At 32.0% G+C, this 72,089-nt stretch overlaps 4 protein-coding genes and 1 long non-coding RNA gene across 5 annotated transcripts; 3 read left to right on the plus strand and 2 right to left on the minus strand.

Annotated features, from left to right (window-relative positions):
* Window positions 1–2,881: 2,881 nt before the first annotated feature.
* Window positions 2,882–28,116, minus strand: LOC120141815 (sister chromatid cohesion protein PDS5-like). The gene is made up of 5 exons (XM_039156596.1): window positions 27,860–28,116; window positions 27,362–27,455; window positions 26,332–26,531; window positions 26,076–26,230; window positions 2,882–2,942 (listed from the first exon to the last, which is right to left on the minus strand). The coding sequence occupies exons 1-5, from the start codon at window positions 28,094–28,096 to the stop codon at window positions 2,882–2,884; spliced, it is 747 nt and encodes a 248-aa protein (XP_039012527.1). The 5' UTR covers window positions 28,097–28,116.
* A 7,430-nt stretch (window positions 28,117–35,546) lies between these two features.
* On the plus strand, window positions 35,547–36,120 carry LOC120141711. The gene is made up of 3 exons (XR_005517794.1): window positions 35,547–35,648; window positions 35,761–35,875; window positions 35,967–36,120. It is a non-coding gene; the product is annotated as an uncharacterized LOC120141711 (long non-coding RNA).
* A 331-nt stretch (window positions 36,121–36,451) lies between these two features.
* LOC120141710 (E3 ubiquitin-protein ligase FANCL-like) lies at window positions 36,452–38,032 on the plus strand. Its single transcript, XM_039156508.1, has 3 exons — window positions 36,452–36,577; window positions 36,647–36,770; window positions 37,655–38,032. The coding sequence occupies exons 1-3, from the start codon at window positions 36,487–36,489 to the stop codon at window positions 37,731–37,733; spliced, it is 294 nt and encodes a 97-aa protein (XP_039012439.1). The 5' UTR covers window positions 36,452–36,486; the 3' UTR covers window positions 37,734–38,032.
* A 1,543-nt stretch (window positions 38,033–39,575) lies between these two features.
* LOC120141720 (probable xyloglucan endotransglucosylase/hydrolase protein 6) lies at window positions 39,576–40,934 on the minus strand. Its single transcript, XM_039156514.1, has 4 exons — window positions 40,692–40,934; window positions 40,495–40,595; window positions 40,217–40,413; window positions 39,576–40,147 (listed from the first exon to the last, which is right to left on the minus strand). The coding sequence occupies exons 1-4, from the start codon at window positions 40,876–40,878 to the stop codon at window positions 39,757–39,759; spliced, it is 876 nt and encodes a 291-aa protein (XP_039012445.1). The 5' UTR covers window positions 40,879–40,934; the 3' UTR covers window positions 39,576–39,756.
* Window positions 40,935–69,841: 28,907 nt separating this feature from the next.
* On the plus strand, window positions 69,842–70,802 carry LOC120141749 (EPIDERMAL PATTERNING FACTOR-like protein 2). Its single transcript, XM_039156547.1, has 3 exons — window positions 69,842–70,302; window positions 70,405–70,439; window positions 70,551–70,802. Exons 1-3 carry the CDS (start codon window positions 70,197–70,199, stop codon window positions 70,800–70,802), a joined length of 393 nt encoding a protein of 130 aa, XP_039012478.1. The 5' UTR covers window positions 69,842–70,196.
* Window positions 70,803–72,089: the final 1,287 nt, after the last annotated feature.

The following is a 72,089-nucleotide window of genomic DNA, read 5'->3' on the forward strand; positions in this document are numbered from 1 at the left end:
TGGTTATTTCAAGAGAATTGATTGAAAATACCATTAAGAGTGGAAATATCGAGGGTGAAGAAGGGTCAAAGAAGCCCTATTACATGAAGAAAGAAAATGAGGTGAATCATATGAGCACTTACCACAAAAACGTTGTGGCTAGTGTTACAATCACCCAACCTAAGGCAGAGAAAATGAATACCCATGAGAATAAAGGGCTAAAAAAAGAGGCTATGAGGATGACCTTCTCACATGTTCCTGTATTGTGTTTTGAAATATATGCCTCACTGTTAAAAGCAGACATGGAATGCCCCTATAGGTTGACTCCACTCCAGCTGCCTTATCCTTATTGGTATAATGCCAATGCCCACCATGAGTATCAAGCAGAGATTATCGCCATGACATCGAGAATTGCCTGGCGTTTAAAAAGATTATGCAAAATCTTATCAAAATAGGAGACCTAGAGTTCAAAGCACCATCTACAAACACTCATCCCCTGCCCAATCATGGGGGTAAGGAGTAAATATGATTTGCGAAGAGAAAAATATGAGGTAGAAGAAGGATGAGTCAGAAATCAATTCTCCTCTCAATTGGATGTTTGAATAATTTTGTAAAGCTGAGATGATCAAGGGTAATACCAAGCTGAAGTTTATTGGAGTGGAGCGTATTGTGATTATCATTAAGAGGAGGGTTATGACATTCAGGGTTCCTACGAGTTCCGAGAAATACTTCAGGAAATTATGAACAATGGTGAAGTAGAAGTCTTTAAGCAAGAGAAGATCAAAAGAAAGATGGATGTTTGCATTGTATATAGCTCTAACAGGATGCAAGGAACGAGAAATCTAGTGATCAACACAGTTAAGCCTAGGAACGAGAGCTCATCTTCAAAGACTCCTAAATTCGTGTTTACAACTCCGTCTCCTTTCCCATTTAAAGACACACGACAGGTTCCTTAGAGTTATGCTGCAAATGTGTCTATACCGGAATGCCTGAGATCCTATAAGAGAATAGAGGATAAAAAGAAATCAATCAAAGAAGAAGTGAGTGAGGTAGGACACTTCACGAAAAGTGGGAGATATTACCCACCTAAGACGTCCACAGAGGCAGACAATGCGAAAGCAGAGGATAAAAGAAATCAATCAAAGAAGAAGTGAGTGAGGTAGGACACTTCACGAAAAGTGGGAGATATTACCCACCTAAGACGTCCACAGAGGCAGACAATGCGAAAGCTAAAGCCAAGGCAACAATAGTACCAAATTTTTTTAATGAATAACCTCCACCAGCAATTAATGAGCCGGTGATTGAGCCTAAGGCTTGTGAATACAGCGTAGTAGAGTAACTTCACAAACAGTATGCCAAAATCTCAATATTAGATCTGTTAATCAATTCAGAGGTACATATGAACGAATTACTAAAAGTGCTAAACCAAACATTTGCCCTTGAGGATATATCAACAGATAAACTAGATCGAATCATGGGACATATAATTGTAGACAATTACATCACATTCACTAATGATGAGACCCCAGAAGGTGGGATGGGATCCATCAAAGCTTTATATATCACTACTCACTGCCCACGACCATGTCATGCCAGAAGTCTTTATAAACAATGGGTCCGCATTAAATGTGATACCTTTGGCTACACTGTAGAGGATGCCCGTAGACAGTTCACACATGGGAGCTTACCACAATATTGTCAGGGCATTCGATGGAACCCAAAAAGGCGTGATGGAAAAAATGAAGACACCCTTGTTGATTGGACCTACAATCTACAACATTGACTTTGTTGTGATGGACATCCACTCGACCTACAATTGCTTATTGGGAAGACCCTGGATCTATATTGCAGGGGCAGTTCCTTCATCTTTACATAAGAAGTTGAAATTCATGATTGATGGAAAGTTGATCAGCATCGAGGCTGAAGAAGAAACCATTGCTTCAGTAACATCTGATACCCCATACATCGAAGTCAATGAGGATGCATTGGAATGCTCCTTCAGGGCCTTAGAGTTCATCAATGCAACATATGTTACTGAAGAAAGCAAAATTCCACGCCCATGCTATTTTATTGTACCAAGATGGAAGTAAGACAAACTTCTAGAAGAGGGGAAAAGACTGGAAAAATACTGGGTAGGAATCTATAAGGAATAGTATGACCCATAGCCATCGAATGGAAGAGAGACCGTTTTAGGCTCGGATTCAAGCCCACATTCCAATAACGTGGCCAGGAGCTGAGAAAGAGGGTTGAAGTAATAAAAACTAGAATAAAAGGTGAGGATATCTTTTGGAAACGTATGTCATTCCCTCCTATAGAGAGTTCTTTCAAATTTGGAGGAGTGTACAATATGGAACATCAACTGACCAATGCTATCAAGACCAAGGAGTTGATAAAAGAGTATAATATGATGTGAGAAGCTTTTAAAAGAATGTATGTCAATATGATTACCAGGGGCAATCAGTCTAGAAATTTTTTAGCTGAAATTTGTCATTACTTCCCTGGTGAAGAACTCAACAACTCCATGGCTTAGGACCTCATTGTAATTTTTAGGGCTAATTCAAAGTAATGCTCAAAAATAACTTTTGTTAGCATTTAAAAATATCAAAAGAAACTTTTTGTAGAAATCAATGTTACTCAAGTTTATAGAAACCTGTTTTTGACCGGGGATTAAAAAAATATTATAAATATTAATTGTATATTATTATTATTATTATTAATTATTGTATTTTACATTTGCAGGCTAAAGCCCAATATAACCTCACCCGAAGCCCAACAAGATGAGCCCAAATACATTAACCCAGTTTAAGCCAAGACAAAATCGGATCCGACCCAGCCCAGTAACCCGACCTAATGAATTTAGGATTTGCTAAAATCCTAATCCTAAAGCAAGTTGCCACCAATTTCAATAGTCGCCGCACACCAGCTCAAGCCAAGTCACTGCTGGGCCATTCTTGCCACCAAATCTGTACCCAACTATAAAACAGAAATAAATCAGCCACCAAAGGCAAAGACAACTCCCCAACCTAATTTCACCTAAACCTGTCATTATACTACCAAACACAAGGAAATTAACATGCAAGAGGACAAGCAGAATTCAGTGGAAAAAATATAGAAAAATGGGGGACGAACACGAAGGAAAATGGGGAATTCATCATCATAAAAAATGAAGGAGCATCAGTTATTTATCATCAGATAAAAACAATTTTGTAAGGGAGTAAAAACGAGAGCACCAGAATGAGGAAAACAAATGTAAAGGGAGGGGTTCAGATTCTCTCCATTCTATTTTCAAAAGCAGTACATTAGGGAGTTTTTCTCTTTGTTATTCTCTGTAAACAAAAGAAAAGTAAGTATTAAAACCCCACTTTTGTACTTAAGGTATTTCTCTTGATCTATCTTGAATAAACAAAAGGCATTGGAAATTTCAGGAGGTATAATTTTTATTCATTTTTTTATTTATTTCCATGAATGTATTTTGTGTTCATGTTTCTAAATAAACCAAAATGACTCGGAAATAATAAGGTTGAGTATTTACCTTAGTGGTGTGGGTTCTCGGCAGCGTCGGTGGTTGGAGAGGCAAAGAACGTTGATTTACGGTGGTGGATTCGGTCTTTGGCGTAGGAGAATCAATAAACGGAACTCATTTAATAACCTTAGCAAGAACAACGAACCATTTATAAGAAAAAAATTCAAAGTAAGACAGAGAACTCACCTTGATGGCTGAGAGTACCATCATCATCCAAGAACATTGAGCATCCCAAAATAAGAATATAACTATGTTAAAACTCTTAGATCTGGTTTTATTTTGGAGGTTTTTTGAGTGGCTCAAGGTTTAGTTTAAGGATTTTTTTGTTTCGAAGGTGCCATGGGAGACTTTAGAACGTTCACATCTCATAATAGGTGTTGATCTACATCCATTAGGGATGTTGGCTCACTCGTCTCAGCCAAAGAAAATAACGAGGATGAGAGTACTGAAGAGGAAGATGAGAACGACGCTGTGAGTGGTGAGGGAGAGAATTGAAGTAGGATGCGACTGAAGGTTTAGTTTGAGATTAGGGTTAGGGTTAGTTCAAAGTAAGTTTTATATTAGCTTATTAGGGATAATTCTTTTAAGGTCACTGTAATTTCACCGCGTATTTTTAATTTAGTCACCTATGAGGTTTGTTTTAGAAGTTAAGTTTTTGTATTGTCTTGATCTTGTCATTTTTTATACTTGGGTGTCAGTTATAGTTTTTGGGTTAATTAAGTTAAGAGCCATCGTATTTTCTTTTTAATTTAGTTCGGTCTATAAATCAAGGTTTGCATGTTTATAATTCTGTTTATTTATTTTAGGTGCATTTAATTTTAGTCCTAGTGTAAATTTCTTTGATTTTCGTTGTCTAGACATTAGGATTATATAATTTTGCATGTTGCTTTTTGGTCCCGTATATGTTTAGGGTTTATTCTAATTTTAGTCATTTATAGTGGCGTCTTGTTTTATTTCAGTTTCATTGTTTACTCATATGTCCATTTCAATTATTATTTTGTTTGTATTTAATATAGTAGAGTTTGGTTTAATATAATTTGGTCCTTATTTTATTAAGTATGATTATTTTTTGAAAGTTGCATTTTTAATTGTTATGTTCTTATTTTTGCATTGAAGTCATAGTCGTGCATTACATATTAGCATACTGTTGGGATTTTCGGAAGCTCGATTCGATAACCGGAACGGTTTACAAAGAGGGGTTGGAACGGTTTTTGAGTTTAGGGAGTAAGGAGATTGAAAGATAGAAAATTGCATTGCGATTTAGAGTGGTTTGACTTTCTAAACCAAAGTCTACGTCCACTACCTTAGCTCCTCACCAAGGATTTTCCAACAAATTCACTAATTTGTTCTTTCTTTTGAGGACAAAGAGATAACCTTACAACTCCCTAGTTTTTCTGGGCTAAACTAGAACTTTTCCCTAGTTTTTACATGGGATAAGCTAGAACCTTTCCCCTTTACAAAAGGATAAAATAAGTAAACAAGAAAACCTCTCTAAGGTAGGTGTTTACAAGATTGAGCTCACAAGAACAAAATATTTACAAGAGAAAGATGAAATAAGATTGAAAAACTCTTATCTTGTGTTTGATTGCTGGATAGTGTTCTCTTCTATTCTTCAAGTTCCTTAGCTTGTATTATAGCTTGAAATGTGTTTGATGTTGTATATAGCCATTGGGTATGTTTTGGAGCGTTTGGGGATGATTTTTCAAATCCGAATTTAATGGACTTTGAATTATTTTTGAAAACCTTTTAAAAACTTTGAACAAATTCAATTCAAGTCCAAAAACATTTTGCCTTAAATTTGTTATATCGAAACATAATTCAACAATCTCCCTCTTTTTGATATAACAAAACATTTGAAAAATTGTTTTTGGCAAAACTCCCCCTTAATAAAATGTTTAATGAAAAAGATACCAATTGGTAACAAATACCAATTGTTTGAAAATATATGAAAATATTGTTCACCCTTTTTCATTAAAAAATTGAATTTTTCAAACCAAAACTTCTTCCCTTTTTGTTATATAAAAAATAATTCAATCTTTGAAGTTCAAAATAACTTTGGAGAGTAAGTAGTAAATTTGACATTTTAAAACTTATTTGAAAAATCAAAACTCCCCCTCAATAAATGCATTCCAAATAAAATTAAGCTTTTAAGATCATGACACTTAAACAAAATTGAATTTCAACAAAGAATAAAAAAACATGTTAGTAATACATGAAATTCAATATATCCAAGTCTAAAATACTTTATGAAATATTAATTATTGAAATTAAGTGCATATGCATAAAGTTTTCCAAAAATGTTATGCAAATTGAATTTCAACAAGAAAAAAACATGTTAGTAATACATGAAATTCAATATATCCAAGTCTAAAATACTTTATGAAATATAATTATTGAATTAATGCATATGCATAAAGTTTTCCCAAAAATGTTATGCATTTGAAATTTTGATATCAATTGTTAGAGAGATATCATTTTCATTTAAATCACATGCATAAACATTTAAATTTAGGTCAAAAAAATTAAAATTTGTAAAATCAAAGTTTTTGAAAAATTGATATAAATTGTTAGAGAGATATTATTTGCATTAAAACCAATTTTGACCAAAATTTTATTATGATGAACAAAAAAAATTATTAAAAATTTAAAATGTTCATCATAACCATTTTTTTAAAACATACATGAGATTAAAAACCATGCATAATCATTTAAAATCAAAACTCATGCATGCATAAATCCTATGAGCAACCAAATAACTAAAATTAAAAACATTAAGCTTAGAGGTTACCCATTCCTTTTCATGTGTGGTTAGAGCATCTTGAATATCATCATCTTCATCATCATTGCTCCTACACACCTACAAGAGACATTCATTTCGATTTTGGTATCCAAATTACTTTGGATCCTTGGACGTTAGTTTCAATGCCCCTTGTTCCCTTAGGAACCCATACTTGTCTAATTTTAAAATATTTTCCTTTCTTTAAAGGACAAGTATATTCCAAATGACCATAAAAATGACAATGTGAGCATTTTGCCATTTTTAAACATAATAGGTTATTTTTAGAAATTAATTTTTTTTCTTTTGTTAAGACTTCAAGCTTAACTCTTAACTCAAAATTTTCTTTTTCTAAAACATTTATTTTGATTTTTAAAAGCTCTAAATTATTTTTCAAAATTTCATTTTGATTTTCAAAATCAACTTTTGCTTTCAGAATCAAATTATCTTTAATTTTGAGTTTTGAAATTAATTTTGTATATTTGGAATTCATGGTCTCAAATCCAAATACAACCTATTATAAGCATCTTGTAACTCATCAAAAGTAAATAAATTAAATTCATTTGAGTTAGAAGATACCTCGAATTCTTCTTGAGTGGTCATGAGGCATAGGTTGACTACTTCATCTTCATCATTGGAATCATCTTCATCACTCCAAGATGCAACAAATGTCTTCTTCCCATTTTTCTTTAGAAGAAGGCATTCATACTTGACATGTCCCTGTCTTTGACAATTGAAACATATCGGGGGACTCTTCTTCTTGGTTGATTCATGTTTCACTTCCTTAGAAATCATGAATCTCTTGAGTTCCTTCAAGAGCTTGACCATCTCTTCTTCTTGTTCATCATCGTCTTCATCCACCTCATCACTTGAATCTTGATAGCTTTCATTGGTGGATTTGAAGGCAATGCCTACCTCATTCTTTTTGTTTTTCTTCTCTTCCCTTTCTTCATCTTCCTTCACCATCATCTCATGAGTGAGAAGGGAACCAATTAGCTTGTCGAGAGTGAGAGACTTTAAGTTTCTTGCTTCGATAATGGTTGTCTTTTTCGATTGCCACTCCTTTGGAAGAAAGTAGATCATCTTCCTCACAAGCTTCTCATTAGGGATTACTTCTCCATATCCCTCAAGACCGTTGACAATCACAGAAAATCTATCCGTCATAGCTTTGATGTCTTCATCGGGTTTTATCTTGAAGTTCTCGTAGCTATGTGAGAAGACTTTTCTTTGATTCCCTCACTTCGTCGGTTCCTTCATGAGTGACTTGGAGCTTATCCCAAATCTCTTTGGCACTATAACAAGATGAGATTTTTCCATATTCATTTGGGCCTAAAGCACATAATAGAATATGTATAGCCTTAGAGTTAAGCTGGAAATTTTTCTGCTCTTCTCTACTCCAATCGTTGTACTTGCCGGGTGGAGAGGAGTAACCATCCATGATTGAGTTCCAAGCTCCTAGATTGTAGGATTGAATAAATTACATCATCTTATTCTTCCAATGTGCATAATTTGCTCAATTGAAGAAGGGTGGCTTGTTGACCGGTTGTGAATCCATAATGGGATATTCTTCAAAGATAATAAGCACTGGAGGAAAAAGTCATTTCTTTGTCGGTTGCATCAGAAATTGGTAGAGCTTCTTCGAGGATCGTCTCAAGGTGGTTAAACCTTCTTAACGAGTTAGGCTCTGATGCCAATTGTTGGGATTTTTGGAAGCTCGATTCGACAACCGGAACGGTTTGCAAAGAGGGGTCAAAACGGTTTTTGAGTTTAGGGAGTAAGGAGATTGAAAGATAGAAAATTACACAGCGATTTAGAGTGGTTCGACTTTCTAAACCAAAGTCTACGTCCACTACCTTAGCTCCTCACCAAGGATTTTCCAACAAATTCACTAATTTTTTATTTCTTTTGAGGACAAAGAGATAACCTTACAACTCCCTAGTTTTTTCGGGCTAAACTAGAACCTTTCCCTAGCTTTTACACGGGATAAGCTAGAACCTTTCCCCTTTACAAAAGGATAAAATAAGTAAACAAGAAAACCTCTCTAAGGTAGGTGTTTACAAGATTGAGCTCACAAGAACAAAATATTTACAAGAGAAAGATGTAATAAGATTGAAAAACTCTTCTCTTGTGTTTGATTGCTTGGATAGTTGTTCTCTCTATTCTTCAAGTATCTTTAGCTTGTATTTATAGCTTGGAATGTGTTTGATGTTGTATATAGCCGTTGGGGATGTTTCGGAGCCGTTTGGGGATGATATTTCTACTCAAAAAGGCTGCCCATAACATGGTGCATCGGTGCACTATCATGGTGCATCGATACCCCTTCATTAAATTCAAATAAACTAGCTGTTGCAGCCTTCGTGCATGGATGCACATCAGGATGTAATCGATGCACAGTAGGATGCATCGATGCACATTAAGATGCATCGATGCACTAAGTGCATTCGAAATGGAGTGCATGGATGCACTGCATGGTGCATCGATGCACTAGTGCAGGTGCATGGATGCACTTTGACACCCTTTAGCATTTTTGCTCAAATCCGAATTTAATGAACTTTGAATTATTTTTGAAACCTTTTAAAAACTTTGAATAAATTCAATTCAAGTCCAAAAACATTTTTCCTTAAATTTGTTATATCGAAACATAATTCAACACATGCATATAGTTTATAATGTATAATTATAAAATGTGTAATTTTAGACGTTAAATATTATCGCATGATAATTTTTCATATATTATTTATTATTTATCAATCATTGTTTTATTATTAATTTTTGCATGTTAACCTCATATGCATAATTCAACCTAATTACATAATCGTATTAAGGGTAATACCTTTTTAATTTAAAATTGTCGGAATGGCTTCTCTTAACTCACTAGAAAGTTATTTTCGACAATTTTAATTTACAAGTGTATCCCATCATTGTCACTAAAAAATTCGATTCTTCACTTTAAAATTTGGGAATGAAAGAAAAAGAAATGTTTGACTATTTAAATTTGTTGAGAAAAGATCGTTAAAACTCACCTAAAGATTAGGTCTCAATATTTTTAAATAATCGAATATTTTTTATCTTTTTAATGGCTTGGTAATTTTAATTTAACCTATTTTGTTGCTTTTGAATGTTGTAAAATTCACATTTTGTTGTTTTAAAGGATCATAAACCAAGTTAAATTAGAATTTGTAAATTTCGTTGCAAAGACATTAATTAATTGACTAGGTACCGATTTAGGGCATTGTGGGGGTGTTAATCCTTCCCCACGCGTAACCGACTTCCGAACCCAGATTTTGGTAACGTATACATATATTTGTCGTTTTAATTAAAATTAATTTTTATTTAAAATGACAAAACATTTTTGGGTGCCTAATCACACCCTAATCAAAGATTGGTGGCGACTCCTCGAACCACACGTCTTTTTCTATCGTAAGGGAATTTCCAAATTTTCGAAACGAAAGGTTTTTCAAATCGCATTTTTTTTAATTAAAAACCAATCACAAAGAGAATAATTAAAAATGATGTGGTTTTCAAAATCTCGCATCTTAAGGGAAAAAACTGTTTCGACAAAGTTGATTAATGAAAGATACTTTTCTTATTTCTCAAAATGGAAATCATTTTCATTCTTCATATTTTTGTATCGAGTTCTTTGCACCATATTCTTTATTCTTTACATTCATATTCCAATACATCTGAGCCAAATTTTATGCAGATGTCACAATAATACTAGCATGAATGTTCCTGAAGTCAGTCACAAGATAGATTTGAGCGACCTTTGTGTCTGGAAGAAGTCAATGAGTACGAAGATGAGGAAGACTGTAAGGTTCCTAACAAGTTATTAAGATTGATGAAAAAGGAAGAGAAACCAACTCTACCCCACAAGGAAGAAATAAAGCTTGTGAATTTGGGAACAATATAAATGAAGAGAGAGATAAAAATTGGCACTACTTTGTCTGTATGAATAAGACTAGAATTGATAAGTTTGCTCCAAGAGTTCAGAGATGTCTTTGCATGGTCATACCAAGATATGCATGGGTTAAACACTTATATAGCAGTCCGTAAGTTCCCAATTAGACCAGAATGCAAGCCAATTCAGTAGAAACTTAAAAGAATAAGGTCATATATACTGTTAAAGATCAAAGAGGAGGAGACGAAATAGATTAATGCAGGCTTCCTTCAAGAGGAAGAGTATCCTGAATGAGTAGCCAATATAGTCCCGATACCTAAAAAATATGGGAAGGTTCGCATGTGCATGGATTATTGAGACCTTAATAGAGCTAGCCCAAAATACAATTTTCCTTTGCCTCATATAGATACTCTGGTGGAAAACACTATAAGCCATTCATGGTTTTCCTTCATGGATGGCTTCTCGGGATATAATCAGATCAAAATGAATCTTGAAGACTTGGAGAAAACAATGTTTATAACCATATGAGACATTTTTTGCTATAAAGTGGTGTCATTTGGGTTGAAAAATGATGGGGCAACCTATCAAAGGACCATGGTGACTCTTTTCCATGATATGATGCATAAGGAAATTGAAGTATAAATAGATGACATGATTGCAAAATTTTGAACCGAAAAAGAACATATACATAATCTAAGAAATCTCTTCCAAAGAATGAGATAGTACCAACTAAAGCTCAATCTAGCCAAACGCACATTCGGGGTAAAGTCAGGGAAATTACTTGGCTTCATGGTGAGTCAGAAAGGAATCGAGATCGATCCAGACAAAGTCAAAGCAATTCAAGAGCTTCTAACACCTCGTACATAGAAAAAAGTTTGAGGGTTCCTCAACTGAACTATATATCTCAGTTTATTTCCCAGCTGACCAGCAGACTGATAAGTACGACCCATTGTTCACATTGCTCAGAAAGAATAACCCATTGTTCACATTGTTCACTTGAGCAACAAATTCACCAATTACGAGACTTGGTACCCACCGATTCAAAAGATGTGTTGTGCTTTAGTTTGAACAACCTGAAGGCTCAGTAATACATGTTATACCATACAATATAACTAATATCGAGGATTGATCCCTTAAAATTCCTGATGGAATCTCCTGCATTGTCTGACAAACTGACTAGGTGGCAGATGTTGTTATCTGAATTTGATATTGTCTATGTGAGCCAAAAGGCAATAAAAGGAAGTGTCATATCTGACTTTCTTGAGAGTTGTGCCTAAAATAATTATGAGCCTCTAAACTTCAATTTCCCAAACAAGGATTTGATGTGCATTTCCACTAAAGAAGAAAGTTTCATGGATAACAAATCCTAAAAATTATACTTTGATGGAGCCTCTAATACTTTAGGGAAATGAATTAGGGCATTGTTGATTTCCCCAGAATAAGTATATTATCCTTTCACAAGTAGATTGGAATTCCTTTGCACCAACAACATGATAGAATATGAAGCATATGTTATGGGGTTAAAAGAAACCATCGAAAGAAAAGTCAAAATGCTTAAAGTATATAGAGATTCATCATTAATAGTGTATCAACTAAGGGGAGAATGGGAAACAAAATACCCAAAATTAATTAAGTATCGGAATTTGGTCCTCGAACTATTAAAAGAATTTGAAGATGTTACATTCAGATATCTTCCCTGATAGGACAATCAGATGGTCAATGCTCTGGCTATGTCGGCTACAATATTTAAGGCTAATATGAAAACATATATGATGTTAATAAAAATGCAAGTGTATAAAACCTCGGCACATTGTTATCTTCTAGAAGAATAAGTGGATGGAAACCTATGGTACTATGATATCTTACAATATATGAGATACCAACCATATCCTTCAGGTGCATCTGAAATTAACAAGAAAACAATAAGAAGAATGACAGCATGATACTTCCTCGATGGAGAGATCTTATACAGAAGGGAAAGTCATAAAGTCTTGTTAAGGTGTGTGACTACCAAAGAAGAAAAGAGCATTATGGAAGAGATGCATGGTGGAACATGTGAAACACATGCAAATGATTTATCTATGGCCAGGAAAATCATGAGATACGGGTACTATTGGGAAACGATGAATACAAATTGTGTCGACTATGTAAGAAGATTCTACAAATGCCAGATATATGCGAATAAAATTCAGGCACCATCTTCGCCTCTACATATTATGATCTTACCATAGTCATTTTTCGCGTGGGGTATGGACGCCATTGGAGCAATCATACCAAAGGCTTCAAATGGGCATCGCTTTATCTTAATGGAGATTGATTATTTCATTAAATGGGTAGAGATTACTTCATATTCAAATATCAAGAGATCAATAGTTTGCAAATTCATAAAGAGAGAGATAATATGTCGATATGGGTTGCCAGAAATGACCATTACAGATAATGCCACTAATCTAAATAACAAGATGATAGATGAAATCTATGCACAATTTAAGATAAAACATGCTAACTCCGTAACCTACCGCTCGAAAATGAATAGGGCAGTGGAAACAAGAAACAAAAAAAATCAAAAGGATCATTACGAAGACTACTAAAACCTACAGAGATTGGCATGAGAAATTACCCTTTTCCCTATATGAATATAGAATCATTGTGCGAACATCGACATGAGCACCCCCTTTCTCTTTGGTCTATGGAATAGAGGCAGTCGTACCCATTAAGATTGAAATTCCATCACTTTGAGTCTTGAAAGAATTATAGTTAGATAAAGCAGAATAGGTTCAATCTCAGGTTTATCAACTGAATCTTATTGAAGAAAAGAGGTTGAAAGCTATATATCATGAATAGATGTACCAAAAAAGGATGTTGTTAGCCCATGATAAGAAAGTTCGCCCGAGAGAATTTTGAGAGGGTAATCTAGTGCTTAAAAAGATCTTGCCTATTCATAAAGATTTTCGTGGAAAATGGATGCCTAATTGGGAAGGGCCATATATTGTCAAAAAGGCCTTTTCCGGAGGAGCGTTGATTTTGGCAGAGATAGACGAAAAAGTACTGAGGAACCCGATAAATTCATACTCTATCAAGAAATATTATGCTTAAGAAAATAATAACGATTAAAAAAAGGAAAAAGAAAATAAAAAAATAAAAATGAGGGTTCAATATGAAAATCTGTAAAGAATATCTTGAAATCAAATGGCAGATTTGAGTTGAAAACCTGAAAATGTGCCTCAAATGCATTTTGATACTAGGGCATATGGCAGGTAAACCCTCTCGAAAGTTTGGTTGTTCATGAAAGATTTCACATTTGCAAACAACTTTGCGACATTGAGATCTCCCAGACATAGGATAGCCTTGAGGTGTTAAATTAACTGATTCAGGAACACTTGTGCTAGAATTCATTAAGACATATGCCTTTTGTTTCCAGGGTCACTACTCAATTCTTTCGATTGCATGACTTTGTGTAAAAACCTATATTTTATCAAAAAAATTCATGATTACCCCTTCAAACTTCAAATCATTCATTTCTTCATGTCACAAGTAGCCTAACATAATCCAATTTTAAACAAGTAATTTCTCGGTTTTACTTTGAATTAACCTAAAAAATACATGGAATCCAAAACAAGCCATCATGTCGATATTTACACTAATTTGAAGCAAGTGGTTGAAAGAAGGCGACACGAGAGATGTCAATAGCCCGAATGACAAAATAATGAAATAACAATAACACAGTTCGTTCTAAGGCATATCTTTGGTCACTCCCGGGCTGAGGCACACATAGAATATTAAGAGATCAGTCTTTATTTTAGAAATGAAAAAAGCTAGGATCACGGATCAGTTAAGGACCCGGTAAAGACGAGGACTCGACGAAGATAGAAAAAAAGATCTACAAGACCTTAGAACTCGAAACACAAAAAATCACATCATGCATATTTAGGTATTTGCAAAAATAAAAGGAGCATAAGCATTCATTTTTCATCAAGTTTTTAACATCTGACAGGAATTCAAAGTGTTAACAAAGGTTTCATTTCAAGACTTCATGAAGAAAAAGATGATTTCAATAAAGAATCAGTCCATATCAGTCACCATTGAAAAAATGGATTTTAGCAAAAATTGAGGACCATCAGGTTATTATCTTCGTGTAATTTAAATGCAAATCACTAACATATGATAATATTTTGTAGGTTTAAAACTCTTTAATGAGAGGATAAACCAATTAACATTTCCAATGGGAGAGTTTATAGTGAGAAGAACTCATCCAATGAGGGAGAAGAAGTTCAAAATAAGAAGAACTTGTTCAATATTGGCTCATCCATCGCATATGGATTTGGATCTACATCAATATTTTATTCGAATCCATCACAGAATGAGGTGGATAAACATTTCCAATGGGAGAGTTCATAATGAGAAGAACTCATCAAATAAGGGAGAAGTTCATATTGAGAAGAACATGTTCAACCTTGGCCCATCTATCGCATATGGAGTTGGATCAGCATTATCACTTTGTTCGATTCCATCACGAAGGAGGTGGATTGACATTTCCAATGGGAGAGTTCATAATGAGAAGAACTCATTCGATGAGGGAGAAGAAGTTCATAATGAGAAGAACTTGTTCAACCTCGGTTCGATTCATTCAGAAGGAGTTCGAACAACACCGACTTTGGCTCATCCATCACATAAGGAGTTGGATCAACATCAGCACTATGATTGATTTATCACATAAGAATTTGGATATATGTTTCCGAGAGAATAAGTTTATAATGAGAAGAACTTATTCAACACTTTGTTCGTCTATCGCATAAGTAGTTAGATCAGCATCATCTCAGGTTAACCATCACATAAGGAGTTGGATCAACGTTTCTAAGAGAATAAGTTCATAATGTGAAGAACTTGTTCAATCACGTCTTATCCATCACAGAAGGAGGTAGATTGACATCCCCATAAAAGAGCTTGCAACTCGATAAGTAGTGATCGCATTGAAAAATGTTACTTAGTGTCTTTGCTTCATTTTTGTTCCACTGCAATTAGCAAAGAGAGGCAACTGTAATCATAATTTTTCAACTATTATATATATTATAAAAATATTATTTATTTATTATTACAAAATACCCAAACCAAACCCAATACCCAAACCCGGGCCCGAACCATACTCAAACTCGGGCCCAAACCAAAAACCTAACCTAACCATCTAACCTAACCCTAACTCTAACCCCTTTTCTCAACTGCCACCACCGTTGCCAAAGATGAGCTCCACAGTTGTCGATAAAGTTTGTCTTACATCTAGTTATGCCGATCATCGCCACCGTCAAGCCTAGCCGAACCAGATCATCAGAAATCTCAATGAAACCCTAAAAAATCTGAGGCATTTAAAAATCAAATCATCATGCACAGTGCATGTTAGAGAAGCAATTTAGATTAGAAGTTTTTTATTTTGTATCTGTAAAAGTTTGGGTATAAAACCTGAGAAATATAGATGTAAAAAGATCCATTTTTTTGGAGTTTTCGAAAAACAAAAAAAATCAAGGTAAAAAGCTTTCTTTTTTGAGTTTTCAAATATATAATAAAAAAATAGAAGGAAGTCGAAGAGTTTTACCTGAGAGGGGTAGCCAAAACCAGGGTTGGTTCGTCCTTGTGGTGGTCGGAGTAGGGAAACGGAGAAGTCGATGTTGTTTTTGTGGGAGCTTGAGAGTTTTTTTTTTGCGGTTATAGGCTTTGATTTTGGTTTAGATGAATAGATGAGGGTATTTAGGGTGTTTGGGGTTTAGCTGGTGGTTATCCGATCACCGTTAAGGGCGACCGACGATGATGAAGGTCGTGTTTGGGGGTGTTAGCCGAGAGAAAAAGAAGGAGGGTGAGAGAGTTTCTTGAATGTTTTTTTTATGAATAAGGAGAGAATGCATCAGGAAAAAAAGATGGCATTTATAACAAAAGTTTAGGGGTTATTTGCACTTAAATGCCCTAAAGTTGTCGTGTATTTGCATCTTGGTCACCTTCAATGACAGTTTTGACTTTACTTTAATTTTGTTGGACTGATTTTATATTTTTTGCATTTTCGTTTATTAGTGCATTTTAGGTTTATAAAAAAATGGATAATCATGCTTTAGTCCTACCAGTTTCAGTGTCTTTTTATATTTAAGTTACTAACCTTTTTTATTTTGTTTGAATTTATTTATTTAATTTCTATTTATTTTAATTTGGTCCTTGATTATAGTCTTTATGCTTTAATTTCATTTTGATCCTCAATTTGTGATGTTCGTTACACTCTACTCCTTATACTTTTTATTGCATTTCGCCTTGTATTATAATTTTAAAATTTTCCTTAAGTTTACTTTATTTAATTTGTTTTTTTATTATTTGAATTTGCAAGAATATTGTTTTCTTTTCCATTTAATTTAATTAGTTGGTTCATTTTACGTTTAATTTGATCCTTTTTTTACTTTCATTTAAATTGGTATGATTAATTGGTATTTCTAGTTTTTTTAAAATTTAATTAGCTTTAGATATTGTCCTTGGATTAGGACCTTCTAATACATAATTTGATTTAGTAATTATGGTTTGATCTTAGTTTTAATTAGGGATCAATTCGATTAGATTTTTTGCATAAAATGATCGATTACTTGAGTCTATTGTTCGAATCCTTAAATTGTTAATCATTAACTAATTTTAAAGCCTAATTAGTAATCCCTTAATTTTTAATAATTAACTAGAACAATTATTAGAGCCTTGATTTATTGTTTAATCTTTAAAATTTTAGTTTATTCGCACTTAAGCCCTAAACTTTAGGTTTTTACATTTAGTTCTCTGAACTTTAACTTCCTTACATTTTAGTCCTTGAACTCTTAATTAGAATTTTTAAATTAACATAATTAATTAGTTTTTTTTAATTAGAGCCTTCACATTAGTTTAATTTTACTTTAGTTCTCTAATTTAGGGAGTAATCTGAGTTGGTCCTCACCTACATGCTCAACGGACCATCTCGATTATTCGATCCAATAATTGGTTATAATCAAACAGGATTAATAGTAGAGCTTCCATTTCTAGGTTTGGATCTTTAAGTCCTTTAAATTACATAATTTGACACTTTAGGTTAGGGAAAGTCTTAATTAACTCACCTAGAAAAATTAGGTATAATAAAAAGTTATTTGCTTGCATTTAGATTTAAAATAACAAGGCGATGTTGATTTACCAATGAGTCAATGGCGTATCCTCCGCATTATGCTCTAGGGGTGACCGTTGGTAATTCCCGAAGTAAATGAACATCCTTTTCAAAACCCTTCATTTTTAATAGGTAATGTCCAATTATTTGGCATAATAGTTGATCTCCCGCATTCATGCTAGGGGTTGGACACTATTGGCTTAAATAAACGAACATCTTTTTCAACTGTGCATCTATAGTGAATTTTCGATTAAATAAAGTTCGAACTCAAACTTTTCAATTTAAAATGTAGGGTAATCAACTAGGTACCAATTTTTTGGCGTTGTGGGGGTGCTAATCCTTCCCCACGCGAAACTGACTCTTGAACCCATTTTTTGGTTTTCGTAGACCCTAAACTTGGTATTTTGATAAAATTAAATGTTTTATTAAAATTAACCGATTTTTATGGTGTCCCAATCGCACCTTAAAATGATTGGTTGCGACTCCTCATATTTCAAAATCTTTTCAAAGAAAACCCCTAGTCGGACTAGGTTTTCCCCCACCCGAGCAAAAAACGTTGACATATGTGTGTTATCAATATATAAGAAAGATTATAAATAAGTATTAAAAAATATATATCAATTGTATTTGTAATAATTGAAAAAGAAATACCGACTCTTAAATATTTTCCTCAAAATTTCATGTAAACATGTTGTTAAATAAAATGATATATGTCTAACATATAATTAATGAACTAAAGTTAGAGAAATTTACCACTTAAGCGAAATGTGGAAACTTTATGTATGCATCATTGATATTATATTTGACATATTAATGACAATTATCATAAAAGTTTCAAGAACAATGAAGAATGCAAGTATGCGTACAAATTATTTATTTTAAATCTAACTTATAAATATATAAATTGTTTTTTATGATTAATTGTTACATTAAATAGAGTAGAAATTGCTATCACAATAGTTTGAAGAGATACTTGAGGAGTTATACAAAAATGAACTCATTTATGACTATCCATCGGCGGAAATGGGTTTGAACATATGGGGCGGTATTGATATGGTCATATAATCATTAACTTAATAGAAGCTATTAATTTACCTTTAAGATAGATAAATTATTTTGTTATAACTATTCTCATGAAAAAAACATATGTTTGTGTTATTTGTGAAGCAAGAGGGAGTAGCGATTGCTATGATGTTGATTTAAGAGTTTTTATGTGAAAATCATTACCTCTGTGTTACAGAGATGACGCGATCCTTAGAAGGTATCATGACCTATTAATACCGAGTGAATTTGTAATGTTGGTGGTGTGATTACATGTACTTTCAAGCAGTCAAGCATCCATGCCACCAAACCATAATCGTATATGCATATGTCTGCATTGATTTTAGGAAATACATTGATAACGTATATATGCTTTGACAATCTTCAAGGTATACGAACCTGAATTCTCTATTATCGAAAAATGAAAGGAAATGAAATGAGGGTGACATTAAGCCTATTGTGTTATCATATCCTTAATTACATAGAGCTGTGAAGTCGTTCAATATCAAGTAGGATTCATGGTGTTATTGATATCAGAAAAAGGTTCAAACATCCTAACGGTGTAAATATTGTAGAAATCTAGGTTACAAAAAATTTACAATTATATTAACATCCTTTAATCTCATACTGTAGCATTCGAATAATTCAGTTATACTTGAATAATATATTTTTAATATGTAGACTTTATTCAAATTAAATTGCTCTTAATGTATCTATTTTTATATATGTCAAGTTCATTAGATTTTAACGATTTATATTAATATTTATTTAATTAGTGTATGAATAAAATTTAAAATAATCAAACTGAACCTAAATATAACCTTTAAATCTCTAGATTTTAAATCCTAAACTACTAAAAACGGACTTCAAAAATATGATATATTATTATTATTATTATTTTAAAAAATAAGAAATGTACTTCATAAACTGTACATTCTATTTTAACAACAAAAAATCAGATATTGATTAAGTACATCTTTATCCTATAGTATGTACAATAAAAAGCAATATTTCACAAGTAATTATCTATGTGTGTTATTTTATTAAATAATTTAGGAAATGATTTCATTGGAATAAAAAAAAAAGTTCGTCAATGGTTGGATAAAATCCTTTTATGGTTATATAGTATTAATAGACTGCTTCAATAGGTTAATTTTTTCAGATAATGTGGTTGAAAAAAATTTCGTAAAATAATACGAACGAAGAATTTATTTCTTCAAATAGGGTAAATGCTACAGTCTTCAATGAAAGCACATAGAAATTATGACGTTCATGGTGTGTCATATGGAACACCATGTCTTTAGTCGTCGTGGAGGTTTAGAATCGCACTAACTGCAGTACGTCTTTGTTTTTCATACAAACATGTAGAGAATTGCAAATTGAGATTTTGTTTAGCGCATTATGGTGGACCTAAGGCATCAAGTGCTAGCTATAAAATATAATGGATTATCAAATAGTGAAGGATTGAATAATTTCTCTTAACCATAATGGGGTATGAATTCTATTATATCCAAATATCCTTCCACTAATTGCAATAATATATAACAAGAAATGCATCAACCGTTTAAGGGATCAAGGTCGCAGCCAAATAAGCATTGCAGTTGGTGCAACCCTAAACTCCCATGGCCAAAGACGATGGTGTTATATGCGACACACTATGGACGCCATGATTCCAATGCATTTTCAGTATATATTGTAGCAATCATCATATTTTAAAAAATAATTCATCGATTGCATTATTTTACGATTTTTTTAATCACATTATTTGAAAACTTTTACCGTTTCAATCAGATATTATAAGATTTCATGATTTACTTGGAATAAAAAATTATAAATATTAAAATTTCAATGTAGAACATTTTTTAGTAGTCTAGAATGATTATAAGATATTATTTATTTAGATTTTTTTTAATTTTCCTATAACCAGATTAGTGAGAATACGAAATAAAAGCGGAAAAATAATACCCGAAATTGATAACAAAGTTCAGCCAATTACGCCTACGTCTCCGGACTGCTACAGATATTTTACTAAAGAGAAAATTTACAGGTGTTTACAAAAACACTCACAACTCACAAGAGAACTCTCTAAACTCTTTAGTATTGAGAGGAAGAAATGATTTTGGGATGATTTTGAAGCTAAATGGGTTAGGGTATTAATAGTTGAAGCTTAAGGACTAATCTTATAAATAGTCTAAAGTTCAGGGACTAATTGCAATTATCTAATTTTCATTTTCAACAAAAAAAATTTAGTGCATTTAAAGCCACCGAAAGCTGTCCACCTTTCTTGACTATTTTCCAACAATCTCCCACTTGAAGATTGATTTTAATCTGTCTTCACACCTCGATAACTGTAGCAGCATTTATGGTCTTGTTACTCTAGCATGCCAACTGAATTTGAACACAACTTCAGTTTGTCCGTGGTCACCGTCTTTGTCAACATGTCTGCCGGATTTTGAGCTCCACTAATCTTTTCAAGTTACAAAATCCCATCTTCCAGAAGAGACCGGATAAAATGATATCGTAATTGTATGTGCTTCGTCCTAGAATGAAAAGATGGATTCTTTGCTAGATGGATAACACTTTGACTATCGCAATACAAGAAATTGTTTTCTTGTTTCTTGTCTAACTCTTCCAAGAAACTTTGGAGCAAAACCATCTCCTTGTTGGCTTCTGTAACAGGGACATATTCTGCTTCAGTTATGGACAGAGCAACTATCTTCTGTAGTTGAGAAACCCAACTCACTGCAGTACATTCTAGAGTATAGACATACTCTGTAGTGCTTCTTCTGATGTCAACATTTCCCGCTAAGTTAGCATCTATATAGCCTGTCAGTATCGTATCTCCACCTTTGAAACAAAGTGCTTTATTTGTAGTACCCCGCAGATATTTGAGGATCCATTTGACTGCTTCCCAGTGTACCTTACCCGGATTATTCATGTACCTGCTAATAGCTCCCACTGCATGAGCAATATCTGGTCTAGTATAAACCACGACATACATCAGACTTCCAATTGCTGAGGCATACGACACCTTCACCATGTGTGCACATTCTTCCTACGTCTTTAGTGAGTGCTCTTTGGAGAGTCTAAAATGAACACCTAAAGGTGTACTTACTGGTTTAACATATTGCATGTTTAACCTGGAGAGTACTTTGTTGATGTACTCAGCCTGTGATAACTTCAAAGTCCCCGACTTTATGTCTCTCTTAATCATCATCCCAAGAATCTGCTTTGTAGCACCCAGATCCTTCATAGAAAACAGCTTCGACAATTTTTGCTTCAAGTGTATAATCTCTTGCATATCTGAGCCTGCAACGAGCATGTCATCAACGTACAATAATAAAATAGTGAAGTTGTTTTCGAACCTCTTGATGTAGCAACAATGATCTGCTTGGCATCTGGTAAAACCAATGTTACTCATGAAGCTATCGAACTTCTTGTATCACTATCTAGGAGCTTGTTTTAAACCATACAAGCTCCTCTTCAACCTACATACCAGGTTTTTCTTGCCTGCCTCTATGAAGCCTTCTGGCTGTCTCATATAGATTTTTTCCTCCAAATCACCGTGAAGGAAAGTTGTCTTCACATTGAACTGCTCAAGATGTAGATTCTCTGCGGCTACAATTTTCAACACCAGTCTGATTGTAGACAGTTTTACGACTGGAGAGAAAATTTCATTATAGTTAATACATTCTTTTTGCTGAAAATATTTGACAACCAATCTTGCTTTGTAGCGTTTACTCACATCGTGCTCTTCTTTGATCCTGTAAATCCACTTGTTATGAAGCACTTTCTTGCCTGGTGGTAATTCAGCTAATTCCTACGTCTGATTTGACATAATCGAGTTCATCTCATCTTTCATGGAAGACTCCCACTTGACTGAATCCTCCACCTGCATTGCTTCATCATAGCACTCTGGTTCACCATTGTCAGTCAGCAATAAGTAGTGCAAAGAAAGCAAATAGCGCTGGGTTGGTTTAGGAATTTTGGAGAAGCGTCTTAGTTCTGGTGTGACTAGTTCTTCTTAAACTGCTTCAGGTCTGATTTGAACATCATTTCCAGAAATCTTCTCGAACTCAGCAAATTCCTTTGTTTCAGCTTCGGTATTGGAGATACTTGATTTTATGGTTGACCTGTCTTTGTACATCACATTCTCATTGAAAATGGCATCTTTGCTTCTGATGATCTTCCGATTTTCGTAGTCCTAAAACCGGTAACCGAACTCATCACCACCATAACCAACAAAGACACATTTATTGGACTTGGCATCAAGTTTACTTCTTTCAGCATAATTTATGTGTACATAAGAAATACAACAAAACACTCTTAAGTATGAAAGATTTATTTCTTTCTTGCTCCAAACTTCCTCTGGTATTCCACAATCCAAGGGAACTGAGGGCCCACGGTTGATCAGGTAAGCTGCAGTGTTGATAGCTTCAACCCATAGAAATTTGGGCAATCCGACATGTATCCTCATGCTTCTGGCACATTCATTCAGAGTTCTGTTCATGCACTCTACTACGCCATTCTGCTACGGTGTCATGGGAACTGTTGTCTCCATCTTGATCCCATTGTTTGCGCAGAAATCTCTGAATCTACTGTTTCTGTATTCTCCTCCATTATCAGACCTCAACTGCTTGACTTTCAAACCAGTCTCATTTTCCAGCATAGCCTTCCATTTTCTGAAGGTATCAAAGACTTCTGATTTGTTCTTCAAAAAATAAACCCACACCTTCCTCGTAGAATCATCGATGAATGTGACATAATATAATGAGCCTACAAGAGATGGAACTGGAGATGGTCCCCATACATCAGTATGAACCAACTCTAACTTTTCTGCCTTGGGTGTCTTGTCAATCTTTGCAAAACTGGCTTTCTTTTGTTTGCCAAAGATGCAATCCTCGCATAGTCCGACATCTACACTCTTTAGATCCAGCAGCTTCCCTTTTGACAAAAGTGTCTTCATTCCTTTCTCGCTCATATGGTCAAGCCGTTGGTTCCATAGGTTTGATTTTCCATCAGCATCTGCTACTGCAATGATATTCTCTAAATTTGAGGTTACATAGAGAGTAACAGTCTTCTTACCACGAGCAATGACAAGTGCTCATTTGGTAATCTTATATTCAAAGTCTGAAAAGGTTGTACTATATCCTTCTCCATCAAGTTGTCCTACAGAAATCAAATTTCTTTTGAGGCCAGGAATATGTCTCACTCTTGTCAGCTTCCAGGTGGTCTGGTTTGGCAACTTTAATCGGATGTCTCCTTTTCCGACGATCTTCAAGGTTTCATCATCAGTTAGATGAACATTCTCAAAATCACCACTGACATAGTTCTCCATGATTTCTTGGCATGGGGTAGAGTGGAAATATGCCCCTGAATCCAAGATCCATGATTCAATTAGACTATTGATGCTTAGAATCATGACATCACCTGTCTCCTCTGTCATGTTGGCAGATTCTTGTACGCCGGTATCTTTCTTCAGTGCTCGACAATCTCTTTTAAAGTGACCCTTCTTGCCAAAATTATAACAGGTAAAATCTTTCTTTCATGTTCTAGATTTCGATCTGCCACGATTTGAATTTCTTTTTGAAGTTCTCCTTCTTGACTCTGTGTGCAAGGCTGATGAGCTTGATGCTTCACCTGATTCTCTCCATCGAATTTCTTCACTCGATACCAGATCCCGAACATTGTCGAATTTCAATTTGTTATTTCCCGACGAGCTGTTGACTGCTGTAACAGTAGCATTCCAACTGTCTGATATAGATGATAAGAGAATTAAAGCTCAAACTTCATCATCGAATTCAATTTCCATGAAACTAAACTGGGTTGTGATTGTGTTGAGTTCATTTAGGTATTGAGCCACTGATGCCCATTCTGCCATCCGTAAATTGAATAATCGCCTCATCAAGTGAACTTTGTTTGAGGCCGATGGCTTCTCATACATACTGGAGAGAGCCGCCATAAGACCCACCGTGAACTTTTCCTTTGCTATGTTGAAAACAACATTGCAGGATAACGTTAGTCGGATAACTCTGAGGGCTTGTCTGTCGAGAAGAGCCCAGTCTTCATTCTTCATGCCCTCTGGTTGCTTTCCTAAGAGAGGTTGATATAGATTTTCTGGTACAGAAATTCTTTAATCTGCATCTTCCAAAAGCCAAAATTTGCACCATCGAACTTTTCAATTTTCACCTTCCCTTCGTTTGTAGCCATCGCTCCCACTCGAATCTGGCTTCGTTTGGATCATTTCTAACAATTCTTGTGAACCACCGTGTATTAGAACACCTCTGTCGACAAATTCGTATCACCGACAAAAATTTACTATTCACAAAATTCACTATTCACATGAATAGTAATAAATAATAACCTCGCAAAAAATTGACAAAATTCACAACTAAAAGCTCTGATGCCAGTTGTTGGGAAATAAACGAAAACAAGTAATTTCCGTATAACCAGATTAGTGAGAATGCAAAATAAAAGCGAAAAAAATAATACCCGAAATTGATAACGGAGTTCAGCCAATTACGCCTACGTCTCCGGACTGCTGCAGATCTTTTACTAAAGAGAAAATTTACAGGTATTTACAAAAACACTCACAACTCACAAGAGAACTCTCTAAACTCTTTAGTATTGAGATGAATAAATGATTTTGGGATGATTTTGAAGCTAAATGGGTTAGGGTATTTATAGTTGAAGCTTAAGGACTAATCTTATAAATATCCTTAAGTTCAGGGACTAATTGTAATTATCCAATTTTCATTTTCAACAAAAAACTTTCGGTGCATTTAAAGCCACCGAAAGCTTCCCACCTTTTTGACTATTTTCCAACAGATATTATAAGATTTCATGATTTACTTGGAATAAAAAATTATAAATATTAAAATTTCAATGTATAACATTTTTTAGTAGTCTAGAATGATTATAAGATATTGTTTATTTAGATTTTTTTAATTTGTTAATAACATATACATACTCTACATACACAATTACTTGAATCTAAAACATTTTAAAAATAATATTATCTTTTGTTACTGAGACCACAATAAAAGTTTACATAAAACATCTCTTAAAATCAATGATACTTAGGGTTCGTTTGGTTGGGGGAAAACATTTTACGGAAAATGAAATCTGGAAAAATGAATTACATTTCTGGAAAACATTTTCTGGAAAACATTTTCCAGTGTTTGGATGGTATATTGTAAAATGTTTTACACTGTTTGGTTAATTTTTCTAAAAACAGTTTTCAAAATCTGTTTTTAATAAAGAAGTAAACATATTCGATATGTTTTTATTCTTTATTATTTTTAAAGGTTCATTTTTTATATATATAATTATATTTTATAAAAATCTATATTTTTATAAGTACGACAAACTAAATTTTTAGATAATATTAATAATTTATTTTGATTGTATTATAAATACACTATTTTAGGTTTAAAATCTTCATGATGCTTATTCATTCGTATTTTTAGAAATGAATTTCAACATATAATTAATATTTTGTAAGTTTATTTGATATAATATTAATAATTGATTAAAAATATATTATAAAAGTTTATAAATATTATGTAGGTTTAATTAATAGTACACCACATTAAAACAACAATGATACATAACTTCTCAAAAATATTATAAGAATTAGTTCAGAATATAACAAAATTTCTCAAAAACAACAAATAAATGTCTTAAAAGAACAAAAAATGTACTAAACATTTCATTAACCAAAACATCACATTCAAGATCCAACATCACAACACATGATCTATATTTTGCAAGAGTCTCCAAAATTACAACTCTCCTTCCAAATGATAGACCACTAGTATCGCTCAATCCATTGAAAGTTCCAACAATCAAGCTAAGAATATCCTGAAAGCATGCCACAAATCAATCACCAGACAGTTGAAAATTTATTATTTTCTAAGAAAATTAAGACAAAAAACAATAAACCTTCATGAAAGAAAAAGCACCTTTAGAATATCATCACTATAAGGCGCTTCAGGCGCAATTATCCGAGTTATCTCACAAATACAGGTTGCAACTAGAAGTTTGGCTTCCCGATCTTGATGATTCAGCAGTTCTGGCTTGACAATTGCATTAAGAAAAGGCTGCATTGATTCCACTATTGATGATGGTGGAGACTGGTCAATCTCAGAGAGACATGTAGCAGCTTGTTGCGGATTAGACGGAAAACATTCAATGATATATGCCAAATAACCAAATTAAAAGGCTGCAGCTGATTTTGATACACAATATATATATGAATTCACAAGTTCAATCATCCAACAAGATGTACAAGATTCATGAAGTAATACATATTACCACAAACCCGACTGTCCAAGCACATAGGTCTGATGCTAGATGTGTGCAAGTAAAATGATAAAGAACATGTGAAATAGACAAGAATAAAAGAAAATATAGGAAAAAAATCTTTACTACCATTAAGAATTATCAACCAATGCATGGGTCGTATCAAGCCTTTAATATAGTTTGGAAAAATAAAATGCACAATCAGTGATTCAAACAAACTTAAAAGATAAAAATATCTAAGCTTTTCACTAAACCACCAATAAATTTGAGTCCATAAAATAAAAGAACTATCATCTTTCATGAATAACAAGATATCTCTTCATGTCATAACAAGTTTACCATTAGAGATTCCAAGCACCATGTGAGACCAAAATAAAACCAATCCATATTCGAAAAAATCTCTTTGGTCTATGTTTGGATAAGACAATAATTCTTTAAATAACTAGTTGCTATTGATTGAGTAAATTTTAGTTTTACAAAATCCAACATAAATTGAATTCCACGGTTGGAAACATAAAATTCAAAATTCAGATTTCAAAACAGAACATGCATACATTATGTGTAAATTGCAGAGATCCAACATGATTGCCATAAATTTCAGTTTTACAAATATCAATCCTATTTCTGAAATCCAAATCCACTGTTTGAAATTCAAGCTCCCAAAACCTAAAGAAATCGGGAAATTCTTACATCGTTTAAGAGTAACCCAAACAGAGCCGGTCTCAGTGCTTCGCTCAAACATGCTCGTAAGTTCATTAAGAAAAGGGTCTGGCTGTAGAAGAACCTTAACGAAAAACAAAAAAAAATCAGCATAAATCATATCAATAAGATCAAATGCCCAAGAAATAAAAACGAACATAAATAACGAAATTACAACAAATCAAAACCACCAAACATATATACTAAGAGGGGAAAAAGCTAAACATAATTCAAAAGCGAATAATAACCTTTATGATTAAGCAAAAGCCTAAAAAATGTTCTTCAATTTGTTGAATTCAGAGAGAGAGAGAGACGAAAGCCCATAACATTAAATAAACGAAAAAGGATTAGAAGGGATGTTGAATTACCATGATTAGGAGAAACTTTGTGAATTATGGGAACAACCCTAATTCAACCAATTAGGAACGAACTTTAGCTAAGCAATCTAAAGTTCAGTGGAGAAGTAATAAAAAGTTGAAGAATGCGTGCCTTTAACAGCTTGAGAATGGCGTCCTTCGCGGATGGAGGAGATTCCAACTTGGATCCCAGCTCCTTGAGCTGCTCTTCCAGCTTCTCCGTCAATGAGTCGTGGACTCGATAAAATGAGAGATAGAAAACAAAGAGGGAAAAAGGGGAAGAAGGCCACTGGATCGATCGAAATTTGGTGTGGAGCGAAGGAAAGAAAATGAAGGAAAATGACTTACCCTTTTCCAGACGGTAAGTCATTTTACAGGAGACAGGAAGGAGTTTTACGTTGACCGTAAAACTAAATCCATTGACTTTCTTATTTTACGGGAACCAAACACCTGAAAACGCCCCTAACCAAACACACCCTTAGTTTCCTAGAAATTTTCATGATTAAATCAATAAACATGGGTGAGAAACGGAACTAGAGCATCCAAAACATCAAAGTGTGGCGCCATCATCATGTAAGTGTGATGCAACTTTCTCATTATTATATTGATAATTTATTTAGGAGGAGGTCTGAACTCTGAATTGACTGGCTTTCATTAATTTATTAATTTTCAAACTTTTTGACGCACATGTTAGAAGAATACTTTGCCTTCAAGATTAAACGGCATAAATAATAATAGTAACACCTTGGAAAAAGTATGTTTAAAGGTAATTAGATTCGGGGAGATCTCTAGCATGATTCTTGGTCAAAAACATCAAGCATATCTTTTACCCAAAAAATCCAATCCTCAAGCTGATAAAATCTTTTGAATATCATGCTTTTATATCTTTTAAATATATTCATGTTTAATTTTAATTAATTTATATATTCATATATTTTCTCAAATTATATTGAAAATGAAATCTAAATCATAAAATTAATGATTTTTCATATACCAAATATAATCATAATTGTAAACATGGAATTAATTTTGGTGGGGCTCTCGCAGCCCAAATTTAAGTTTACTTCAAACGTGATGCAGTCCACAAATTTTGCTCCTTAAAACTTGGACCATAACCCATACAAGTTTAGATCTAAAAAACATGATATACTGTTTTTTTTAAAAGAAACAATTAATTTTATTAAGAAAATAACAAAAATTATAATGAGAGGTTATAATTAGAATTTTAAACTAAACAATAATTTGGATATTCTTCGACAATAAATTAGACAACTAATATCATATATGAATCATATAAAAAATGATGAAAAAACATTTATAAATCTCGAACAAGAAGTAGATACAAACATATTTGACTGCAACAATAAATGAACCACCATAATAGAGGATTAAACTATTGAAAGAGCAATGATAAATGCAAATCAGAGTCAAACATCGTGAGAAAACCATCTATGGACGCAAGTTGCGTATCCAAATCTAATTCAATGGTCCAAAATAGAAAAGATTAGCGAGATAACAAATGAGCGTCATCTTGATTAGTTACGACAACGTCAAATCCAACCTTAAAAAGAAGAAGAAAAGACAAATAACCAAACGATAAAAAATTAAAACTGAAAAACGTGTCAAAAGACAAATGAAATGTGTCATAAAAACAAAAAATGTATTACAAATATAAAGAAAAAATTATCATAAAGACATAATTATTACAAATAAAAAACAAAAACAGTGAAATAAAAAATAAATGATAAAAGAATACCGATAACAACACTAAATTTAGTATCAGCGTCTGCTAAAACAACACTAACAAAACCACTCTTTAGAGAAAAGAAAAAATAATGGTTTTTATATGAATTTAATTATCACATAAATTATAAAATAATTTGAAAATATATTTATAAATATATATTAATGTTTAAAATAACAACTGAATATGCCATACCGTATCCATTGATATAGTTTACCTTAAATTTTAGAGTTAATTAAATCATATGTCTCCAAACTATAATCCTCATTTTAAATTGATCCTTAAATTTTTTAATATTTTAATTTTATCTCCAAATTATGACTCTCATTCTAATTAGTCATTAAAATTTTGAACATTCTAATTTTATCCCTAAACTATGACCATCTTTCTAAGTTAGTCCCCAAACTTTTGAATATTCAAATTTCATCCCCAAATTCATCCAAATATGTAATTATTTTCAACCATAGTTTTAAATGTTGTTTTTTTAAACATATAATAACATAAATTAGCCTAACGATTTTATTAACAAGGGATGTGACTAGTATATACTTATTGTTTGGGATGAAATTGGAATGTTCAAAAAGTTTAGGAACCAATTTAGAGGTAAGGTCATAGTTTGGGGATGAAATTGAAATGTTAAAAAGTTTGAGGACTAATTTAAAATGATAGTCATGTTTTAGGGATGAAATTGAAATATTTAAAAGTTTAGGGACCAATTTAAAATGAGTATCATACTTTGAGGATGTGTGATGCAACTAACTCTAAATTTTAATAAATAATTATGAATCACACTTATTTTTAGGGGTAAACTATATAGTTAGTCACTAACCTATTCTCATGATTTTGTTTTAGTCATTTAACTAATTACATTTTAGTTTCGTTTTGCTCACCCGTCGTTAAAAAATTAACTAATGTTGACATGTACCCCTAACGAAAATGTCACGTCATCATTGAAAATAATTATCATGTTAGTAATTTGTTTATTTTTTAATGGTGAATGACTAAAATACAATGTTATATATATGATATTTTTTTTATAAAAAAGAAGTTAGGTGACCAAAACGAAGCCGCATGAATAAGTGGGTTATTAAATATTTAGTTTACCCTTATTTATATCATACGTTTTGGTCATGCAACTATTTCCCCCCCCCCAAAAAACATACCTAACGTTAAGTTTTAGTCATCTACTGTTAAAAAAATACCGGTTATGCTAAAGTGTTACTATAAGGTAATATCACATCATCATTGAAAATGTTACGTCATCAATTCTATTTATATTTTTAACATGTGATCAAAACGAAATCAAAACGTAATATTATGTATAATGAAAAAAACTAACCGAATGATAAAAAAAAGCACCAGTAATAATTTGGTGACTAAATATTTTGTCTACCTTGTCGTAAATAGCAATTGGTACAAGTGCTTGGATGTAGTAGGGGTGTTTATATCTAGTACCCGAAATTTTCTTGTACTAATATATTAATTAGTGTCCCGACTCGTAATAAGAAGATACCCACAAATCGTGTACCAGTATAACTCAAGTACTCTAATTTTTAGGTCATAGATATCCAATTAATATTTATTTTAAAATTATATTATTTAAAAAATACATAGAAAAATTAGAAAACTTAAAAGGCTCCAATACATAACCTAAACATAGAATTTAAAAATATAAATCATATAATTCAAAAATAAAATTTAAACATAAAATAATAAATTAAAAATTAAATTAAATTTAAAATATTTTAAAGTTAAAATAAATAATTAAGGAAATAATCTAGAAGGTTAAAGGTGATATAATTTAAAAAATTAAAAATTTAAATGCTAGGATGTAAAATTTTAAAATTGAGAATAAAAATTTAATCTATAATAAAATTTTGAAAAAAATTAAATAATCAAATAATCAAGCACTCAATTAAAAATAATTTTGTGATCTAAACTCGACCCAGAAACTTACGTAAAATAGTGGGCCGAATACTTAACCCAAAAATTGAAATTTTCACCCTAAAATACTTCGATAATTTTAAATCGAGTTGACAGACGAGGTACTTCATATCAAATATATTTGAACCCCTCTAGATAGTAGTATAGTCATCCAGTACTTTCCCGCCTAAACCAACAAAAAAACGGTGGTAAAAGAGGTAAAGCATAAACGCTCTGAAACCACCGCTACAAACGCCACTAAAGCGGCAGTCACCGTACCTAATTACTAAATAAGCAATTTTCATTATTTTTTATTCTCGGAGAACAAGAGCCAATGGTAATTTCATTTTCTGTCAGCGCTTTCTTATCTCCAATTGTGTCGCTCGATCTTCAGTTCTTTACATTTTCTGACGAATTGTTTGTGAAAATGTCTGAAAGAATTTAGGGTCTTAGAGTTTGTGTGTTAGCATGATGAGTCAGCAAAAATGGTGCTCGTGTTGCTCGTACTACTCGTATGCATGCTTAGCTAGCATGGTGTTGTTAGTAAAGTAGTTAGGAGCTTCTTGAAGTTGTTAGTGGCAGTTAGGGTTGTTAGTATTAGTTGTGAAGTCTATTAGGCTTGTATTAGACATTAGAAGTTGTATATAAACAACAGAAGTTTTGTATTCCATACATAGTTCTTTACACAATCAATATACAAGTGTGATACTTTCTTTACTGGATACTGGTTGCTCATCTCTTCTTCATAGTCACCTTGCCATTGATGGCCCCTTTCTCACATGGTATCATTCGCTAACAGATCCTGGCATCGTTTACTCTTCCGCTGTTGCACCGACGATTGAGTTCTTTTTCTCTCAAGTTGTAGCTACTGTAGACTTCATCATTTTTTTGCAGTTTTCACTAGCGAATGTCTTTGTTAATAACTGTCTTCTTGACATGTACGTAAAATGTGGGTGTATAGAATTCGCTGGAAAGTTGTTCGATCATATGCCTGAGAAAACTGTGGCATCATGGACAACAATGATATCAGGTTACTGCCAGCTGACGAAAGGATAACCACTTTTATTCAGATACTGGAGAATGAGTGCACCAATGAATTCACGCTAGAAGCTGCTTTACAAATTGTTTTCGAAAATTGCAATTCTGGATTCATTTGTATTCTACACGGTTACATGGATAACATTTTACAGAACTCTTTGATTGGCGCATATGCAAAATTTGGGATTTTATCATATGCGGTTAAGCTTCTTGAGAGATTAAGTTCCCGAGATGTTGTTGCTTGGACTTCTATTATTTCAGGTCATGTGATTCGTGGATCCATGCATGAAGCGCTTATGGTTTTCTTTAAGATGCAATAAGATGGGGTTGCACCCAACGAGGTGACAATTATGAGCATTTTACATGCATGTTCCTTCATTGGACGACTAAGGATATTGTAATGGGTTCATGGCTCGGTTTCAAAATTGGGGTGGCATCAACATGAACTTGTATTGAATTCTATAGCTGAGACGTACTTAACTAATGGCCACTTCACTGAGTTGTAGTAGAGTTCTATCTCTGTACTTGACTCATCGTTTTACAAGAAAAAATCATCTATTTCCCTTGTTAAGAAAGGGAGTATCGATTTCAAAGAACATGATACTTGGAGTTTCTCCGTGATCTCATCCGACGAATCTAAGTCTGAAGATAAATTAGACGTTTGTGATTTCATCTACACTTCCGATTCAAGTCGAACGGAAGGAAGCTTCGGCACTTCCGATCGGAAGGAGGCATTGACACTTCCGATTCAAGTTGAACGGTATAAGGCATCGACACTTCCGATTCAAGTCGAATGGAATGAAGCATCGGCACTTCCGATTCAAGTCAAACGGAAGGATGTAGCGCACTTTCGTTTCAAGTGTTCGTCTTTTCATCAAGAAGCGCATCAAGTGGCTGATGGTTTTACTAAACCATTGGCTAAAGCAACATTTGAAGTTTTTCGAGAGAAGATTGGATTTCATGGATGTTCAACTTCAGAAGAGCAGAAGAAGAAGAAGTAGAGGGAATGTTAGCATGATGAGTCAGCAACAATGGTGCTCGTGCTGCTCGTGCTACTACGTATGCATGCTTAGCTTGCATGGTGTTGTTAGTAAAGTAGTTAGGAGCTTCTTGAAGCTGTTAGTGGTAGTTAGGGTTGTTAGTATCAATTGTGAAGTTTGTTAGGCTTGTATTAGACATTAGAAGTTGGATATAAATAGCAGAAGTTTATATTCCATGCATAGTTCTTTACACAATCAATATACAAGTGTGATACTTTCTTTACTGGTTACTTGCTGCTCATCTCTTCTTCATACTCACCTTGCCATTGATGGCCCCTTTCTCACATTGTGGTATTTAGACTTTATTACTTAATTGTTATAATGTAGAAATAAAATAACCAAAATCAATTGGTTAGCTTGAACTAACGTTTTTTACTTTTGTTTTTGTTTTTTTGCTATGAACCCTTTTTTGCTTACAGGAAGTTAATCAACAGGCTAGATGTATAGAGTTGGCTAAGTCGTCCTCGTTTTACAGTGCTGTTTACTCTGAGGTTATTTAAACATTTTTTTATTTATTCTTATGTCAAAAGCATTTTATGGGTTTGGTTTGATTTGTCGTGTTATTTTATTATTACAGACTGAAGAGATTGGATGGGAGCATTTAGTGAGGGTGGGAGGAGATCTAAATTTCCTTATTTTTCGTGTTTTGTAAGTACCCTTTTGATTGCATTGTCAATTCATCTAATATCAGTTTCCTAAAGGAATGGAACACCTTTGGCATTTCTGAACATTGTTACTAGAAATCATATCTTCCTAGCGTTTTTCAAATTGGTACAAGTCCCAAATTCAGGAAGACTTGCAATTCAATTCAGTAAAACTAGCAATCTTATTAATATAGTTTATTATAATATTATTGAGTAAAAGAATCCGTTAATAAACATTAGAATTTATTTACTTAGAATTATATGTTTATATAGGAATATATATACATATACACGTGTGTAATGTATATATTTATAGATATGGATGGACTAAGGGGGATAGGTTGGCTGCTTAAAAATTTAAAATTATTATATAATTTGATTATTTTATATGTATTTTCTATTGAAAATTTATCTTCGTCCCCCTTGAATTTTATAAGTCGTCCCCTCCTAAAATTTTAGAAGTTCATCCCCTAATATAAAATTCTCCATCCGTCCCTATATGTATGTGGATATATATACATCCAAAAATATGTTTTATACTCTAATAAATCGTACTTCATTCATCCTAAATGAATTGGACAACACGACTATCGAATTATGTTCCATAGAAATAGCAAATTGCGTTCCGATTTTCATTCCCTGTACTAGACGATTTGCGTTCCAGGTAACATAGTTTCTGAATGTGATCCGTTTCGTCATATCTGGAACGAATCTTGTCAAACAAGAGATGGACTAATTACTAGCATTGACTTTAAAGTTTGTTTGGTTCCATGGTTTTCTAAGGTTTTAGTAGGCAGTTTAACTGAAAAGTGGTGAGTTCATTTCGCTTTTGCTGAATCTGAAATCAGATAATTACCGAGTGATTAAGCATAGATTTTTTAGGCAAGTCCTACTTCAATCATCAGGGTTAGTCTTATAAATCATGTTTGTCCTTTGGTTTCTCCAAAGAATCAATGAAATCTATATATTTTCTTAGGATGGCATTGATGATCCAGTGTTATGTAGAGAACCTCCAATATCCAGTTTGCTGATGTCTTTAATTATTTCTATTGTATCAATTAATAGCTCTTTTGTTCTCTGTTCTTATCAATTCTAGTAACTATTTATTTTTGTATCTTTCATGTAGTTTTAACGCATAAGTGGCCATATCTGAAACCTGGAGGCTTGGATCTTTTTTCTTAAAATTGATAAAAAAAAATCATATTGGCGTTAGAAAATCATCAGTTCACATTGCGGTTTAAATCAATTATTTGTTCCTTGTTGCTTATCAAATTATACTTCTTGTGCATTTCGGTGCTAGAGATACAAAGGGAAGAGTGCGTGTTCTGGAAATTGAATTGGATAAAGCTTATCCTAAAGTTCCTCCAATGGTTTCAGCGGTTTGTCTCCGGTCCTTTTGGTCTAATTCTTCCAATGGAGGCTTAGATGCCTTTTAAAATTCCTCTGTTCTGTCCTCAGGATGTTCCATATATCTTCAATTTAGAATGGACAATGAACTCAAGACTTAAAAACTTGGTACAACAGTTTTAGGAGGTATTAACTTCAACATTTTTAACCTATTATAGTTCCTTTTTGCTTCAGATCATGTTTTGGTTCCATGGCATTTTACTATTGTTAGAACTTAGGAGTCCTCCTTCCTATCCAGCATCTGGAGAAGCTTCAAGGATTCTGGTCTACTTTGGAAGAAATTGACAGGTCTCTTCAGATTGTTGATTTAAAGCAGGCATCTCGTGCGATTGTGAGTCGCCAAATTCAAGTAGGTGAGTAATTTCTTCATTCCATCTTCTTATGTATGTTTGTTCTTGCCCCCTTTGTTATACTGAACACAAGGTTTAACTATTTTCTACTCAGGAAACGATTGCTCTATGATATTGTCTATCAATATCAATGATCCTAGATCATTACCAGAGTAAGAATTAATATAAAATTATATTAAAAGCTTCTTACATTTCCTTTAGTATGAATAATTAATATTTAGGTCTTTGTAGGTGTCGTTTAATGGGTTCAGGTATTGTTGTGAACTCCTTGAGAAAGACATGGAAAAAAAATGTTGATAAATGGTATGTCCTTAAGTCTCGGGTTTTAACTTTTGCACTAGTGAAGTGAGTGTGTCCTTAACAGTGGAGAAAAAAAATTACAGAGCTGTGTTAATTCCTTCTCTAATGACAGTATGGCTCGATTAGAATCTTAAGGATTCTATCTAATTTAAGATTAATGAAGCTTACAATATCATGTTGTGTACGGGATAGGTTTCATTTGATTGTAGCAACTTTTATTATTGTGTTTCATTTATATATTTATTATATTTATATAGTCTGATTAATTGTGTAGGGTGAAGGATATTGCCTTCTTAGAAAATCTTGAGTGTCTTATGAACACCCAATTGCCAAGGCTCGCTGATGAAGAGAAGAATAATCGTCTAGATGAATGTGGAATCTGTTATGCTCGATATCTCCCCATAGGTAATGCTTTACATGCTTTAGATGTCTCAGAACAATTGTTTGCAGACTTAACTCTCAAATGTCTTGTAGGTGATGAGCATAGACCTAATAGTGGAAATGCAACTGATTACACTTGTGAGAATAACAGTTGCAGTAAGGCTTTCCACACCATGTGCCTAGTGGACTGGTTGCGTTCAATCACAACTACAAGGCAGTATGTGGAACTCTAGCATACTTGTATATTTTAATCTAGTTCATGTTGGAACATTATTTTATTTCCCATTCGCCATGTGTTGTTATCAGTTGTAATTTAATTGCTTCCATAGTATCCTGCTTCTGGCATTGGACTACCTGTCCACCCAAATGATTCAAACCTGCAAACAAGTTAGGTAACTTGATTACCGTTTATGTCCTTTCTGTCTTATTGGTCTAGTACACCTAGTGCCCTTGCATAGAGGTAGGACCAACCATTACTGGTCTCACATTCTTCTGTTGCAACTAGGTACGGGAACACTACTTCTGAAGTCTGATCAAAAGGGACCTATGTAAAAGTTGAAGGGGCAATGTAATTGCATGTAATTTGGATGTCTTCTAGGATTTAGATGCATTTGCAGCATTTATCAAGCTTTTAAAGGCATAAATGCATTATCCAAAACGTTGTCCAATAATTGTCGGAGCTGCTTTCATCCATTAGAGTGAATGGTGTTATGCTTGCTAAGTTGATGATTCATTGTACCAGTCTTTTCATGCACGGTAAACTGATTTGGCTTTGATTGTTTGTGCATACACCCCATTCTAATTAACTGATTATCTATTAAACCAATCATATTATGTTATTATATGGTTTCCCCTTCCTAACACTCCAATGAGTTTCCCAAGAAATAATCCAAGTCTATCTTCACATTTTGATGTGGAGATTATTTGCAAACAGTATGAAAGAAATATTTGCACGAACCGATCTGCAATGTCCTTGAAAGGCTAAACTAGCACTAGGGATCTTTTTCATCTTATATCATACAATGCTTACCATGTGCTTCTCTTTCTTTTCGTTATTTTCCTTGGCAGCTTGGTTTATGGTTGTGAGTGCTCGTGTTGCAGGTCATTCAATGTTTTGTTCAGAAATTGTCTGTACTGTTCAGAGGCAATTGCAGTGAAAATCAATGCCACAAAGAATTAGGGATCTTACAAGTCTTATCTATAATCCCAAGCTGATTCATCCTGTCCCAGAGAACCTTACAAGAGTAAAAGAAGCGGGCCTATTTCCTAGCGGCCAAAGCAGCAAAACTTTGAGGTCTTTCAGTATAAATTCTGAACATTAAGGCTTCTCTTGTCCATTCAGCTATTGAAAATCAATTCTATTTTGCAGAAATAAGAAGTATTAAAATAAGAGTAACTCATTATTAAATGTAGGTTTGTGCCCACTTGTAGTCTACTATTACTTGTGAGCAACAATGGTATGTGGCTTTGCCTTCATTATGTTTTGTCCAGATTAATCTTAGGCTCCTATCTACTTTGATCAAAAGTGCTTCACTTGAATGTAGATTCTTTGTCCCAATGCATTTCATCTCTATGGCGTTGTATGTCATATTCCAACACTTGAAATTACTAATTAATTCACACTTGAAATTCTCTAATGGGAATCTATTTTCTTTGGAGAACTATTTTCATCTCTGGTCTTGTTTTTTTTTTTCCATTTTTTTAAGACAATCTAAATGAGAATGAATGGGAATGGAGTTGTAGAAGGCGCTTCAGAGGATGGCCCCTTGTCTCTAGCTTTAATGGTTTGCTCGTTTGAGGATTTATGCCTGATGGGGCCCTAGTAAATACACCTCACGTACCAAACATGGTCGGCTCCGCCAAGTTGGTTATTTCCTTTCTTTTAACAGCTATAAAGCATTAAATTAACTAATCAAAAGATTGGGCCAATAACACTAGGATTTTCCCCCTTCTTGACCCATGAACCATTAATGCAAAACTTTATGTCTTTGTAAGCATCAATATCTTTTTTTCCCATATGATATAATCTAGATTGTAAAAGAAATAATTGTTAATGTGAAATATTATCCTCTTAAAATGGTTTTATTGATTAAATTGGAATTTTGTTGATTGAAAAGGCTGAATTGTGTTGGTTTTTTTTAGTTTATTCCTTATGATTTGAACGGAAAGCTATACACTATGGTTGGTATGTTGAAGAAGATAATGGTGAGAGTATGAGAAAGTGTTAGTGTACCAGAGAATTCACTTCTCCTGTCTTGCATGGTGACTTATATGTAAATTCTTAGTGCTGGTGTGAGACCTAAGGTGATGATGATTATTTATAAATTGATATGATTAACAAATTTGATTGTTATAATACAGATTTGGCCAATAGATTACGTAGGCATGCTAATAGTATATTAAGAAATTATAACTGGACGGAGGGTTAAAGATTTTATGGCCGAAAAACTAAAAATGAAAGTGTAATTTATGGAGAATATAAGGAGGAGATACAATAATAATAATAAAAATATAATTTGTTGACGTCATAAATTAGAGTTCAAGTTTTACATTCCATTATTCTTTTTAAAAAATAACAACACACAACTTTGTGTTGTATCTGGCCAGCGATTTGGAAGTACGGAATCCAGCTTTTAGAAGGAAATAAAAGGCCAAAATCTGGACCTCAGAAAGAAACGAAGTTCCTTCCAAAGAAAAAATATGGATGAGAAATGAAGGGACCATCGTCCTGATTTGATTCATGCGTGGGACGACCAATATGAATCAAATTTTGGCCAAACATTCAACTTCAAAACAATAAAACCAAGGATGGGACCATTCACATATCAAACGGAACCAAATATTTCAAACACATTTCTAGCATTCAGTCATTTCCTTGTTTCTACCAATAGTTTTTGCCTTGGGGCTGAAAACTGAGAATTGGATGCTATAATAATGAAACAAAAAGTATTTAAATAATTATACATTTGGCTAGTGCTTTTTATTGGCCACAAAAATAATATGGACCAAATACAGACAGAGATACAAATAGGGATCGACTTCCACAAATAATTTGCACACAAGACCTGTTTATTTCCCTTTTTATATACTCCTCTTGTGGCACTATTATGGTACAAAGGGAGAGGGGCATATACGTCAAGTATGACATGAAGACGTACGGTAAAAATCAAATATTCTGGACAGTTGAGTTGGATAATGGTATTTCAGATGCCGGCCATGCACTCTGGTGGGGTAACCGGGTATCGGGACTTGTCGGTGCAGTAATCGTAGATCACATGGTTCATACGTACCCACTTGTATCTCCTAGCTTCCATGGCATTCAGAGCTTGATAAGCTGTGCCCTCCCACCAGTTCCCAGCGTTGGTGGCACAGTTTGCTGGCCCTGGAACCGGACATCCTTCAATGTCGAAGTCCTTGTAGTAAGCCAAGAAAGGAGCTTTGCTCCAATCTATTTTCTCTAGGCCTCCCCTTGTTGCCCAATCATCCGCTTCCCACAGCGTTGAATACACCCCCATTGGCTGCATTTTTGGGTATGGGATGTTTCTTGCTTCATTGTTCTTGTAAACTCTGATTGGTACTTCATCAACATAAAACCTATAAAACCACAAACCCCAACCATTAATACTCTTCAACACAGTTTTAAAGTGTCCTGTGAAAACTTACACAATATGATGATGGTTCCACATGATTGTGTAAGTATGGAAATCTGCAGCCGGGTCGAACCAAAGGTTAACCCTTTGTTCCCTGTCACCTTTTCCATGAGCATAGATGTTGGTTTGGACAGTATAAGGTTGCCCGGTTCGGTTTCCCAAGAACTCAAAATCTAACTCATCTCTGACAGTGTCTGTATCAGAATTCATCTGCAATCCAGATTATAATGAAAACCAATTTTTTCAGTGTTTCAAAATGTAATTGAAGATCACGTCGATAGATTTACGTACATAAAAGGCGGTGACAGTGCCGGCGGAGTCACCGGGGATGAGCTTGATCTTCATACTGACACGTCCAAATAGATACTTGCTTTTGGAAGCAAATCCACAGCCTAAAGAAAGCGAATAACAACAGGTGATTAAGAGTAACATGACATGGTTTAAATTTTTACTTCAAAATAAAAAAGTGACCGCACGAAATGTATAACCTGAATTTTGGTCTAGAACAAGTTGGATGGCCCTTCCTCCATCGATTTGCCTGATGTGGGATTCGGACCAAGTGACTCTAAAATCTTCGAGGAAAGTGGCTGGTCGCCCCGAGACCAAGAGCGAAATGGCAAGAAAACAAGAGAGAAATAGAACAAAAGCATTGGTTAAAGACGCGATTGACACCATGTTTAAGGCAAGATAAAAGAGAAATTTATGGAGTTTGATATGGAGATGAAACTGAAGTGTACGTATATAAATAGGCGGGAGAGATTAGAGAGGTTGATGTAGACCACTGCATTGAAATGGAAAGAGGCATCATCAGCTTAGCTTTCGATCCAGCTAATGGCAAGCCGTCTTTAGGGCCTACACCGTCTTCTTATTTCTGCCTTTCGGAACCTAATCTTTTTCATCATCTTCTAACTTAATGCTTCCACTCCATAACTTTCTTTTCATCTTTCTCTTCCTTTTTATTTTTATTCCCAAACACCAAATTTCATAATGACTGCTATCAGTATTCACCATTTCTTTTAAAAACTGCAACACAAGTGATTGATTACATATATGGTTGGACATTTCAATAATGGAAATTGATATGGTGTGTATATCAAATGTAGATAAGGACCCAAGCTATATACCAATGAGGAGTGCCTAAAAATATTGGTCAACTAGGGTTTGGACGTAAATTCCAATGCCAATCTCATTCAATCACCCTTATCTGCGTGCAGCTTAGAGATTGCGATTGATATCGAACGCCCAGTTTGGCCGGTTCCGCCGAGTCCATGCCCCCACCGCCAAGTTTTTGGCCTCTCATCTTACCGTCTAGCTAGGGGCTGCACTTATTTTCCTGTTAATGGCTACCTCTTTACACAAAATTTAAAATCTTTTTTTTAATAGTTTAACGTGTAATTACAGCGTAATATTTGTTCAGAATTTTTCTTAGTTATTGACAACATACATAAGATGTAACTATTCAATCCCGAATGAGAATAAGATTTCCTTTTACCACTAAGTCACTCAATAGATTCAAAAAAATCTAACTCGTAGAAAAAAGAAACTCATTATATATATAATATCGACCTACATATCACGAATTAATTGAACTTAATTTAATTTATAAAATTATAAAAGTTTTAAAATTTAAATAAAATCATATCTGTATTGATTTAGAGTCGTCGACCAAATTAAAAGCGTTGGATATATCAGATTGCATTTTTAATAAAATGAATTAATTTTAACTTTAAAGATTATATCATTAAAATAAATACAGACCATTAAACATAAACATTCAAACCAACATTAAAATAAAGAAAATGACCAATTGAATTTTGTGTTATGATTTAACGAAGCAATAAAACATGAAATTGTCAAAAATTCAAACCTTATAATAAAATTATATGATTATAAAGATTAAAACAAAAGACATGCAGTTGTGTTCTTTCTTAACCACTCGTATGATTAAACCAATGCCAACAGATTTTTTTTTTTCTTTTCCATATAAAATTATTTGTATTAAATTTAAATTGCTTTTTTCAAGAAATCTATATATATTTTTTTCTTCCATTAACAAATCGTCCTGACATCGAATCACCAATTTGGGTTTATCACATTTTCTTGAGAAAAATAAAAGAAAAGAAAGATTCCACATAGGAAAAAGCCACTCTCGTCGTTTAAAATCTCTAAAATTCGACACGTGGCAGATTAAATACCAAATAATTACAGCCAGGATATTTTGTAACTCTTAGACAAAATTATAGTTAACATCAAAGAGGAGGGATTCACCTCAGAAAGTGTGAGACTGAAAATTATAAAACATCATTCTCACTATTTGCATAATTGAAAGTAGAAGATTCTTGGGATTCACCAAACATTAGCTGCCACGTGGTGGTGACTTCAATTATTTTACAACTTTTTCTTCACAAACAATAAAATGCCTAGTACCCCTAGGTATTAATTATACTCCTTAATTGACATTGACTTTAAAAAGTGTGATAAAAAAGTAATTTGAAGAAATATTTTTTAAATTATTTATTTTAAAATTTAAGTGTTTGGAGTTATTGTTAAAAAATTATTTTTAAATAAATACAATATTTGTTTTAGATATTATTTTTGAAAATATAAAAAATGATATATATATATATATATATATATATATATATGTGAGAATAAATAAATAAATAATTTTATTTAAAAATACTTTTTTTAAAAAGATAAAAGCTAAAACTTTCATATTTTGAAACTCACTTTTAGCATGAGAAATTATATGTTTTGCATTGCTTTTAGTGAGCCAAAAATATTTTTGAAAAGTATTAAAATACAATATCTAAATATTAAAAAAATTATACAAATAAAATACCATAAATTTATTAATAGTATTTTTAAAAGTATAGAACTTTATTCATAATAAAAAACAATAATATACCAATCAAAATTTCAAAAGACTTACTCTTAAATCAATATATTTGTACAATACACTTAAATCTAAGTCATTGTGAAAATTTTGATATTATCTAATCGATTATCGTTATTAATAACAACCAAAATTTGATAAGGAATAAATTTTCAATTAAAATATTTTGCATGAGATACGACTACTCTATCAAGGAAGTGAAACACCTTATTAGTACCCTGTTGGATCCATCGAATATATATATATTGAAAAATAAATGAATATCGGTTGGAATAACGACGGTAAAACCAACCATAAAAGAATAGAAAAAATAAAAATATGATCAAAACTTGCATGAGAGAAGGTATTTTCAATAATTTTTGTAAGAAAATAACAAGACTTACTAAATAAAATAAAATCTCATATCTATAAAATAAATACAAAATAGAGGTTGTTGGTAATCAAATCAACATCATATGGGCACGGACAATGGATGAACGTGAGAAAAGAAATGCAATCATGATTAATGTGTCAAATAAAGGAAAATAGGGGGGGGGGAATGGAAGAAAGAAAAGTAGAGAAAAGAAGAGAGGGTGAGGTGTAAGGGTGAACAAAATTTGACTTGATTCGAAAAATTAATTTTTTTAGCTAGATTCGACTTTAAAAAATTCAATTCGAAAAAATTTCAAATTCAATTCGAATTGTAAAATACAACTCGAATAACTTGAATTTTTCAGTAATTAATAGATTGATTTTCAAATTTTAGTCAGAGTTTGAGTCAAGTGCATCGACTTTGTATTGTATATGTAAATCACATATAAAAAAATACAAATATATATATGTATTGTATATATAAGGGTGTTCAAATCCTGAGACTTTCGGGTCACAAAAGTTCGGCCCGTGGCCCGGCTCGTAAGAAGCAGGTATCCGTAAAACTCAGGTGCCTTCATTTTCGGGTCACAAGTACCCGATTAATATTCTTTTTAGTTTTTTAATTTATATTAATTTAAAAAATTCCACATAGAAAAAACACAAAAGTCAAAAATTTGTAATGCATAACATAAATACAAAATTTGTAAATTCAACTTATATAATCTAAAAAAATTACAACTAAATTTGAACTAATTTTATATTAAAATAAATAATTTAATAAATAATTAAATGTTAAAGTGAAATAATTTGGAAAAAAATAGAGATTTAAAATGTTATGGTAAAATAATTTTGAAATTAGAAATAAAAAATCTAATTTAAAATAAAAATAATAATAAAATAAAAAGGAAACCGGGTCGGCGGGTCAACGGTACCCGATTAAGGGTAATTTTGTGACCCGGGCCCGACCCAAAAAATCAGATATTTACCTCTAAAATACCTGATAATTTTACACCGAGTCAGCGGGTCGACAGGTCGAGTAGTTGGGGCCGAGTACTTTTGACCACCCCTAATTGTATATGATAAAATATCATTTAAAAAAAATCAAAATGATGGCATAATATTGTAAATATTTATAATTAAATTTAAATAGAAATTCTAAAATTTAACTTGACTTGACTCAACTCGAAAATTTTCAAGTCAACTATGAGTTATAAAATAGGACTCGTCAACTCGAATAAGTCAAAAAAATTTACTGACTCAACATTTAAACAAGAATCGAACGCGTATCCCTAGTAAGATGAAAGAGATTGTTGAATACTTGAGGGTCATTGATGGTTTTCTAACCTTAGAACTGTTGGGTAAAAGAAATAAGAGAGAAAAATTATATATGGTAAATTATAAGGGACAAAATTATATATATATATATATATATATATATATATATATATATATATATATATATATATATATATATATGGTAAATTATATTTATGATCACTTAATTATTATCTATTTATTTTAAAATTTATTTTTTAATTTTACTTTGACTAATAATCTTTTAATTTTATCAATTAAATCACTTAACTATTTAATGTTGCTAATTAAGCCACTTACCGTAATATTTAACAAAAAAAACTGACGTAATAATTAAATGATGCAAAATGTTGTTAAATGACGTATACGTATTTTTGTGAATGTTTGATGCAAAAATATATGTCGGTAAGGTAATGCATATGTGTGTACATGATTTATATACATGCTTTCATGATTGATGTCGATACAAAAATGAATGGAATCATGCATCGCTTAACTGTTTCCTACCATTACTTTTTTTTAACATGTGGTTTACTTGAACCCATCATAAACAACGTTTATTTTAGTTGAATTAATAGCAAAAAGCCGTTATCTTTTCTTTGAATATAAAAACTGGCAATTATTTTCTACAGCTAAAAGTATACTTGGGGAGATATATGCTAAACTCAACGCTAACGATTTGTCTCGACACTTCAATTCTCAATACTAACCTTTTTTTGTTTGTAAATGAAGACAGCGTTAAAGGTTTTGAGGATGACGAAACTATATTACGATAGATTAATGAAAAGAAATCTATATTTTTGGGATTAACTATTACATACGAAGATTGAGTTAAAGAATTGAAACTATATTATGATAGACCGATAAAAAGAATTTTCAAAATTTAGGGATTAATCACAATTTTCATATGAATTCTAATTATTTATTTCAACAAAAAAGTGGAAATTACGAGATGCAGTGGTGATTAATTGAAACCGAGTTGGATTGATGAGAGGAATGAAATAAAAATATGGGGAAATGAAAACATTTATTTTACAAAGGAAATGAAAACATTTTAAAAATGTTGTTATAAAAAGATTTAATTTTAAATGGTTTGTAATTGAAGGTGTTATAAAGAGTTTTTATCAATTAGATTGAGATAGAATGCTTAGTAAAAATGTCATTATTTCTTGTAGTCTTCTTTAAAGCAACTTACAAGGTTATAGATTTGTAAGGCAAAGGCAATCAAGTCATTATCATATATGGTTTGACTGTCAAACTCAAAATTAAGGTCCGTCTTTATTAAGTATTAATGGAAAATAAATCAAACAATTTGAAAGCAAGTTCTTTCTCTATAATGCGATGGATATAACACATTATTTGGTATTCGAGGATTTTAATCATAACTCAATTATTTAAAACATAAATAAAAGCTTAGGTAGACAAAAATGTTTAATGTACTTGTTTTTGCCGGAAATTGAGCATGCTGGAATTGACAAAGCAACGATAATAGTAGGATGCATCTTTAATTAGAGGCAGGCGATTGGCTCTTCAATTCCCCCCTTTCGTTTTCACATAATCAACTTGGATTATTTTATTTTATTTTTGATAAATGATTAAACTTAAAAGCTTTGATGTGTAATGAGAAAATTGGAGTAAATATCCACCCATACAATTAGGCTACGAACGAGAGAAGCATTGCACGAGTAGATGCCATTTTACCAATCTACGTGTAATGATATATATTTGAACGGTATGATGTCTACATCGGACAGGTGGCCCAGGTACATGGTCGGGTATTTACTTTTTATTCCATTAATTATTTTAATGTTTTATTATTTTTTATCATTAATGTTAATCTTACAATATTCTTAATCTGAAATTATCATCTTTATGATTTGAAATTAAATTCTCACCTTATAATCATAATGTATTTCAACTTTGCATCAAGTACTTGTAAATAATGTTATACTTTATAATAATACTTCCACAGATAGAATAGAAGTTGTATTTTAATGAACTTTACAATAATAAATAAAAGTCGAGTTTTGACAAAACAAGTTAATTTCGTCGATTATACGCTATTTACTCCAATAACAACCTACAATTCCTAATTTCACCATCAATAATATTATTACGCTTTATAATTTTTTTTAATATATATATATATATATATATATATTTAAATTAAGTTTGTGTCACTTCAAATTACTTATTCAAATTTATTTAGATTTAAGATAGATTAGATTGTTGACTTTGATCGTCAAAAGGTTGTGTTAGGTTAAAGTTCGAGTTAAACATATAAACTTTTTGAGTTTGAGTGATAATTGACAAATCTAATATAGATACAAACCTTAAATAAGACGAACTCAAAATTAACTTAAATCAAAATAATCCCCAAAAGAGTTAAAATATTAATTACCTAAATTCATATTAACTTGAGCAAAAACCAATTTCATTTGTCCAAATGATAACAATTATTTAGGCTTAATGAAAAATTAGGTGTTCAAACTATACTTTCTTTTTATTTTAGGTGTCTAAACTATTTTTCGTTCAATGTAATTCCTAACATTTTTCCATCACGCTTTTAAGTATCTACACCATAACGGTTGTTAAAAAATAAACGTTAACCATTCAAAATGTTGTGTTTATATAACTTTTAAAATTTTATTTTTCTTTAAAAAAACTTATAATTATATTTTAAAAAAACTTAAAAAAATTTCAAATCCAAAAAAAAAAATGAAAACTCTAAAAACCATAATTTCAAGTTCCTTTACCATCATTGACTTTGTTATTGTTGCCTTGGTAATTGTTCTTTGTCATTGGCCACTTCATCAAACCGGATTCTATTGTACCCTTAACGCATGCGAAGAAATCATCGCAAAAGACGTTGGTCGCACCCTCTATGCCTTGTAGGAGAAATCGTTACAGAAACAACAACGTTGGTTGCAAAAACAAGGGGTTTTAGCCGTTGGATGTTCGGTCGGTAACATGCGTCGGATAGCCATTTTTTTTAATGATCATTACGACGTAAGCACTTAAAATAATAACCTCAAAAATGTCAGACACCTACTTTGAGCGAAAATACTTTAGGTACTTAAAATGAGTAAATGTGTAGTTTGAGCAATTATTTTCTCACCAAGTCTCTTATTTTTAGAGTAAACTATATATTTAGTCACCTAACTATTTTTTTGATTTCGTTTTGGTCATCCAACTATTTTGTTTTAAAATCATGCCAAACTTATGTTTGGATTTCATTTTAGTCACTTACCGATAAAATTTTAGCGGTGATGTTGAAGTGCCACCATAAGGTAATAACATGTTATTATTGAAAAAAATAAAAAAAAATTGCCACATCAGCATTTCTGTTAGTCTTTTAATCGCAGATGATCAAAATGTAAACTAAGATATGATTTTTTAAGAAAATAATTCAATAACCAAATTTAAACTAAATAAATAATTGAGTGACTAAATATGTAATTTACCCTTATTTTTATGACCAACGACGGATCCAAAGGAACGGACATGAATTTTCTCCCTTGGGTTAAAATGGAGAAATTATATTTTTAACTCTTTCTAAAATTAATTAATTTAAACCTTTTTTACGGCCAAAGACTGACAATAGCAACCAATAAAATTTGATAATTATATCTCGATTACTAATCTAAAATTACTGATTTCATCTCTAATTTACTTTTATGTGCTAAAACACTTGCCGACTTAAATTTTAGAGCAAATCATTCTTCAATTTCCGTATTACTTTTTCAGGTCTATTCCACAAACAAACAAATAAATAAAGGCATAATGATAGAACTATCCCTGTTCTTTTTTTTTCTTTTTTAGTTCAACATTTTAAATTTTTGTTAAAATACTTCATGTTGAAAATAAATCGCTAGTTGGCTAAAGATATACATTTGTCGTTGACGTAATATTTTTACATATATTTAATTAATGATATGATATATATCACATCACTCAAAGTGATGATGTAACATGTATTGTATCTCAAAAAATAGTGGTATCGTATGTGTCATGTCACTTAAAATAATTATGTGTCATATGACACGTCACATAAAATGATTACATGATATGTACCACATCAGCAATTAAGCACATGTGAAAATGATACGCCAGTAACATATATTAATCGTTAGTCAACTATCAATTTCCTTTTAACAAAAGATATTTTGATCAAAAATTAAAATATTAAAACTAAAATACTCTAAAAAAAATATAAACTAACGTGACGATTTACATAAATATTATGAAATAATTTTGTCGTTATGCCATAAATAAATTGTGGGAACATTTAGGGATGGGCATGGATCGGATTTTTGGTCCACCCAACCCGATCTGAGAACAAGGAATTTTCCATCCGAGGCCCGACCCGACCAAAACAAGATTTCACCTAAACCGACCCGACCCGATATATAACTTAAAAACCCGACATGACTCGACACGATTCAAAATAATAAAAAATATTATTTCTATTCAATAAAAAATAGTGACTTAATTGAAAAGAATAATATATATATGGGTATTATTGTAATTATTCTTAAATATATAAGATAAAATTATATTTTTTGGGTCGGGTCGAGTATTTTTCACCATAAACCCAAACTCGACCCAAATATAATTTTTTTTTAAAAATCCGATCCGATCGAGCCAAGTCGGGTTCGGGTCCATGACCATCCCTAGGAACGTTTGTAGCGAGGGAGAGCTCTTGAGATCGGCATTATCCACACATACAAAAAAGGTCATAGCTTATGGCTATTTTATTATTTGTAGCTCGATTTGAATGCTTGCTTTGTTGCATGGTGCCCCACATTTCGTTCTCCTTTTGAAACGTGGACATCGGAAAATGAGCACCTGTTTGCTCCTGATTCATAACAAAAATTATCTCCCACCCATTTATTTATCTATGTAGAGCCAGAGAATGGTCTTGTTGGCTATATCATCTTGATGTGCATTCTATAACCACCATCTCATTTATTTGCGAGGGCCTTTAACTTTTTAATAAATAATTTTGTTATTCTTATTGTGAAAAATTGATTTTATTAAAAATATTCAATAGTCTTGAGATAATTACTATTTTTAAATATTTACATTATGTAAATTGTATATATTTTTATGTTTCAAAAAAGTATATATTTTTAATTAGTTTTATAATTATCGATTAAATGGATTTAATTATTAAATTAATTAGGTATATAATATAATTGTAACATCCCAAACTACGGGTTAGTGACTAAATCGTAAATTTCAGAATTTGATAATAAAAGTAGAATACTTGAATAGTTCAATGATTTATTTGAGGATATTTCCTGAAAGTTGTTAGTAATTATCTAAAGAATTAAAGGGCAAAAGGGTAATTTGTCATGAAAGATATTTTTATCCCTTTATTAAGAGATAAAAACATGAGACGATGAAAGCATTTCATTTTCTTATTCCTTTCTCTTCCCCTCCCGTAAGAGCAAGGGCAAAGGTAAGTTTCTTCATTATTTGATTATTTGTTCAATTCAAGGTTGGGTTTTGATTATTAGATGATAATTAAGCTTAAGGAAAGCTTAATTTGTTCTAAAACAACAAGATGAAAGGTATATGAGAGATTAAAGATTTTGAGTTCTTGAATCAAATCTTGAAATAGAATTGATAAGTTGAATTTTAAGTTGAATTTGACTTGTCATCTATGAGATTAAGAAGTTAGAAGTGTTAGAATTATGTTTGAATAACATGAAAATTTTGATATGATTATTGAATTCTATATGGAGAATAGAATTCTAAGGTTTAAGATGAAATAAATGAATATAGATTGGTTTAAGTATGTGTACTAGAGTTAAGAATGAAAAGGGGATGATATATGAAGTGTTTGAGAGAAATTGAAGTGATTTTCGAGCTAAAAATATGATTTCTGGGCAAGGGGAATCGGTACCCATTCAAGGGGAACCGATACCCTTCAAACGACAGAATTCCAGAATGCCAGAGGGGAACCGATACCCCCACAGGAGGGAATCGATTCCCCCCTAAAGGAAAATGTTAATATTGGTTTAATAAGTTCGTTTAAGTTGCTAGTATCCAATTAAAAGGTGTGGGTATCTAATAATTGTCTTAAAATGTATAATTATGTAGATTCAAAGCCTAAACGAGTTCCGGAATCATTGACAAGTAAGATCGATAAAAGGGAAGATAAGAGATTGAAAGGGACTAGTGAGGCCAGGTGAGTGCATATTAATTCAATTATGGTGCTAAATGGAAACAAGACTTGTGACAAGTCTATTTCCTATGTTTAATGCATGAATATGATTATATGTATATGCATGACATAAATTGTATGTATGCATGATTATAGGTGTTAACATGCTTTTGAATGAATGATATGAAAAGTGAGATAAACAAAGTATGGTTGATATAGGGTAATATAAGAATAGCTCATAAGGTTATATGCATAGGTAATATAAGTTATAAATGAGAATATATAGGAAGATCAAATAAGTTATGAGATAAGTTATGTGACATGATTTATATATATGAGTTTATGTGATATAAAAGTGTATAAGTGAAATAACATGATAGGTGATAAAACTGTAAGTCTATATGATTATGTGTTATATGTACATGATATGACATGCAAGTTACATGAACAAATGAGAAATGGTATAAGTCATATGAAACGATCTACGTGAATACATGCACTTGTGATACAAGTGATATGAAATGTTATAAATGATAATGCCCATGTTATGTGATATGAGAGCTAGGGGTATAGTTGGCATGCCAAGAGTCGAGGGTTTACCTATGTTCTACGGAACATATGGACAGTTTTACCTATGTCTTTCGAGACATATGGATAGTATACCTATGTTCTAAGGAACATATGGACAGTTACCGAGGATCTTTATGACCTCTGGACAGTTACCGAGGATCTTTATGACCTCTGGACAGTTATCGAGGATCTTTATGACCTCTGGATAGTTACCGGGGTCTTTGTGACCTCTGGATAGGTCCTTCGGGACATTTATATGAGCTGTGGTGACAGCATAGTGGTGCACAACCTCAATAGACTCACATATCTACAGTTCTCACAGGTGCACATGGGCTAATAAGAGATAACATGGAATGTACTGTATATGATATATGTGTGTTAGTGATTATTGTATATGCTATAAGATATATGATATGAGCTTAATTGATTATATGAACAAGAGAATAGAAATATGAAAGGTGATAATATGATAATGATAGGAAAGAAGATAATTATATGTATGTGTGGATATGTATATATATATATATATATATATATATATATATATATATATATATATATATCTATATGAAAGGTGCATAGTAGGAATCATTACATGTATATGTGGGTATGGTGCTTGTACGTGATATGTTAGTAGAAATTGTTCAAGCATGATTACGAGTTAGAGTTTTATTATATGATTTATGCCTCACTAAGTCAACGACTTAGCGTGTGATTGTTTCACACGTAGGTTACAGAAGTGAGAAGAGTAAAGAGCTAAGAGGAGCAAGACAGGTCAGTTCTCCTTACCCAATTGTCAGATCAGAAAATATATGTACGGTATATAGAGTGTAGTTGGCATGTAGTCTAAAGATATAAATTGTATGAACTCTGATATATTTTGTAAACGTTTTGAATGAGTTAAATGTTATCCAAGTTTTTAAATTACTCACTATTTTATACGAATAAATGTTTGAAAAGTCAATGTGACACTTCGGACTCGTATCCGGGTTGGATACGGGTTGGGGGTGTTACATTTAATGGTATCAGAGCTACGGTTTAGCCGATTCTAGGCTAAAAATGAAGTCAAAAGTGCTTTAAAAAGTATACATGCCAACATAAAGTGAAAAATTTTCTGATCTGATAATGTAAGGAGTATACTGTCTTGTAAATAGAGTTAAATTGTTATGTTATATAAGATAAGTGAATACATGATGATGATTTATGAGATATATGTTTATGTGATAGATGATATGTGAACATATGCAAATGACATATGTTAAATTATATGAATTGGATGATCATATGCACATGTTATATGTGATAGAAGAAATGATATTAGTACATGAATATATGAGAGCTTCTAAAGTGAAGCACAAGGCAATAGACTGCAGGTAATAGCATTCACCTGCCCTGGCCAGGCAGGGAGAAGAGCGAAAAACCTCAGGGCGTGCGTGTACAAGATTAGAGAATGTTTCATGATATGGAATGATATTATGATATATTTTAATTTTATACTTCAATAATTCATAGAATGAATGTATTGAAAAGAGTTGAGAACACCCGAGTTCAAGGGTGAATGTGAGAAATGTTCCATTGTTGCGGAAAATTGATCAAATGGTAGGAAGATAATGTTAGAAGATTGTCATTTCTCCAAAGTGGAGAAGTTAAATTGAGTAGTTTCGTTACTATGTGGTCAAGCTACAGTATGGTGAACAAATGTCACCATAAGAATGTTAAAAGATCAAGTGATGTGGTTATCATTTGTAGAAGAGTTCAAGAATAAGTACATGAATGATCAGTTCATAAAACAAATAAGCTCGAATATATGAGCTTGAAGCAAGGGAATTATACGTGCATGTGTATGAGTATAAGTTTAATAAGTTAAACAGATTTATTGTTGAGTTGATTTTGATTAGAAAGGATAAGTAAGAACATGTGATTGGTTGTTTAGGGCTTGCGCCTTAAATTAAAAGAGTGTTACTGGTTTCGAAATTTTTCTTATTTCAAGAAATTATTAATCGCGTTAAAGTTTTATAAAGAGCTCAGAATGAAAAGATTGGAGAACAAAAATCTCATATGATTAAGAGAATTAGTGCTGTATATAGTTAAGCACCATTAAAGAAAGATAGAGATTCTGATTTTCAACTTTAAACCCGATATGAATTAGTTGTATTCTCTGTCATAGAATCGAATTAGATGAGATTCAGTCAGACTAAAGCAGTAGGGTATGATATTGGAAGATTAATCAATGAGTTAATTGATAATAAGTCAAGGTTAAAGACAACCTTTGTGAATTGGGTTAAAAGCCCTGTTAGAAGTTATGTAAATCGAAGCAGAAAAAGTATTTGAAATGGATTAGATGAGTATTGAAATCTGGTGATTGTTGAAACAAGTGGAGAAAACATAAGTATAAGAATGATAAAGAATAAGGTTTTGTGCAAGTAAAGTTGACTATCAAAGTCATGAAAATGTGATAAGGAGTGATAGTTAAGGATAAATATATGTGATATAAAATAGCATGAGAGTATGAAGGACATGATATGGTTTAGTTATGTATAAGACAAAGGTAAATGGAATGGTTGAATTCGAACCAAAGGAATTATATTATGGACAAATGAGAATTAAGGTTTGATAAGTGAAGGAAATAGAGAATGAATTATTTTGATTGAGAAGAATAAATATGGATAGTTTGATGAAGGTTTATGTTTTGATTGAAAGAAATTAGTTGAATAATAAAGTAGTGTGATAGTGAGCGTATTAAGTTAAAGGATTTGTATGTTTGACGGAAACTAAGGATTGATAGAAAAGTTGAAAAGGATAAAGAAGGAAAAGTATAAATGATATGAAAGGAATGTAAAAGCATAAGGAAAAATGTAATGAAAGAATTAAAGTAATGAAGTGAAGTTTATGATAGCACGAAAGATTTATTGAAGAGATGATATGTAAAAAGGAATAGTAGACGTGTAAATAGTATTGTGTATAAGAAAGAGTAATAGAAAAGTTTAAGAATGAATATGGATTTGACAAGTTAAGTAAACTATTATTGAGATAATTATGGTTGGGAAAAAATATATGATTAATTAATTAGGGCTCGTGCCCTAGATTGAACAGTTGATATTTACTAACTGTGATAGTAAAGGTGATAGAGTTATAAGATTGGAAGAAAAGATAAAGTGAGTTAATCAAGTATGATCTGGATTTGAATATGGTTAGATATTTGGATCATATTGATATGATGAAGACAAAGAGAAGAGTATTTACAAGTTTTAAAGGGAGCTTTGAGGAAAAATAATACAAAGTACAAGAGATGGTAAAGAATGAGGTTATGTATAAGTGAAACTACTTAACAAAGATATGTTTTTATCAATGTGGGCAATGAAAATTCGAGGACGAATTTTATTAAAAGGAGGGGAGATTTGTAACATCCCAAACTACGGGTTAGTGACTAAATCGTAAATTTCAGAATTTGATAATAAAAGTAGAATACTTGAATAGTTCAATGATTTATTTGAGGATATTTCCTGAAAGTTGTTAGTAATTATCTAAAGAATTAAAGGGCAAAAGGGTAATTTGTCATGAAAGATATTTTTATCCCTTTATTAAGAGATAAAAACATGAGAAGATGAAAGCATTTCATCTTCTTATTCCTTTCTCTTCCCCTCCCGTAAGAGCAAGGGCAAAGGTAAGTTTCTTCATTAGTTGATTATTTGTTCAATTCAAGGTTGGGTTTTGATTATTAGATGATAATTAAGCTTAAGGAAAGCTTAATTTGTTCTAAAACAACAAGATGAAAGGTATATGAGAGATTAAAGATTTTGAGTTCTTGAATCAAATCTTGAAATAGAATTGATAAGTTGAATTTTAAGTTGAATTTGACTTGTCATCTATGAGATTAAGAAGTTAGAAGTGTTAGAATTATGTTTGAATAACATGAAAATTTTGATATGATTATTGAATTCTATATGGAGAATAGAATTCTAAGGTTTAAGATGAAATAAATGAATATAGATTGGTTTAAGTATGTGTACTAGAGTTAAGAATGAAAAGGGGATATATGAAGTGTTTGAGAGAAATTGAAGTGATTTTCGAGCTAAAATATGATTTCTGGGCAAGGGGAATCGGTACCCATTCAAGGGGAACCGATACCCCTTCAAACGACAGAATTCCAGAATGCCAGAGGGGAACCGATACCCCCACAGGAGGGAATCGATTCCCCCCTAAAGGAAAATGTTAATATTGGTTTAATAAGTTCGTTTAAGTTGCTAGTATCCAATTAAAAGGTGTGGGTATCTAATAATTGTCTTAAAATGTATAATTATGTAGATTCAAAGCCTAAACGAGTTCCGGAATCATTGACAAGTAAGATCGATAAAAAGGGAAGATAAGAGATTGAAAGGGACTAGTGAGGCCAGGTGAGTGCATATTAATTCAATTATGGTGCTAAATGGAAACAAGACTTGTGACAAGTCTATTTCCTATGTTTAATGCATGAATATGATTATATGTATATGCATGACATAAATTGTATGTATGCATGATTATAGGTGTTAACATGCTTTTGAATGAATGATATGAAAAGTGAGATAAACAAAGTATGGTTGATATAGGGTAATATAAGAATAGCTCATAAGGTTATATGCATAGGTAATATAAGTTATAAGATGAGAATATATAGGAAGATCAAATAAGTTATGAGATAAGTTATGTGACATGATTTATATATATGAGTTTATGTGATATAAAAGTGTATAAGTGAAATAACATGATAGGTGATAAAACTGTAAGTCTATATGATTATGTGTTATATGTACATGATATGACATGCAAGTTACATGAACAAATGAGAAATGGTATAAGTCATATGAAACGATCTACGTGAATACATGCACTTGTGATACAAGTGATATGAAATGTTATAAATGATAATGCCCATGTTATGTGATATGAGAGCTAGGGGTATAGTTGGCATGCCAAGAGTCGAGGGTTTACCTATGTTCTACGGAACATATGGACAGTTTTACCTATGTCTTTCGAGACATATGGACAGTATACCTATGTTCTAAGGAACATATGGACAGTTACCGAGGATCTTTATGACCTCTGGACAGTTACCGAGGATCTTTATGACCTCTGGACAGTTACCGAGGATCTTTATGACCTCTGGATAGTTACCGGGGTCTTTGTGACCTCTGGATAGGTCCTTCGGGACATTTATATGAGCTGTGGTGACAGCATAGTGGTGCACAACCTCAATAGACTCACATATCTACAGTTCTCACAGGTGCACATGGGCTAATAAGAGATAACATGGAATGTACTGTATATGATATATGTGTGTTAGTGATTATTGTATATGCTATAAGATATATGATATGAGCTTAATTGATTATATGAACAAGAGAATAGAAATATGAAAGGTGATAATATGATAATAGGAAAGAAGATAATTATATGTATGTGTGGATATGTATATATATATATATATATGAAAGGTGCATAGTAGGAATCATTACATGTATATGTGGGTATGGTGCTTGTACGTGATATGTTAGTAGAAATTGTTCAAGCATGATTACGAGTTAGAGTTTTATTATATGATTTATGCCTCACTAAGTCAACGACTTAGCGTGTGATTGTTTCACACGTAGGTTACAGAAGTGAGAATAGTAAAGAGCTAAGAGGAGCAAGACAGGTCAGTTCTCCTTACCCAATTGTCATATCAGAAAATATATGTACGGTATATAGAGTGTAGTTGGCATGTAGTCTAAAGATATAAATTGTATGAACTCTGATATATTTTGTAAACGTTTTGAATGAGTTAAATGTTATCCAAGTTTTTAAATTACTCACTATTTTATACGAATAAATGTTTGAAAAGTCAATGTGACACTTCGGACTCGTATCCGGGTCAGATACGGGTTGGGGGTGTTACAATAATACTTTTGATGATTACTTTTTTTAAATAGTGTGGAATGACTATAAAGTAGTATATTACTTTTGACTGTAATGATCATTTTAAAAATTATAATTGAAAAGAGATGCATTAATTAGTTGAATAATCAAATATGTTTAAATTATCTTATTTTATGTAAATTTGAATCTCAATATTTATTTTAGAAATATAATTTCCTTTTTATTTAATAAAAAATTATAATTTGAAGAATAAGTAAATAACCGACACTACTATAACATTTTGCGCTGCCATTCATTTTTTGATATGAAAGTTGAAACACAATAACTCAACGCATTACCGTGGGACAATGATATTAGTTATATATGTGATTTGACACCCTAAATATTGTGAAATATGAAATTAGACCTACCAAGATGATAATTTTCCATAAAAATCAGATTTTGTTTGAAGAAAGTTCTATAAATGTTAGCTGGATCACACACACACACAAAAGTACTCTTAATTCATTGAATTTTTTAAGAGAAAATCAAATCAGGAAATAATCTAACATTTCAATGAAACAACAAATATTTAACCTTTCGGGAAAAACTTTTCTATACTTCTATTTTTATATAATAATTAAGTCAAATAAATTCATTTAAATTCTAAAATAAAAAAGTCGAATAAAGTTTAATTAAGGGGTTAATGACATACATGTTCACGGATTGAATATATGTACTAATAAAGTTTATGTTTATTTAAAACTCAATATAAAATTTAAATTTTAGTCCGTCAATATTTATAAGTAATGTTTTATGTAAATAGAAGGCCTAGTTTTTTTTATAAAAAATCAAAATTATAATAATAGTTTATAATTATAAGTGTAAACTGAACATATAATTATAATATTTTCTATAATCATTAACACGAAACTAACCACTTAATATATTATAAGGTCCATACAAAAAAATGTTAAAAACTCATCCAAAAATCGAATTAAATAAAGATGTGAATAGATTTATATGCATCGATAAACGGACCACAACGGAAAATCAAGCTACTGAAAGACCATCGACAATAACGAATCAAAATCGAGCGTCATGAGAAAATTATCTCACATCCAAATTTATCTTATGATCCAAATAAGGACAGATCAGTAGGATAACAATAATTGACATCTTGATCAATCGAGACATTATAAAAATCAACCTTGAAAAAAATGAAATCATGAGGTTGATCGAACAACTGATAAAAAAAATTGAAATGTCCCAAAAAGATAGACAAAAATGTGTAACAAAAATAGAAGAGAGACATAATTATTAAAAATTTAAAAATTTAAATATGCAATATAAAAAAATACTGTCAGTCGACAACCAACACCAAAATTGATGCCACCTATCAACATAGTTTTTTCACCCAGGTAGAAAAAATTAGTACGACTTAGGTATTTTTCTTTGAAAAGATTTTGAAATTTGAAGAGTCACCCCCAATAATTTTAAGGTGCAAACGAGACACCATAAAAATCAAGTGATTTAAATAAAATATTTTATTTTTTTCAAAATACTAATTTTAGGGTCTACGAAAACCAAAAAATAGGTTCGGGAGTCAATTACGTGTGGGGAAGGGTTAACACCCCCACATCGCCCAAAAATTGGTACCTAGTTGATTACACTATATTTAAAATTTAAAATTTTGAGCTCGAACCTTATCTAATTTAAATATCATTACGGATGTAAAGTTGAAAAGGGTATTCGTTTATTAAAGCTAATAGCATTCGCCCCCTAGCATGAATGCGGGAGATCAACTATTGTGCCCAATAGCCGTACATTACCTCGAGATTTTTGAAAATCATAATGTGATTTTGAAAATGATGTCAACCTATTTCGGGAATCTCCAGTAGTCACCCCTGACCATACTTGCGGGAGATATATTATTGACTCGCTAATAAGTGAACATTGCTTTGTGTTTGAAAATATATGCAATCAAACAATTTATTAATCCTAATTAAACTAAAGGCGGATTAAGACTTTCTCTATCTTAAAGTGTCAAATTATTAAAGAACATAGATGCTCAAGCTTAAAAATATAAGCTCTAATATTAATCCTACTTGATTTTAACCAGTTATTAAAATCAAATAATCGATATGGTCCCTTAAGCATTTAGGCAATCCCTAAATTAAAAGGACTAAATTGAAATCTAATCTAAAGCGGAGGCTCTAATATTAACTTAAATTAATTTTAATCAATATTGCACTTTGAATAATTAAAGTGGAACCTCGAACAAAAGCGAGGACCAAATTAAGAATTATCTTAATTTAAGGACTAAATGTGAAATTAAGTCTAAGATGGAGTCTCTAATATTAATCATAATTAATTTTAATCAATTATTGATTTGAATAATTAAATTGAAAATTCGAGCAAAAGCGAAGACCAAATTAAAAATTCTCCTAATTTAAGGATTAAATATGAAATTAGGCATAAGATGGAAGCTCTAATATTAATCCTAATTAATTTTAATCAATTATGGACTATCGAATAATTAATTCAGAACCTCAAGCATAAGCGAGGACCAAATAAAAAATTCTCTTAAATTAAAAGTTAAGGGACCAAATTTAAAGGAGTCTAAATTTAAGGACTAGACCTAAAATATAAGTAATCTAGATTAGTACTAAAATATTCTAAATCTAAATCAAAGGTTTAATTTAAACCTAAAATTTTAAGATTAGATTAAAGAAATTGAAATTAAAGATAAAAATTAAAAGCAATTAATGAATACAAAAAGAACTAAATTAAATAAATAAAATGTGAAGCTGAAAGTAAAACATTAAGTAAAGGACTAAAATGAAAGACATTAGAATATAAAACTTAAATTAAGACAATGCATAAAATTAAAAGCTGTAACTGAAATGACTAAAATATAAACAATTAAAAATTTTAAGTAGAAATTAAAATAATAAAATTTTAACGGGAAAAATTAAAATAACAATAATTAAATAATAGAATATAAAATTAGGAGTTATGGGGTTAATTTTTTAATCGTTACCCATATCATGAATAACGCAAATCATACCCCAGGGCTAGTCAACACGAGGTCATATTATCGTTTAATATTCGTATTTTGATAAAGGGACCAAAAAGTAATAAAATAAAATAAAATAGTAGCCAATCAAAAATAATTAATGACTAAAATGAATAAATTGCAAACATCGTATCCAAATCATAATAAAATAAGAAGAAGAATCCAAACAGTGGCTAAAATGAATAAACGTAAAAATCAATGACTAAATTCGAATAAATTCGAATAATAATAGTGACTAAATTAAAACAACCACAAATCAGAGCACAAAATCAAAGAAATGAAATAAATTGGGGACCAGTAACTGAAGTAGAAAAACGCGCATAAAGTATAGGGACTCGGAAGAAAATAAACTAAAAAGTTAATACTTAGAAATAAAAATGGAAAATAGCAAAATAAGGATATTAAATTTAAAGTAAAAATGAAAAGAACACAACATGCTGACCAAACTGCAAACTAATGACCGTTAGTCGCCTGCCGGTCGTCTCAGCCACCACTAGTCGCCGTGCCACACCAAAATTCATAGGGATGTTCCCCTCATCACGAAGATCTCGGATCGGGCTACGATTTTGTGAGTTCTGACATCTCACTCCACGATAATGATCGAGAACGTTTCAGCTTTTACCCCATCGATCTCATCTGTCAGCCGTTAGATCGTCTTCATTTCGAGATATATTGCTCGCCGGCCTCTCTTCTCCCTCATGACCGTTCAGATCTTCGAATAGGATTCCTAACGTTGGTGAAGCCTTCGGCCGAAATAAGTCTTCTTCTTCGCTTCTCGATTTTTCTCTTTTTTCTGTGTTTGTTTTGCTTGATTTCGGATGAAAGTTGAAATGAGAGAAAGCAATGATATTCTGTTTTAGGTTAGTTTCGAAAAATCAAGAAAAATAGTTGCTAGAAACTCTTTTTTTTATTGCTTTTGAAGTCGAGAGAGGGGATCCCTTCACATTGTTGTTGCTTGGGTTTTATAGAACCCATTACAAGCAAAATAAAAAAATACATTTCTCTCTTTGTTTGCATGTAACCTGCTGATGATGAACTGGGATTTGGTAGCACAGTGACCGACAGCATGAGAGTGGAGCTGGCAGGGAGATGGTGGCACAGTGACTGGGGCATTGAAAGTCCTGGATATTCAGGGATCACCCCTTTTTCTCTTTTTTTATTTTATTTTATCTATTATTTTTTTGAGATAAAATATAGTGATTACACCACCGCTAGCCAATCAAGACAAAGAAAAAAAAACAAATGACGCTAAGGGTGAGAAAAAAACTAGGTTAAGCAATATTTATTAGTTAATTCAAGCATATATTCAGTTCTCTTATCTTACTATTATTTTAAAATTATTTTTATTTAATTTACTGTTTTCATTTTTAGTGTGTACACAATTATAAATTTATTTTTTGATTTAATATAGAATATGTAAAAAAAATATAATAATATAATATTTTATAAACTTAAAAAATAGTCTTGCTCGAGTTTAGGCTTTGAACGTTAGAGCACGAGTCTGTTTCATATTTTCAACGAGTATAATTCTTTTATCTAATATCATTTTTCAGGCTTAATAGTTTTGCACAAACCCTCTCACATTTTGTGCATGTTTTTGAGCTTGAAACAATAATTCGGTCCTTGAATAATTCTAATTAATATACATTAAATTGAACTAATGAATTGTTGAAGTGAGTAGAAATGTGATTGTCCCATTAACCAAGGGAAAGTAGAAGCCCCTTGTAACCCTCTTAGACTGATATGGGTAATCCGATCCGATCCGAGGTGTCATATTAGGATCACCAAAGCGACCTATAGTAAAAAATCCCAGAAAAATTTAAAATTTCTTTTAAAACGTATAAAATAATAAAACAATTTATAATTAAAATACAAGTTCAGAAAACCGTTCATATATTACAAAAAAAATTAAAAATCATACACGTTTCAGACTCGGATATAAAAACAAAAAGACTACCTACATGCCCCCTAAACACATACATCATAATCCACAAGTAACGCCGGTGAAACTCCTTTAGTGATGTAGATAGTTGCACTGGTTCAATCTTTTTAAACTGAAATATTGAGTAACAGAGTGAGCTTTGAAAAGCTCAGTAATACAAAACTACCAAATGATGCTGAAGGATATGCAGATAATAGGAAAGCATAATTTTCCTTATTGGTTCAGACATCTATATATTCTTATGCTGGGCTGAGGTCTCACTGATATCTCGGGTAATAAAAGACATGAAGCTTTCAGTTAAGAGTAAACGTTCGGAGGACTAGGTTCAGGAGACCAGAATAGGGTGTCTAGTGTGTTCCCAAAAACCAGTGAAAATGTACAAATCCTTTTTAAAATAGTAGCAGTTTAAAACGTATTTTTAAAACCATAATAAAACCCTCCAACCGAACGCCAATATGCAGTTCTGGAACTGCATCCATAAGGACTTACCCTAGACCCAAATGGCGTAGGTGTCAACCTAAGGGAGCAGCTTGGGTCCATAAGGTCTTACCCTAGCTGAAGCGTAGGTACCCACCTGAGGGGAGTGCTCTCAAGCCCATAAGGACTTACCCAATGCACACATCAGAGGAGCCACCCAAAGGGAGTGCCTTAGGGTCCATAAGGTCTTACCACTAGGCCCATTAGGTCGAGGAGCCCACCCAAGATTCGTCCTAGGTTCATAAGGAATTACCAGTCGGTGTTGAACCTATACAAGAAATTACCAACAACAATTGAACCTGCCAGTGTCTTCAGTCATACCAGAGTCCCAGAGTACCCCGTATAAAAATAATTTCAGTCAGTAAATAGAGATATTAGAAATTATAGTAGAGATCAGAGCATATATCAAAGTTCATAACAGAAATCAAAGGTCATACTCTATTTCAGATAACATAGACATGCTTTTAAAATCAGAGAAAACATCCGTGTGATCAGGGAATACACTAGAGGTTCCAGATATTATTCGGAGGAGATTGGTATTTATCATATATGAAGTCATGAAACTTCTTTAAACTGATTAAATTCAGAGATGAGATCCCTATAAAAGGGTTTGATAGATGATGGATTCATCAGTTATTCAGAACGTGATTTATCAGGATCATATAATATTCAGATATTTTTTGGAGGCACTATGCAATCAGAAAGGTATTCAGAATCCTTTGCATCAGAGTTACTCGTGTATTCAAATATGACATGATTAATTCTATTATCTAGGAAATCAGAGGCATTTTGGGCATTAAGTTCTTGGATAATTCTTAGTGATTTGAGCTAATAAGGGAGAAACAAAGATTCAAGGCATTTACAATTTGTGTCGATCTATCAAAATATCGAGTTAACTCGAACTATACTAATCCCAAAAATGATACATGTCAACCGGTCAAATCGTTGCACTTCAAGGGTATTTACACTTTAATACTGACAACTTTTGTATTGCAATGATATCAAGAAATGTCGATGTTCTTGATTTGTGGGGATAGTACATCATGTAAGTTCATCATATTGTCTCCATTATCATAGTCATCCATAGTTCTTTTTACACTTTAAGGGTATGATCGTCATTTCATTCAATTCTGTCAATGATATTACCTCTGATAATTAGGCTTCAATATATTCTAATTCCTCTAGAGTTTAGGTTATTTTGGTCATTTGAACAATTGATGTTATTTTCTAGCTCGATGACACTTCAGTAATTCCTTTCAATCCAAACAATATGCACTTTTTATGGTAATTGGTCAAGTCCTTACCAAGTTATTCTTCACCATTAGGGGAAGTCTTGGTCTTTTATAATACAAGAGTGTTTTCATAATTTTATGCCATAGGACTATTTTTGGTAATTTCATATCCAAATAATCCAGGTATTTAACCTTTAAAGATAATTTATCAAAATTTACGGGTCTTAAAAGTCAATTCATTATTTTAATGAATCACTGAACTTATAATTATTTCCGATCAATGTTCCAGTTTTTTACGCAAGACGTATGAGTCATATTCGGTTACCGACTTTTTATCGTGTTCAGATCGAGTTTAGAAATAATTTACTATATAGATGAGACCAATCATATTCATCATTGCATCTACTAATTTTCAACATGTTCCATAAAGCATGCATAATGTAGTAATATATTACCTCGATTTCTGTGCTCTACCTATCAAATATTCAATTTTCATTCGAACACTCTCGAACTTGAATTCAACATCCAATAATTCATCGGATACATAACAACCAAATTTACGTAAAAAACTAAACTTAATTGAAAAAAATGGATCGAATCAAGAGATTAATAAGTGAAAACATCTTACTTGGTTTGAATTTGGCAAAATGGACTCAGGACGTCGAAAAACATCAGGATAGATGTTTCCGGGAAAAGTCAAAGGCGGTCAACAATCAACGCGGGCCAACTCGACTCGGTTGACTCGATCATGCGGCTAAATTGGCTCGGTCATCAAACTCCCCTGGATGACAGACGACGCCCACGCGTAGGAGGCAACTCGTGCAACAACTCTGGGGGCTGTTTCGACCGGCCAATTTCTCCAACTTCTTCCAAACATCAATTACAACTCACAACAAGCAAAATAATCAACCAAAACCACGTTAAATCAATCGAAAATCATTTGAGACTTACCCTCAACGGCGGACAACGAGAACAACAACGGTGGGTTTTACGCGGAATAGGCCGGTGACGGCGGTGAGGCGAGATGGTCGCCTGATCGATCGAATTTTGCAGCTAAACGAGGCCATCGAGTGGGGGTTTTGGCGTTGACTTCTCCTCTCGATTCGGCTAAATGACAACGACTTTCGACAAATTAACCGAGGAGTTCTGATCAGATGACACTGGTGTTTCGAATGGGACGGGCGGTAACATGCACCGCCGGGTGGAGCATGGTGGATCGGGAGGGGCGACAAAAGGCTTGGGTTGGTTGATTTGGGGCTTGGGTTCTCGGTGCACGAAGGGGGTTTTGATATTTTATTTTTCACTTACCAGGAAAAATGATAAAATTTAGGGTTAAGTCCCTAAACTTCCCACAAGTTCTAAAATCGAGCTGCAACTTTTATAAATTTACAATTTAGTCCTCAAAATTTCCCTTGTTACGAGTTTAATTCGACACTTTAAAAACTAGCCCCTAAATTGGGGTGTGACACCTTGTTGTGCTAGGATTCAGGCTCCGAATACAAGTAAAAAGGTTCAATATAAAAATTAATATATGAACATGATAATAATTTTTCAAATTGATACACGAATTTCCTTTTATCTTAAATTGATTACTGAACTTAGAAAGATTCATCAAGTAGGTACCTAAACTTGAAAAAAATAATCTGAAATTGGTATCATATTTTATCGAGTCTAATATTCTGGTTTCAGGTTAAATATTATTTACCAAACCCTCCCGCATTTCAAATAGGCCTTTGGGCTTGGATGAATAACCCAATCATTAAACATGTCCAATTAATAGAGATTAAATTAAACTGATAAATTGTTTAAGGGACTAGAAATGTAATTGTCTCATTAACCAAGGGTGAGCTACTCAGAACATGAGAAAAAGGCTTATTATATCAATTAATACCTACATTTAACATTTTCTTTCAAATTGATACTTAACTTTGAAAAACATTCTCAAATTGACAATTAACGATGATGCGACATCATATCAACAAATAAGATTACGACATATGATATTCAAAATCATTTTTTTAATTGGTAAATATCCTATAAACAACATGAATGATTATTGAAATGTCAAGTCAACAAAAAATTTAATTTAATATATATTTTTAAAGAAATACTAATTTGACATATAAAACATCTTGGCACTATTTTAAAAACATTAAATTTAAATATCAGTTTATATAATAAACTTGAAAAAACGAAATCGATGGTAAATTTTATCGAATACATGAAGATAAGTTGAGAATATCTATCAGAAAAAGAGCTACCTAAAGTAAAGCACATTTAATGTTTGCATGAAAATTGCACATGCTGACATGCTCATATATGCACACGATCTCTCCTTTTTTGCTGAAATTATACCCCAATCATTTAACATTATCTCTCCCTTTTTTTCGTAATGTGAAGCCAGCCATTGGCATACACACACACATATATGGTTTTAACAGCTAGGGGAAAGTAAAAGTAAAACAAATCTTGGAATGTTACAGAATAATCTAACTTGTTTCCAAACACCATTTCTTCTTGTAGTTTTTTCCTTGTGAACAAATATAGTTTAAAGGATCAGGATTTTGGGAAAGGCATAATGATACGTTTATATATGTAATTTGTATAAATGGTTACTTTTGTTCTTGTTTTTTAAGCATTTTAGTTTTTAATGTTTTAATCGTTGATGTAACACATGCCATATTATTATTATTATGAGTGATGTGGTACATCCATTCTATCACTATGGATGATGTGACACATATCATTAGCATGTATTATTTAATTATTTTAGGTAACATGATATATATCACGTCATCAATTAAGTACATATAAATATTACATCGGTAACATATATTGATTATTAGTAAACTAATGATTTCCTTCTAATAGGAGATATTTTAACCAAAGTTTAAAACGATAAAGAATAAAATACTTTAAAAGATAATACAAAAAAAAATGATAATTTATACAAACGTTAAACTGAATGCTACATATTTGAATTTCATTTCATATACTATTCAGCATGTCAATTCTAATTATATTTTATAGATAATAACATATAGCAACCTTTCACATTTGGTCTGAATTGCTTTGAATCAAAAGGAAAAGTAGTCCCGTCGCTGCTGTTGGTTTTTCATATCCAAAAGAAGTTGAAGTTGACCCCTTTTTATGAGACGAAAAGACACTGGGTAATATCCTCTTCCATGTTTATACATTTACTTATTAAAAAAACCTCTAACATCAACGTCTTTCTCTGAAAATTACATATCATAGATATACTTCATGAACTCATTACCACACATTGAACTATGATTCAAATTCATGTCTAAAATCTTAGGTTTATCTCGTTATCCTTTCATATTTTTTAAGGTAACTTCCGATTATCATTAAACCAACAGATCAATAGGCTTCACTTAATCAATCTAATCAAATTAATTTAGTAACAGTTTATTTGGTCATTTTAGTCGGTTATCAAAATTTTTTATTAGATATTATAAATATATTTAAATTTGGATTAGGTTGGTTGAATTGGGTCTAATTTAAATTATATATTTATAAATATATTTAAATTAAATATAAGATAATTATTAATTTGGTTAAGTCAACCATTTCAACTATGAAATTCAATAACCGGTAACTGGTCTATTTAATTATTTGGTCAAATTCTATGGTTCGTACTTATATTATAAATAAGTTGTTGATTTAATTTTTATGCTCTAATTTGATAAATTTAGTTTCATATATTTATAAAATTTTAAATTTTAACGTAAATAATACAAAAGATAATAAAATTAAATTACATGACTTAAAATTATCAAATTAAAGAACATGAATTAATCTACAATCAATATATGATATAGGAGCAAATGACGTAATTTATTTTAGAACGTTTCATCGTTATTGTTTAATCAAGATTAAAATTTTAAAAAATGTATAAAAACTAAAAATAAGTTAATTAAAGTATAAGAACTAAATCAGTCAAAATTAACACAAAGACAAAAAAAACTACTAATCATAAAATTTAACCGAACTATTATAATCAAAACATAAATCAAATTAACTAAAATAACCGAGTTAATCTAAACATGCAAAACTCAATGTATCCATTAAATCAATTGAAATTGACTTTGACTTTCCTTATCTAATATTTTGGGTTTCTTTTCGTGCAGTTTACTTGTTTTTTTAGTAATGTTGACGTCAACTTAATTTAAGATCAATTTAAGGTAACTTTTAATCTAAAATATTTTTTTATTCAATTTAAAAAAGTTATACAATTTGTAACATTTTTCGTTACAATAAAAAAATGTTATATTGCGACCGTCATAGGTTTACAATTGAAAAAATTATACAAGTTTTGATAATTTCAGTTACAATCGAAAATGTTACGAGAAAGATAATATTTTCAGTTTCAACCTAAATTATTAGGTTGTACAACTTCAAAAGTTACACTTTTAATAAAAAATTTAATCACAATCGCTTTATGTCGTTTTTTAGCCTTATGTTAACACGTTGTATTTTAGACTATCCATACTTTTCTCACCAATCAAATTTTCAGTTATAGGTCAAACTAGAACTTGGGGAGTATAAATCCATTAAGAAAATTTGGTGCCATAACCGTTTCATGCAATTTTCATCCTATTTTCTTATGGGCTGCGCCTGCAATGGACCGAGCCTGATTCCTTCGCCTTTCCCAAGTATAAATTGAACAGTTTAGAGTAACATACCAAATACACCCTTAAAATTTGTCTTTATATTATTATATTAAAGTGGTTATTATTCTTTATAGTTTGTTTTTAAAATTATCAAACTTTTTATATGATTAATTAGTTATATAATGGGATTATATAACTTTGTGGTGCAATATTTATTTTACAGTAAATTATATCAATAATCATCAATTTATTTTTCATTTTTATTTTGGACATCAAACTAAATTAACTGGTAAAAGCATCATAAATTCTATTTTTCCTCTTATTTTGATCATTGGCCGTTAAATATTTGACAGTAATACAGACGTGAAATTTTACTTTTATTTTTTAAGTCATTTTATCTCTTCTAATGAGCAGTTACTTCTCATTTTTTAAATAATTTTATTGAGATCAATTAGATGGTAACCTATATCAATACCTAATTGATCCAAATAAAAATTAAATTAAATTGGTGCATTTAAAGAGGAAAAAAATTTCTGGGTCTTATGAATAAAGGTCTTATGCATGACCACTTAGCTAGACTTAGAATTTGCTATAATTCTACAAAATGAATTATATTTAAATTTGTTAAATTAATTTAAGAAAACAAATAAGCGTCTCACGGAAAAGGAAGGAGATTCAACATAAGACCCCTTGTATAAAAAACCTTATACCTAATCAATAAGTTAAACTAGATATTTGTTAAAATTCTATAAAAAATAATATTTAATTAAATTTTACAGATATCTTAAAAGTCTTATTCCTTACGTAAAATAATATAAATTGGTTTTATGTGAATCCAACGATAGTCGTCGCAGATGAATTGAAATTTTTTAGAACATTGAGCATTTGTTTGAAAAAAAAAATGAAGGGCCAAATTAGAAACAGTGTATAAAGTTGAGGCCTGTTTAACAATATCGCAAAAGCAGAGGACAGAGAAAACCCAATTCCCCAAAGCCTGTAATTTCATGTCCATTTGTGTGAAGTGTGAACTCCTTGACGTTTATGGTGTTTTCGTTGCTGTTTTTGGTTCCTACTTGTCTTTTGAAATGCTGTGTTTCTCTACTGTTGGCTTTCTCTATCTTCCATCATAGTAGCTTGTCTCTGTTCCCCAAGATCTTTGTTGGTCTCTGTAGCTTAACAGGTCGGAAACCGGCGCATCAAACGAGGTTATAAAGCTTGTTTTCCTTTTCTCTTTCATTTCTTCATTTAACTTGTTTGTCCTCGGATCGTTCCATCATTTCAACAGAGAGTGATATATCGCTTCTACTCCATTATTTTCTGCTGCAAATTCACTCACTGATACCATTCGCTCGCTCGGTTATATAACTATCCAAATTTGCCTATTTCCTGTCTTCTTTTCTGCTCACTTCTTCTTGATGCTCTTTCTTGCCTCTTAGGCTTCTCTTCATCAAAATGGTTTGTAGTAGCCATAGTTTCATATTTTGCCTTAGACCAAGCTACTTTTCCCTTCTTTTTCTCTTGATTTTAAGCACGTCTCAACTCACAAACAAAGCCCAAGGTAACTAATCATCATCCTTTTCATCCGAATCAATAAACTTTGCCAAGTTTTTAAGTTATGGGTTTGAAGTCAAATTTCTTGCCTCCTATTTTGTTTTTGCAGGTAGACCAAATCCAGAATCTGATAGCTTTTCACAGGTGAGCTTCTTGTCATTCTTTTATAACTTAAAACACAAAAAAGATTCATTTCTTTGTCTAATATTTAGTAATGAATTCTGAGAATGTTTTGTTCTTTTTTACTTTGGATAGACAGTGAATGAGGAAAAGGCGAGATTGAGAGCACAGATAGGTTCGAGGCCGCCGAGGTGTGAGAGAAGGTGCAACTCATGTAATCGCTGTGAAGCCATTCAAGTGCCTACAAATCCCCAAGCCCGCAATGGGAGCAATACTTCAACGTTAATCTCTGTCTCTAATGCTGCCTATGCAAGAGGAGATGGAAACTCCAACTACAAGCCCATGAGATGGAAATGCAAATGTGGAAACTTCATCTTCAACCCTTAAAAACACAGTTCCCAGATCATAAACACATATTTTAGGTTCTTCAATAGCCAATTTTGAACCATGCAAATCAACGTAAAAGATATATTCTAACTTCTTGATTATCTGAAACCTTTGTTGGTATTTTGGGCAGTGTATTTGTATTCGCATATTTCACAATGATAAACGATTTCTTGGGCAAATCTTTATGAATTATGAATATGACATCTGAGTATGGTAGGTTCCGGTTGTCTTTGGTTTTACTTTCTTGGCGTGTAAGGAAATACATAATAACATATCCTTTTGGCCTTGAAACTTAATTTTTCACAAAGGATAAGTCTCTGCTTCTCATTGGTTCGACCAGTGAATTCTGGAAGATGAGAGTAATATTGCAGAATCCATATTATAAGTAATTATTATGAGCACAAATCAAGTAAAAGGAGGAGTGGTTTGAGAAGCAGGCAAAAGATGCTTGATCCATTTAAAGAAGTAAAACGCACAAGTAATGTACTGGGAAATAATAAATAACTGTTTTGATGTAAGAGGAAATGAAAGATAGAAGATAGGGGAAAAAAGTGAATGGATGAATGATGGGAAACGAAAAGATGAAAGTTGATGGGATATTTCATTGGCACATAAATCATTGTTTCCAAGTTCGTTTTGCTATACTACAAAATGCATGCAGAGGTCTTTCACGTAGACATGACAAAACAAAGGCTTTTTCCCTCAACACAAAATAATCTTTGAGTAGGGTATGTCCAATTTCACTTTTATTTTCTAGTTGGATGATAAAAAAACACATACATTTTTTACGAATTTACAAAAATGATGATTGTGGTCCACACAAGAAAACAAATTTGTTCCCTAGTTAGTAATTTAAATATATTATTTTTAGACATTATTAGATTAATATGAAGTTGTGTTAGTTTTTTGTTATATTATCAGTTAATTATAAAATATATATTGGATATTTTTTATATGATATAAGAAGAAAATGGTACTGCAAATGGTATTTCTGCGTACTAGCATCTCTAAAACACAGCGTCAAAATATCAAGGTTTAATGATATATGAGATTTTCATTTTTTTTTAAATAATTAATGTAATCTTTGATTTTTTTAGTAAATATGGCCTTAAATTAAAGAGAGAGAAAATCAATTTGACCAGTGAAGTCGAATGTTGATCATTACGAACAAAATATTAACGTGATTACTCATGGTGCCGACATAATGGTACACGGTAAATGATATGGTAGAGGGGTTAAATTAATTTTTGATCAAATTTGAGAGTTAAATTGATTTTTTAGAAAGTT

The sequence above is a fragment of the Hibiscus syriacus genome, unplaced genomic scaffold (genome assembly GCF_006381635.1).
Source record: "Hibiscus syriacus cultivar Baekdansim isolate YM2019G1 unplaced genomic scaffold, ASM638163v2 tig00110813_pilon, whole genome shotgun sequence".
Lineage (NCBI taxonomy): Eukaryota > Viridiplantae > Streptophyta > Magnoliopsida > Malvales > Malvaceae > Hibiscus > Hibiscus syriacus.

Coding starts and splice junctions, on each gene's coding strand:
- LOC120141815 (XM_039156596.1), bottom strand. CDS start 28,096: ATGACTTACCGTCTGGAAAAGGGTAAGTCATTTTCCTTCATTTTCTTT. Junction 26,231..26,331: donor ATAGTGATGATATTCTAAAG/GTGCTTTTTCTT, acceptor GCATGCTTTCAG/GATATTCTTAGCTTGATTGT. Junction 2,943..26,075: donor GATGTTTTGGTTAATGAAAT/GTTTAGTACATT, acceptor AGTTGGGTACAG/ATTTGGTGGCAAGAATGGCC.
- LOC120141710 (XM_039156508.1), top strand. CDS start 36,487: ATGAACACCCAATTGCCAAGGCTCGCTGATGAAGAGAAGAATAATCGT. Junction 36,578..36,646: donor TGCTCGATATCTCCCCATAG/GTAATGCTTTAC, acceptor AATGTCTTGTAG/GTGATGAGCATAGACCTAAT. Junction 36,771..37,654: donor TCAATCACAACTACAAGGCA/GTATGTGGAACT, acceptor CTCGTGTTGCAG/GTCATTCAATGTTTTGTTCA.
- LOC120141720 (XM_039156514.1), bottom strand. CDS start 40,878: ATGGTGTCAATCGCGTCTTTAACCAATGCTTTTGTTCTATTTCTCTCT. Junction 40,596..40,691: donor TGTTCTAGACCAAAATTCAG/GTTATACATTTC, acceptor CGCTTTCTTTAG/GCTGTGGATTTGCTTCCAAA. Junction 40,148..40,216: donor TGGAACCATCATCATATTGT/GTAAGTTTTCAC, acceptor GTGGTTTTATAG/GTTTTATGTTGATGAAGTAC.
- LOC120141749 (XM_039156547.1), top strand. CDS start 70,197: ATGGTTTGTAGTAGCCATAGTTTCATATTTTGCCTTAGACCAAGCTAC. Junction 70,303..70,404: donor ACTCACAAACAAAGCCCAAG/GTAACTAATCAT, acceptor TTGTTTTTGCAG/GTAGACCAAATCCAGAATCT. Junction 70,440..70,550: donor AATCTGATAGCTTTTCACAG/GTGAGCTTCTTG, acceptor TACTTTGGATAG/ACAGTGAATGAGGAAAAGGC.